The sequence below is a fragment of the Peromyscus californicus genome, unplaced genomic scaffold (genome assembly GCF_007827085.1).
Source record: "Peromyscus californicus insignis strain IS unplaced genomic scaffold, ASM782708v3 Scaffold_9__1_contigs__length_137607984, whole genome shotgun sequence".
Taxonomy (NCBI): domain Eukaryota; kingdom Metazoa; phylum Chordata; class Mammalia; order Rodentia; family Cricetidae; genus Peromyscus; species Peromyscus californicus.
The window spans coordinates 120,394,125-120,466,213 of record NW_026294617.1 but is presented as its reverse complement, the minus strand read 5'-3'; the positions used below and the strand labels follow the sequence as shown (position 1 = coordinate 120,466,213).

The 72,089-nt window shown below is 40.4% G+C and overlaps 1 protein-coding gene across 1 annotated transcript; it reads right to left on the bottom strand.

The window, feature by feature from the left end:
- Positions 1-40,093: 40,093 nt before the first annotated feature.
- On the bottom strand, positions 40,094-44,657 carry LOC128106309 (uncharacterized). The gene is made up of 2 exons (XM_052731721.1): positions 44,313-44,657; positions 40,094-43,927 (listed from the first exon to the last, which is right to left on the bottom strand). Exon 2 carries the CDS (start codon positions 43,098-43,100, stop codon positions 42,180-42,182), a length of 921 nt encoding a protein of 306 aa, XP_052587681.1. The 5' UTR covers positions 43,101-43,927; positions 44,313-44,657; the 3' UTR covers positions 40,094-42,179.
- Between the last annotated feature and the right edge of the window lie 27,432 nt (positions 44,658-72,089).

The window sequence follows — 72,089 nt, the reverse complement described above, 5'->3', positions numbered from 1 at the left end:
TATGGGTAAGATTCAAGATACTATCCATTTTCAGTCAAATTTCTCTCTAGCTAGGAAACCAATGGTATGCAATATCTTCCTAGATAGTTATATACTTTTCAGGATCTTGAAAAAGATTACTCTCGGAACACAGCCTTATTTATTAAAGACATAATACATCAGAACTACAAAATACTTTAGCCTTCATCTATTTGGTTGTCAAATAATGCAGTATTTCTCAAAGTCCCCATGAAGACAGAACTGTTTTCAAACACTTGATTCCCAATCAACATCATGTGAAATTTTAATAGCACATGTATGCTATATCTAATTTTGCCCCAAATATACACATGTATGCATTTAGACATTAAAAGTGTAAGACGCCTTTATCCTCTCACTCCAAGAATGAATCTTCAACACCGTGGAGACCATCTCACAATAATATAAGGAATCTGAGTCTAGAGAAGCTGTTACTTATCCAACATCGCAAGAGGAATGCACAACTACAGGTGATCAATACAATGTTACCCCACTGCACTGTGCACAGTAGCATCTCAGCTCTCACAAGTAGAAAGGAAGAAAAGGATGCTGTATTCTATAATGTTTAACACAGCTGTTGGTTGGTTAGATGTGTCCAGGTTCTCTTGCTTTGTGTGTTGTCATTGCTGGTTTGTTTACTTTTCTCTTAGGTTTCTTTAGTTCACGCAGCAAACAGACCAAGGTTTTCAAGATCATTTTTAAAAATGCTGAAAATGAGTAAATGAAAATCAAGTGCAAGTGAACCTCACACCCAAACTATCTATCTAATGACTTAACAGAGTGTTTGGGCCCAACATTGTCCTCTGCATATGGCTCTCAGTAAGAAAGAATGGTGTCTTCTCAAATACTAACCCAAGACATATTTTTATCATTGTGTGTGTGCCTGTGCACATGCATGCACTGTGTGCCAAGATGTACATGTGGAGGTCAGAGGACATCTTGTCCATTTGGTTTTGAGGCAGAGTCTCTTGTCCTTTAACATGGGTTCTGGGATAAAATTCAGGTTGGAGACCCTTTAACATACTGAGCCACCTTACTACCCACCTAAGACATAGTTTTTTAGAAGTCTCTCTGGAAAACTGGCATACTGTCACTCAGAGCAGAAAAGAACAATCATTTGACAGAATAGTGCTGATGTTCTTCAGGTCATCTCAAGTTGATAATTACAATGCTTACTGAATTCTATTATAAAAGATATTAGAACTGAAATAGACAAGTTAGAGAACTGTGTTGAAGTCTTTCAGACTTCCTTGAGAAGAAAGCATAGTCCAAGTGTTGTTGCTTGGCTCAGGATTGTCTGGCAAGGAAAACTATGTTCCCCCCTTTAGCAAGTCAGGTTGGATTGCCATATGAAATACCAAGCCATTAAGTTTATTTGTTAATGGAATCCTCTCTTCAACTCCATAATATTGACTCTAGAATATTTCTGACTACCTCTATAGTGAAAAAATATTGAATGAACATGCAGTATCTGACCTTCGCATTAATAGTCTTGCTCCTTGCCTGTCAAGCTAATAGAGTTTGGGGAACAGGAAGGACTCATCTGGAAGTGATAGAGTTTCTACATTTGTCTTTCTTCCCTGGACACTAATGGCTTTTTGTCAGTCCTCTTCCCTCAGTGTGACTCACATGAAGCCATTCCATTTGAGTTGTCCATTAACTCCAAGCATTATGTCAAGAACAAAGCAAACCCCCTCCAGGAACTGAACTCAAACACTCCTATTAAATTTCTCCAGTTCCTCAGCTTATAAGGTGCTGTTTTCAATTGTCAATAATGTTCATAAGAGTAAGTGATACCCATTACTAATTAAAACAGGCTGTTTAAACAAACACAAAAGGTCACCAAGCCTGTAGATCAACATATTCATGTTATTGTTTGGTTTCCTGGTGTATTTCCATCTGATGATTTATTTCTACCTGGTGCCTATTTTTTAAGTAACAAATCAAAAGAACAAACAGAAAATGCAACCTTCTACCACAGGTTCCTAGAGGCCCCAGGCCCTGACGTGGGGATGGGATACTGCCTCCCCACAGTACACAGTGTGTTGTATTGCTGCAAACGAGAGTAAAGACATTCTCATTTACATTCTGCAATTTGTAGAGATCAAGGGCATAAACTGTGGAGAAAATGCAGTTTTTATTAGGAAAAGGGACACCTGCAATTAGCTGCAAGAGTTTTAAACAAACTTTTATTTATATGGATTTGCTATTAAGGCAGAAATAAAATATAATACCTCGGCGCCATCATGAACAAGAGTTTACTCTGAAAGTTTCTTATTTTTACTCCACCATGTCTCTTATAGAATATTTTTAAGCTAGCTATTTGTTCAGTCTCCACTTGAGCTCTGACATTTGAAACTGACTTTTCTTTTTAAATTGTAATCCCTGACAGTACATTAATTACATAGAGGATATAATCTCTGAATTAATATCAAACCAATTGAGTAAGCCAGTCTAAAAGTCAGATAGACTTTTTAAGCAACTTAATATTAAGTTGTGTGATTCAGTTATTATAATCAATCACCAGAAGAATTGTCAACAGAAGTGGAAGGTAGGGATGATTTAAATTAACAAAAGCCCATCACAATTCCCAAACCTTACTCTAGTCAACACAATCAGCATTCTCCTCCAAAGCTTTGATCTGAAAAATGTTCGCGCACAGCAGATTTTTTAACTCACTTAATTTTTTTTCTGACCCAAACTCGAGCAATTACATGAATTTTGGAGAAAGAATAGAAAATCATCTGTAAAGCTCATCTGTCTGCCTCTCCAGATCATCATATACATCGTCTCATTTAATTCGCATGCCAGTTCTACAAGGCTGGCAATACGATCCACGATTTTCAAATACGGTTACTAAAGCTCCAAGAGTTTTCATAACTTCTCCAAAGTCATTCAAGAAGTGAGGGGTGGGATCCAGGCCAAGACTCCATTTATGTAATCAAGTCCAGCAGCCCTAGCAGTTGATTCTAAATTCAATGTGATGCTTTTATTTGAGACAAACATAAGGCATAGTGAGTTTGAAAGTTTTAGATGGTGTTTAGTTGCAGTACATAATGGAGTTGCCTTATTCCATTTTGACCCCATGATTATACACATTGTGACTTCTCCTCACTTGACAACACTGAAATCCACCAAGGCCTGGAAGCTCTTCATTAGTCCCCATACAGTAAACACAATACAACTGAATAATGATGTTGACTCTGCTGTCCAGTGCAATAATGTTTTTTTCCCTGATGTTCGTATCTCCAGAGCTGTAAAACTCAGATGTTGGAAATTTGTGATTCTGGGTCATAGTCTGACATCCTGCAAACTTGTCACCGTCCCTTAAATTCCATTCAGACGTAATTTTCATTTCCCTGTCTACAAAATTAAAAACAGGCTTCTGTTTCCTTTTTTCTGACTACACTGGGGAAAGAAGCAGCCTCAAAAGAAGAATTCACGGGCCAGGGTGCTGGAAGGTAACAGCAATATTTGTGCTCACCTAAGTAGTTTCTAGTTAAAAATCTACTGTGTTGAGTGGGCCAAGGTGAACATGTTTTGCCAACTTGCAAACCCACTCTTAAGTTGGCCTTTTATTTTGTCAGAGTAAATTTAAAACATCATGAGCCATGAATAGGACAATAGGGTAAGTGTTTCATTGCTTTTGAAAGTATTTTCCAGTTTCATATCAGAGCAATAAAAATAGAATGTGGGATTTAAATATGTGTAAAAAAATTATTGATGTAAATTCCTTCAAATATCTTATATTCTAAAGTGTGGTGACACAGGCATTTCAATCTCTTTTTAACTTTCTGAAAGAGAAAACACCATTCACAGTAACTTAGAATACTCTCAGTAATAACAAGAAAAACAGAAGTTACACATCTTGCTGCTATTGAAGTATTTGTCATCTCCATTTCTCTCCTCCCATCCCACCTAACCGTACATGAGCACCTTTACTGGGGGCAAAGTGAAAAGCAGTGAAACTCAGACCCACTGATTCCCGGTACAGCTCCAGTACCCTGGAAAAAAAGGCTGGTGAGGACAAGAAATTTTAACAGCAAAATAGAGTTCACCATCTGGTGATGTGTAAGACTGGGTGTCTTCAGGCCATTGAGAACTAGCTATAGACCGCTTTACTCAGACAGCTATTAGGAAGAAAGAACTCCATTGTGACATCGAATATGTTTTGTGAGTTGTATAGTCCTTCATTAAACTCTACAAAATGAAGGAACTTTATTTAAATAACCATCTCTGAGTGTCATTCTTTGAAAAAAGAATCATGTTGAAGGACATAGGGTTTAAAAGAAGGATTAGATTAAAATCCCAGCTCTACTACTTATTGTGTGACCTCCAACCTTAGAATAGTCATTTAACATTTCCAGAACTCAACTTCTCCAGACATAGAGTTGAGATAATAATACATGAATGTAGTATAAGAACGCAGTGAGATAACACTTAAAGCAGTTAGCACAGTATCTGGGGTCTGGGGGCGGGGGGAAGGTGTTCAATAAATGTCATGGAGAATTCCGATAAGATAATGCTTCTAATAAAGTGTGTAAGAGGGGGAACATGATCCAGAGCCTCCATTCTTACTCATTTTAACCTCCCAATGAAAATGACTAAAACCCAAATCCCATAGATGATCCAGCTCGGCAAGACAGACCAAGTGAGAGCAGGAATCCAGGGCTGAGGTGAGAGCTCAGTCAATAACGTGTTTACCTCACAAGCATGAGGCCCTGAGCCTGGGTGCCCGAACATACACACAGAAACCAGGTACGCGGTGGTGGTGAGTGCTTAAGAGAGCAGAGAAGGGAGGGTATTCGGAGACAACAGACTAAGCAACCTATCTCACTCAGTGAGTTCTGGGCCATTGGAGAAACCCTGACCCAAGTGGCCAGTGGACATTGTCCTTGGAGAATGATGACCAAGGTTGTCCTCTGGCCTCCACAAAAATGAACATACATGTGTACTCTCATCCACACACTCGAGCAAACAGGAAAGTGATACCCATATACATGTATACATAAATATGAACTAATGATTGAAATAAGAGGTATAGATTTCAGACAAGCTACGGTGAAACTTTCTCTACCACAAAGTCATGTACGTAACATACATAGATGAATGGACAAGGCAAGGCTGGACTAGAGGTAGGAGTATTTGATTGACACTGTGTTTCCTCTGTCTTTATGAAAAATTATACTTTGTCCTCTAGCCCTTTAGTGCAAGAATCACCAATGCTGATGGTCAGTTATTAATTTAATAGCACATAACAGGAACCAGTGTGGCCATGTGAGAGCCCCTCCCCCAGTCATAGCATTGCCACATGCTGCATATGTTATGAGAAAAGTGATAAAAGCAATAGATTATCATGATTTGGAGAATGAATGGGAAACATGGAGTTACTTACATACAGAATATAAGTAATTTTAATGGAGTTCAGGAGGGAAAAGTTCAAATATAACAATGGACATTTTATAGCAGAAAAGGGTGCAGTGAGAAAGGAAAAATAAAAGAACTTTATGAGTGGCAATTTCAGGATAGTAAAAAATTATAAGTGTGCTCTGCAATGCCATTTTATTTCCACAGCAATATCTAATATGGGGCTTTAATAAGACATTGCACTTGAGATCAACAAAAAGTGGAGCTAATTACTCTATACTAGACATTAGCTGGTGCAATGAATGTGGAATTTTACAGCATACAGTCTAGATAGTATATCACATATATTTATAAAGGGCCCTCCATTATCCTTGGGGTAATATTTTCTTGCCCTCCCTCTTTTCCATAATAGTCAAAGAGTCCAAAAATCTTGTTGTCATTTTGAGCTGTCCCTGTCCCTTCCCATTTGAGCTGGCAGTGGTCCCATCAACACAATACTCTTAAGAACTTTGGAGCTGTTCTGTAATTCTTATTATGGTTCACACTGTGAGATCAAAGCCGCATGCACAAGCCTTGTTGAGACAAGTCCTCCTCCTCTGCCTGCAGCTTCCTGTGATGCAGTGGAAGAAGGAAAAAAACAAAAACAAAACAAGCACTCTGCTGCTTAAGGATGGGTCAGCAAAGAATACCCTTAAAATCTTAAAAACATCCTTAAAAACAAGGATGTTTTCTGTTAAAGGCGATGCTCTAAATGTTCCTGAGGTTTTTAGAAAGAGTTTTAATCAAACACTCTTGACTTTATCAGTAGATGATCTTTGTCACTTTCCTTATGATGCCTAAATGTGACATTTTCCTAAATGTCTTCCTTATTCTGGACACTGTTACTTTGGGAGCACAGAGTGAGAAATTATTGGTCTGTTTGTCTGCATGTATGTGTGTGAATTGACCTATGTGCAAGTGTGCATGCTTGTGCTTATCTGAGTGTGGAGGCTGGAGGAAGATGTCAGGTGTCCTCTTCCAGTGCTCTCCACCTTAAGAGGCAATCTCTCCCTGAACCTTGAGCTTGCCATTTATTTTGGCTAATCTGGCTTGTCAGCAAACCCCAGCAACCTTCTATCTCCACCTAAACTAGAATTGCAGCTACTGTATGACCACCTGGAGTTTTCCTAGGTATCTGAACTCAGTCCCTTAATTTACCCAGCAAGCACACTCTGCAGCTGAGACGTCTCCATGCTCTGATCTTATTATTTTAACCCAGCTATTCACTTCTTAGCAGAACTTATTTGACCTTATTCTGACCGCTCTTGCATTTGACTAAGTGTAAGAAATAGTGAGGTAACATTAGTTACTCTCAGCCTGGAAATCTTCTAAGCTTGACACTCTGTCTGTTTGGTGTTATTTCTACATTCAGTGTTGCCCTTAAGGGACAGTGCTGCTGAACTTCCCACCACTGGGTAGTAACAAGCAACCCTCCTCCACTTCCTGTAAGCTTCTTAAACTGTGGGTCACCACCCTATGTGGGTGACATAACTGAATGTGGGGTAATGAAATATTTGGCAATAGTAAAAACATTTTTGAAGAGACAAAGGCTACAATTTAACTCAAAATCTAACGAGTAATGAATCTGAGGTGTTTCTGCAGTATTCAAAACTATTGCATCCTGTGACATCATTGCAGCCCCCATTCTGGACACACAGCATGCACACTTGTCCCTGGGTATGTTGTCAAAACACACAGTACTTCTCCATTATGTCTTACTCTGCATACAGAGTTTTCTGCTCTTAAAGATGCATAAAGATTTAAGTACTGGAAACGATGGCAATATCTTCCTACTGTTGGCAAATAAGTATCAAATCAATATACCTTTAGATTATATTATATGTCAGTGTTTGATTTTTAAAACTGTTATTTCAGTGGCTGACTTGAGTTTCACAAAATACTTGCTCAATGATGGCTGGTGAGATGGGGCCAAACTAATGCCCAGAGTTTGATCCCCAGGACACACACAGCGGAAGGAGAAATCAATTCCCCCAAGTTGTCTTCTAACCTCCACACACGTCACACCTACTTACCCACCTGACACAAAAGTGTGATCAAATAAAAATTGTTCCAAGAATTTTGTCTTGGGATTGGGACAGAATTTCCAACAATTTCTGAAACAGCCATAAACACGAGTCTACTGTTTTTATACTGCATATTTATGTACATCAGTCTTCTCAGCATTCATGATTATAAAATCAAAATGCCCATCAACTCTGAAGAACTCTGATGATGTTCTACATCCTGCATTATCAAATGTTCAGCCAAGATTTAATTACTTATTTATAAGCACATCTAGCTCATTAGTGTGCAAATTTTCTTTCCTCTTTAATAAATGATAAAATTATATGCATACCAGAAAATCTGTAAATATTAAATTTTATCATTTATCAGTAAGTGTTTGCTTTGTATACTTATATGTATATGTGTTTATACACATACAAGGATACATATATATATTATATATATATATATATAATATATATATATATAGGCTTGCATAACATTTTTCTTGGTGGAAAGGGTAAGAAAAAGTTTTGCTTTAGTTGTTAGATTAGAAAACATGATTCAGCTTGTATACTTATAAAAGATGTTAGCCTGTAAAATAACAATACAGAGAATTTAGAAGTCAACAGTAACAAAAACGAATCAAGAACTCAGAAATGGTAAAAACTTGGTAAAACAATAACATTAGACAAAGCAGCAGGAAAGTAAAATGACACTTTATTGTTTCACTAAAGTGTGGTTTGACTTGCAGTTCAGTTATAATGGTTGGTTTATTCTGGGAATTCCCAGGAAAAGTCTAGCCCTGCTTCAGCCTCACCAAGGACTTTTTAAGGAAAGTCACGAACAGTCTCGTCAAGGCCATTCCAACAACCCTCTCAGTCCCAAGCAACTGAGATATTTCATGCTTTTTGTTTTAGTAACATCTCACTGCTTACTAAAAGTCCTTACTAATTCCTGCAAGCACATACTTGGTGTCCTTAAAACCTTCTGACTTCCTACCATGCCATTTAGGATCTCATGATTTCTGAAGGTCATGAATTCAGTAAGGTTTCAGCTAGACAGTAGTTATTCACAGTCTCTCCTCTGAGCTCATTCTGATGTTCGCTAAAGATTCAGTCAGCTAGAGATCCTCCTCCCTCCTTTTTATTATTAAGAAGAAATGATTAAGTAAAAAAAAAGTGAAACCAAAAGCCTGGGGCTGAATTGAAATATACTCAACAGCACTGAGCCTCAATCAAGCCCAGTATTTGCCTGTCTGGGCTTCAGGACACTTTATATTAGCGGCTCTTGTGTGCCTTTCTTTTCCCTGGTCTGGAATAGCAGAGTCTACCATGGTTGATCTTGCTTAGGATGTTGTTGTAAGCTGACTAAGTGGCAAGTCAGATAAGATGTCACTTAACTTCATAGGTTTCTCAACAACAACAAAAGAAGGATTGTGATGCTTAGTTTGAATTATCAATGTGACACAATCTGTTATGACCTGAGAAGAGAATCTCAGTGAGGACTGGTATATATCAGGTTGGCCCATAGGCATATCTTTGGAAGACTGTCTTGATTGTCTTAATTGACATTGGCAGACCCAGCCTGAATAGAGGAAGTACTTACTGTCCATCAGTTGGCCAGAATAAAGCACATAGAAGTTTTAAGTTTTTACAGTTTTTGTTCAGTTGGCTTTCACTCTGACTGGCAAGTCTATTTACCCTGTTGCTGCTAGGTACTTATTCCTCACTGATGAGAGAGCTGCCTAGTCTGGCTTTCAATACGTCCTGAAGACCAGAAGCACTCCAGGAATTCTCCAGGTGCCAGATTGTCACTGCTGAGAGGCACCCATTCTTGTGCACTGATCAACTACAGGATGCTCTGTGAGGCAGACACTGTTGAATAACTCTGACCATACTGTGAAGCCAATGCTATATCAAACATTACTTTGCAAGACCCTGGGAGGTCATATGCATTGTTAGAGGAGAGAAAGAAGACCATGTATTACCCTTCTGGTAGGATTAGAGGTGGTCCAGATCCAACAGATTCTGACAGAATTGAGGGAGGGTATGTGTTTTCAAAAGCTAGGTCATAAAAGGGAATTCAGCTCCTTTCTTAGCCTCTTGATCTCTCACTCAGGAAAAAGCCAGTCACCTCTGCATAAGAGCATCCAAGAAGCCCTGAGGAAGGTCACCGGCAGAGAAACTGAGGTTTATAGACAACTGCCAGCCTAGGAAGCAAGCTACTCTGAAAGAGGGTCCCTGGCTCCAGTCAGGCCATCAGATGATGACAACATGACCAAACAAGTGAGAATTACCCATCTAAGTTATCCTCAGACTTCTAACACCCAGAAAACTTGTGCAACAATTAGTGATCATTATTACTATTAACAATTAAGTTATGAACCCATTTGTCACACAGTTCTACTAACTAATGCAGAAATAAATATAAACAAAATACTGAAAATACTCAAATATGAAAATGCAGTAAAAGGAAGTATCTGAGTTGGGTTTCTATTACTGTGAAGAGACACCATGACCACGGCAACTTTTTTTTTTTAATTTTACTTTGGTGTAGATTTAAGTTTATGGAAACAAATTTTTTTATTTTATTTTTTATTTTTTTATTTTTATTTTTCTTTATTAAGAAATTTTCTACTCAGTCCTCATGCTATCCACAGACCCCCTCCTCCTCACTCCTCCCACCCCCAGCCCTCTTTCCCAAGCCACCCTGCATCGCCACATCCCCCAAATCGAGGTCACCCACGGGGTGTCAGCAAAGCCCAGCTCACTAAGCCTAGGCAGGTCCAAGCCCCTTCCCACTGCACTAAAGCTGTGCAAGATGTCATATCACAGGCACCGGATTCCCAGAAGCCTGCACATGCACCAGGGACAGATCCTGATCCCCCTGCCTGGGTGCCCCCCAAACAGTTCGAGCCAAACAACCGTCTTCCGGACCACGGCAACTCTTATAAAGGAAAACATTTAATTGAGGTGGTGGCTTACAGTTCAGAGGTTCAGTACATTATCATGATGGGGAGTATGATGGCATGCAGGCAGACGTGGTGCTGGCTACATATTGATCAGAAGGCAACAAGAAGTAGAGTGTGACACTGAGAGTAACTTGAGCATAGGAGAAATCAAAGTCTACCCCCACAGTGACACACTTCTTCCAACAAGGCCATACCTACTCCAAAAGGCCCCACCTCCTAATAGTGCCACTCCCTTTGGGGGCTATTTTCTTTCAAACCACCACAGGAAGCACGTGTGTGTGTGTGTGTGTGTGTGTGTGTGTGTGTGTGTGTGTGTGTGTGTGTGTATGTGTATGTGTGTGTACAGAGCACAGAGGAAAAACTCATGGAGTCTGTTTTCTCCTTCATCTCTGTGACCCGTGGGGATATGGAGACTGAACTCAGATTGTCAGCCTTGGTGGCTGTGGCAGGGTCCTGTGCTGTTGTTCCCTTTGGGGGAAAAGGGCCAAGTAGTGCAGAGTCAACAGCACAGACTCTGGGAAAGTGTCAAAACAACAAGCTCAGTTTATCCAGGAAGAAGCAAGCCTTATATACCCTCCACCCCACCCCAGGGGAAGGTCTGATGAATATGCATCTGCTGGTGTCACATGGCTTCTTCTCATTGGTCCAGGTCATCTCCAGATCATGTCTCAACTGCTGTTGCCAAGGCCCTTAGGCAGACCCAGGTTGGCTCTCAGAAAGTATCTTTTTTACTGGTTGGGGCCAGCTGGCCCTCAAGCCTGTTAGGGATAAGTCATCCCATAGGGGGCAAGTTCTTTGACATGCTAAGCCATCTCACTGGCTCCAACATAGGTTATATTTTTGTACCAGAGAGAGTACACTGAGTAAACAAAATTTAAAAAGTCTTGAAATAAGATATTGTGACATGGGAGGAAAGTTTATGTTCACCTTGCAATGCATTTTATTTCAATAACAGGATATCAATGTAGTATTTATAAAGCTTGATTCATGAGCTCACTTATAAAGTGTATGATAATAGCTATATTAGACAATATCAGGTCCAGTTAATCTAGAATTTCATAGTATAAATATGTAAATATTTTAATGTCATACCAATCAACAAAATGAACTTTTCTAAAAAAAATCTATAGGATTAGAGAGGTGAGTCAGCAGTAAGAGCACTTGGTTTGCTTGTAGTGCAGTTCCCAGCACCTACACCCAGCAGTTCACAGCTGCCTGTCATTCCAGCTCCAGGAACCCTCTTCTGGCCACCACTGGTACCTGCATGTGAGTACACACACACACACACACACACACACACACACACTAAACCTTTAAAAAAAAACTATAAGTATCTTAAGATACATACTTTATAAATAGAGACTGCATAATTTAAGAATGTAAGCAAAGTTAATCTTATCATTGTAATGGGAGCTTAAGACACTGTCAGAGTTTCTTTTAAACCAACTGGTATTTGTTATAAAGCATGGCACTCCAAGTTTGTTTAGCCTTATTTTGCCTGAAACAGGCAATATATATTAACCTATCCAACTTTACATGTAAACTAATTGTAATTATTACAATCCATATAATTTAGGAGATTTTTTTATAAAAATTATACCCAAGCAACACCTTTCCATATGGCCAATTAGTAGAGTCGTAAAATGCAGCAAATATATGATGTTGTATTGAACATCTGTGTTGTTTATCCTATGGGAATTTTTAATAAAGGACCAAACAGCATATTGATGTTAATTCTACGTTACCAGGACTTTAAATAAAAAACTAAAATAAATAGCATCCATTAAACTGATCATACTGTTGTAACTCAAATTGTGTTTATTATGCTAATGGAACATGAAATTAAGAAAAAGACCTTTATGCCAGTGGAATTAATTAATGAGCTTTATGAAGGCATTGGGATGTAATTTATTTCTAGATAAGTAAGTCTAATTTGCAGTTCCATGGGTCTCGGCAATGCTGATTGTAATAGTTATTCCTGCAGATGTGCTGCTCACAGCATGTCTTTCCATTAGAACTGAACACCTCATTATATAAACTGTACCTAATTAAACATAATACAGTGGTGACTTGTTAAAGTGGCCTTTTTAAGTCAGCAGCTGCCTAAGCTAATAATGCCGTACACAAGATTTATACCATCTTCCCCAGAATACTGATATTAAAATATACTGCCCAAGGGATTGATAACTAATTCGCCACTATGTAACAGGTACATTTCTGATTCTGTGATAAGAGATTAAAGCCCAGCAGCCCATAAAAATAAAATGAATTCAGGACTATTGGGAAAGTACTTGGAAAACTTCATCGAAATGACTTACTTGTTTTAAAGAAAATCAGTAAAATAGTCATAAAAGGAGAACACTTAAAGTATTAAAAAAACTGTAAATAAATAAATATGGAAGATCTAGTGTTCCTTCAGGTATTTTCCCAAGTACAAACAGAAGTATTTCAGAGGTGACATACTTCAGTTAGATCGTACTCACTGTAACTTCCAGATATAATATGTGACATTTCCAACTACGGATAAGGAAAATATTTATACAGCCAGACCTTGTTCTGTTTAATCACAGTTCCAAACCAGCATCCTCAATAGGATTAACTCTAATACTCATTCCTTTCCTAACTGTTAGCTAGCAAGCTGGAAATGTAGTCATGAAGCTGGAGGTTAGCCATGTGAGTACAACTTACGAGGAAATGCCCATGCTAAGTTATGTTGCCCAGCACCAAGTTGTTCTGCTTATCTCCTTCCATTCTTCAACACTGAACTCAAGCCTCATAGACTTTGAAAAGCTGTCCTGGATTTAAGCAGCCGATCTTAGGTAACTCAACTCATGTCCTAAGCACCCAGAGTACCTCTCTTTGACTATTAAACATACAGTGTTTTTATATGGACACCAGACTGTCCCTATCTCAGCGTGTACACCCACCAATAGACTTTAAGACAAGGGCTATCTGTACTTTATCATTGCAACCCAATTTGCAAATAAAACATCATACTTAATGTTAGTTGATCCATGATTTGAAGAGTCTCTGGGCTATCACTTTACTGTCAGCTTTCTAGACCTATAATAGGTCATTTGGTAAATATTTGTCAGTTTGATCCACTGATGTGCATTTTATTTGTATTCATATAGCCAAAGTCTACTTAACTTGTGAACCAAATATTAATTTAACATCAAATACAGCTTTCTGCTTTTCACACAACTTGATGATTCTGGGTTCTCTTTCTGGTCCACAAAAAAAGTTCTCCACTTAAAATGCAAATAATTTGAGTCTCAAGAGGCTCTTATTTTCATAGTCTAAAATATACATAATTTAAATTTGACAAAGGCCATTTTGAAACATTTAAAACACAGGAATAGTAGTTCACAGTTATCAATCAAAACTAGTTGTAGTACATAGGAGAACCACCATAATCATACTGTTAGTTCCTCCTACAAAATTTGTATGTCCTGATGTACACTTTTTAGGTTACCAAAGGGTATCAGATGAACACACATACACATATACATATGCATACATGCTAGCTGTGGCCCTGTGGACCATTTTAACTGGGAAAATACAATCTAGATAAAACAAAATATATTTACCTAATATTGGGCTAGTAAAAACATGACTAGTTGATTTAAAATATAACTAAAATGCATAAAAATGACAGAGACTACCAGGTAAGGAAACTTTCATTTAATTAACAGGAAGTCTAGATGCTACAAGGGTGCTGGAGAATTTTCCTACTAGGATTTCAATCCACACAAGAGTCGTTTTCACCCCCTTAAGTCAACATAAATAGACACCATTTTATAGCAAGAGAACTGGATCCCTGTGTATTATTAAGGGGGAGGTCATAACCTACCTGCTATGAAACAATCCAAGGCCAAAATTTCTATAGCTATTACAATAAAAGCTAGCCTCATAGTCAGTGAAGTGTTGCTGCACCGGCATGAGGACATGAGTTTGAGCCCCTAAACCCATGTAAAAGAAATGAGCGCAGTGGCATGAATTTGTAGTTCCAGCACTGGGAAGTAAAAGCCAGGAGCATCTTAGGGTTTTGGCCAGCTAGTTCAGCCAAACCGTTAAGCCTCTGGGACAATGAGAAACCCTGTCTCAAGAGACAAGATCCATTGATCCTGAAGACTGACACTCGAAGTTCATAGCTATCCTCCATAACTGCCTTCATGTGCACTTGAATGGAAACCATTGCTCCCAAGTCATCTGCAATGATCAGAATAGATGTGTTTGTTTCAACAGGAAATGAAGACACTATTGGTATCAAGGAAAAAACATGAGAGGGTGAGGAAAGGAAGGAGGGAGGGAGGGAGAAAGGGATTGAGGGATTTAAATTCTAGTATTTTAAAAATAGAGCTTTTATAATGAATGAAGTAGACACAGCCTAGGAGATCAGGCTGTGAATTTGATGGAGGTGAAAATCTAGTTGAACAAACTGACAGAAAGAGAAAGTGAGGATTTATTTTAGATGCTATTTGTGGTGGTTTTAAATAAGAATGGACCAGGGAGTAGAACCATTTGAAAGGATTAGAAAGATTAGGAGGTATGGTCTTGTTGGAGGAAGTGTGTACCTGTGGGTGGGCTTTGAGTTTTCAAAAGCCCAAGCCAGAACCAATCTCTCTCTCTCTCTCTCTCTCTCTCTCTCTCTCTCTCTCTCTCTCTCTCTCTCTCTCTCTCTCTCTCTGTCTCTCTCTCTGGATCAGGATCAAGATGTAGCTCTCAGCTGCTTCTCCAGCACCATGCTCCCTGCCATGATGATAGTGGATTAAGCATCTAAAACTTTAAGCAAGCCCCCAATGAAATGCTTAAAATACTTTCTTTTATAAGAGGGTTATGGGTCTCTTCACAGCAATAGAACAGTGACAAAGACACTATTCTTGGAAAGAAGCAAAAACAGAAAAGTGAATTCAAAACCCAGTTCACTTTCTTTTGTCACTATTGATCTCCTTAAGAAAAAACATAAAAAGAATAAAAGGATTTAGAGATCTGGTTGCAACCTATCTTAATAATTATATAACTTTTAGCACGCTTTTCCCCCCAGTATTTCTGAGCCTCTATTTTCACACCTAAAAATGAAATGGCATCTACTTTTCAACTGTCATGCAAATTAAGAGGAAATGTGTTCCAGTCTGTATTCGGCTCTGTCATCTGGTAGACCACGCATTTTAAAGGATAAAATTCTCTAAGTAGGTATTACCAGTGGCAGCCCCAAGCCACTTTCAGCCCTGTGATAAGATGTAGCTGAAGAGCTTCTCTCCAGGTCCCACCAAGCCCCGCAGTCCCACAACCCATGCATAAAATAATCACTCAGATGCTTATATTACTTATAAACTGTATGGCCGTGGCAGGCTTCTTGTTATCTACTTTTTCTATCTTGAATTAACCCATTTCTATTAATCTATAAGTTGCCATGTGGCTCGTGACTGACTGGTACCTTACATCTTGCTTGTCATGGTGGTGGCTGGCAGGTCTCTCCCACTCAGCCTTCCACTTCCCAGAATTCTCCTGTCTCCTTGTCCCGCTTATACTTCCTGCCTGGTCACTTGCCAATCAGTGTTTTATTTATATAGAGCAATATCCATAGCAGTAAGAAGTCATGTATGTGTTCCAGGAGCCATGTGAATGAAGCTTATGGGAGCCAGAAAAGACATCAGAAGTTAATCCTTCAAATAATAGCGATTTATGATCTCACTGCTGATTAATATATTATTATAGATATATAAATGCAAAAGCAGTTGCCTCTTGCATGATACTGTTGAAATTTTTGTTCTTAGAAAAGAAGCAGAAGAATAAAGACTCAGTTTACTAAAACTGAAATAAAAGTAGAGACATAAATGATTCTAAAGAACTTCATAAAAGTTTATAAGACTGCTATGAAAAAATTATAAACCAGCAAGCTGATTAATATATATTAAAAAGAAAAATTCCTAAAAATACAAAAATTACCAATACTAAATCATGATAAAATATAAAATATGAATAGATCCATAAGTAAAAAGTATAAAGTCAATAACTTAAACTCTACAACCTTCTTAATTTAAAAAAAATAGATAAGCCCTGGATATAGTGGCTTCACTGGAGAATTCTACAAAATGTTTAAAGAGGAATTGACACCCCATTCAAACCTTTCCAATAAATTGAAGACCAGAATTAACTAACACCAAAGTCAGACAGAAGCTATATCCCACCATCTCTTGAGAACATTGATACAAATACTCTCAACAAAATCCTAGCAAACTAAATTCAAAAATATATTAAAGGGATTATGCACAATGAATAAGCGGGATTTGTTCCCAGAATGTAAAGAGATATATATATATATATATATATATATATATATATATATATATATATATATATATATAAACTTGAGCAGCATAATATGTCATATAAGCAGGAAGAAGAAAAACCTATGTGATCATCTCAATTGATGAAGAAAAATCATTTGACTAAGTTCGGCAACTTTCATTATTAAAAAAGCACAATAAGCTACAAATTCTATCAACATAATAAAAATTATATATAAAAACTCCACTCTGGAGCTACTCTAGCCGGGTGGTACATGCCTTTAATCCTAGCACTCAGGAAGTAGAGCCAGGTAGATCTCTGTGAGTTTGAGCCTAGCCTGGTCTACAGAGCAAGATCCAGGAAAGGTACCAAAACTACATGGAGAAACCCTGTCTTAAAAAAAGAAAGAAAGAAAAAAAACCACTCTGAACATCATACTCAATAGAAAATAACTAAAACTTTCTGTCTCACATCAGAAACAATGGGTGGATACCTACTCTTACCACTTCTACTCAACACAGTACTGAAGGTTCAAGCCAGAGGAAGTAGGCAATCGGAAGTATAAAGGCCATGATTATGCTAATCTTCAAAGTAGAAAATCCTAAGTATTATACAGTGGAGCCATCCAAAATGGGAAATGAACCAAGAAAAGTGGTGGGATGGGGCTGGAGAGACGGTTCAGCAGTGAGAAGTATGTTTTACTCTTGCAGAGGAACAGAGTTCTATTGGATGCACTCTGTCAGGCTGCTCAGAACAATCTGTAGCTTCCACACACCCACACACAGACACATATGTATACACATAATTAAAAATAATAAAAGTACATCTTGAAAAAGTAGCAGGATGCAAAAACAACACCCAACAATCAGGAGGTCCCTGTCCCTTAACAGTGAGCAGTTGAAAAGGAAATTAAAACAATTATTCCATTTGTATTAGCATCAAGGAAAATAAAAGACTCAAAGGAAGTAGCATACTCACACAATAAAGGTGACAAAACATGGCTGAAGTAACTAAAGACACAGGTGCACGGAAACATTCATGTTAATGAATTAGAAAACAATATTATTAAGACATCAAAACCACCTAAGGTGATCTACAGATTCCTATGTCAGTCCTCTCAAAATACCAAAGTGTTCTTTGCAGAAATACAATTGCTGTTCTAAAATTCATTTGTTATCTCAAAGGATCCTGTAGCTAGAGTTTTCCTGTCACGGCAAATCTCTCTCACCTGCCCGTCGCACAGCCGCTCAGACCCGACCAAGTAAACACAGAGACTTATATTGCTTACAAACTGTATGGCCATGGCAGGCTTCTTGCTAACTGTTCTTACAGCTTAAATTAATCCATTTCTATAAATCTATACCTTGCCACATGGCTCATGGCTTACCGGCATCTTCACATGCTGTTTGTCATCGTGGCGACTGGCAGTGTCTCTCTGACTCAGCCTTCCACTTCCCAGCTTTATTCTCCTCCTTGTCCCGCCTATACTTCCTGCCTGGCCACTGGCCAATCAGTGATTTATTTATTGACCAATCAGCAACACACTTGACATACAGACCATTCCACAGCATTTCCCCTTTTCTTTTGCAGAAATACAATTGCTGTTCTAAAATTCATTTGTTATCTCAAAGGATCCTGTTGTCAACAAATACTGGGAAAGAAGAACAAAGTTGGAAGATTCCTATTTCCTGATATTGAAACTTGGGAAACTATAGTAAGCTAATGCAATACCCTCCCCCCAGAAAACTATGTGATACCTCAAAAAATTTGGTAACTCAAAAACAACCATGTGATACTTCAATAATAATCATGTGATACCTCATAAAAGAAATAATCATAGATCAGTACAGCAGGACAGAAGCCAGAAACAACCCCTTTTAAATGTTGGCCATTATTTTTTCTTTGACATGCCAGGATAACTTGAGAAAGAAGTGATAGTCATTTTAATAAACAATGCCAGAAAAATTTAATATCCATATTCAAAACAATGAAATTGTACTCTTATCCAATATCAGAAATAATTCAAAATGTATCCAACCTAAAACTGTAAAACTTTTAGGTGAAACTATAAGGCAAAAGCTTCATGGCCATAGGCTCAGCAATGATCTCTTGGATACAACGGGAAGGGCCTGAGCAACAATAACAAGATAAAACAAAAATTTGGGCTTCATGAAAATCAAATGGTTTTGTATTCTCAAAGATATGGTTGATAGTATAGAGAAGCAACCCACAAAATAAGAGAATATATGTAAGACGAATTGCTAAATGGTCTTATTAATAAAAAACCCAGAGCCAGATATTGGGGTTAAAACCAAGAGACCAGAGGAATAGGACAAACCACAGCCAACCTCACCTGACCAGCCCTCATCCTCTAAAGAGACCTACTTCCTGTATACCCATGCCTATATGCCTTTCTGTTCTGCCATCTCATTTCCTCTCTCCATCCAGCTACATCACTTCCTCTTTCTGCCCAGCTCTGTCACTTCCTGTCTATCTGTACAGACCTCCAGACCTTTATGGTTAACTAGTGTTGGAATTCAAGGTATGTGCCACTATGTATGGCCTTGAACTCACAGAGATGCTAGGATTAAAGGTGTGTGCTACCATTGCCAGACTTCTATGTTTAATATAGTGGCTGGCTTTTTCCTCTGATTCTCAGATAAGCTTTATTATGGTGCACAATATATTGACGGACACAATATATCACCACAAATATATTTGCAAATTATATATTTGTATAAGAGAATAATATCCAGAGTAGAAAGAGAATTCCTAAAACTCTACAAAAAAAAACTGATTCCAAATTAGACTTAAGAACCTGAAGAGGCAATTTGTGCAGAAAAAACACCTAAATGGCCTCAAATCACATGAAAACATGTTTAGCATCACTAACCATTTGGGAGATGGAAATCACAGCTATGATGAAACAATAGCTCATGTCCCTTAAGACATCACTATAAAAGTTATAAAATAACAGATGTTGGCAGAATGGGAACTAGTGAGATGGTTGTCCATTGTTATAAGAGTGTACAATTGTAGAAAAACTGTGGGGAAAAGTATGACAATTACCAAAAGAACTTTTAGAAATAAAATCACCATATGATACTGCATACCATTTCTGAGAATATATACCAAATAATGAAAGGGTCTTGAAGAGATATTTATATATGCATCCACATTCACAACAGCATGATTCACAAAACCTAAAAACGTGAAAATTACACAAATCCCATAAATGGCTGAGAATAAATAAAATGTGATATCTGCATTGTTCTAGGTCCTTCTGTTGTAACAAGCAACTTAAGAAGAGAGAGGAATTATTTGGCTTAAACTTTCAGGCCATAATCTATCACTGAGAGAAGTCTGGCCAGGACCTTAAGCAGGAACTCAAAGGAGAAACTGTGGAGGAATTCTGCTTGCTGGCTCACTCTCTGACTTGCTCACAGGCTCATAACTAGCTTTCTCATACAACCAATGGCCACCTGCCTAGGGATGGTACCACCCACAGTGGGCTGGGCTCTCCCAAGGCAATTGATAATGACAGTCCTCAAGCTGTGCAGTGGTGGCGCACACCTTTAATCCCAGCACTCGGGAAGCAGAAGCAGGCAGATCTCTATGAGTTCGATGCCAGCCTGGGCTACAGAGTGAGTTCCAGGAAAGGCTCCAAAGCAGCTACACAGAGAAACCCTGTCTCAAAAAAAAAAAAGGAAAGAAAGAAAGAAAGAAAAAGAAAACAAACAAAACAAAACAAAACAAAATAATAGTCCTCCCCAGGCTTGCTCATGGGCAAATCTGATCTAAACAATATCTCAAGTGAGGCATCTCCTCTCAGATGACTGTAGGCATATGTACAGGGTTATAATACTCAGTATTAAAGAGGAAAGATTTTTTTAACATATTTCTGCAAGAACGAATGTGAGGCGGCCAAGTGAAATAAACCAGTCACAGAACAGACAAGTATTGTTTGACTCCATTGCATTGGGTGGCTGGAGTATTCAAGTGCATAAAAACGGATCCTGAATGGTGATTTCTGGGGAACTGGTTCAAAGAGAGAACGAGAAGTTGTTTAACGAATACAGTACTTCATTTTGAAAAGGTGATAACTCCAATGATGGAAGATGATGATGTCACTACAGCATTAGGAATGTATTGAAACTAGTGAACTATACACTGAAAATGTCTATGATGGAATCTTTGTTGTATATACGTGTGTGTCTGTGTCTGTGTCTGTGTGTATGTGTGTGTGTTATTCACTTAATAAAATGGAAAATTAACAACACAACTAATGGATGGTAATGATTCTCATTTCCGTCTTTGAAAGTGAATGAGGTCTGCCCTGTGTCCTCCATTTCTTTCAGATTCCAGGTCTGTCTCAGACAGACTCACGTCCCTCTGAACTATTATAACAACTGCAGCGCCCTGGCCCCTCCTCTGTGTTTCTGTTTGCCCTCCACCTAGGTAACTGCCATGTGGTTTTTCATGCTTCAGTGAAAATATCAGTCCCCAAAATATAAAAACCCAAACCTTCCCTGACCACTCAAGTCCCAGAAAATGTATGACGCATATGGTAAATAAAATTATGATCCCCACTCCAAGATGTCCCAGTTACTAGAAATGGCACTATATCACATGGTAAAGGAAGAAAGATTCTGGTGCAAATCTCAGTATTATCCATGCAGGTTGAATCAGAAGTTTCTTTAACTGTGAAATAGAGGAAAAGATCAGCGTAAAGGAAGAGAGGACTCAACCCAGTGTTGCTAATTTTTAAGATGAGAAGAGGGAGCCAGGAGTCAAGGAATGTAAGTGGCCTCTAGAAGCTAGACAAGCAAAGAAGTAATCCTCAGAGAATCCTGGTAGTCTGATTTTACTTACTAAGACCCACTTTGTATTTCTGACATTCAGGACATTGAGATAATGAAGATATGTTCAACTAAACCTTGAAGTTTGTGGCAATTTGTTCTAGCTGTAATTGAAAATTCATATATCCACTTAGTATAAATCCTCATGGGATGTTTGGGTAAAATTGTCAAAATGTAATTATATTAACAATTTGGTTAACACCTGTCTCCTTCCATATCTGTCATGCTCATATCTGGCTTAACATCTTGCCTGGCATACAGTAGACTTTTTATAAATAGTTGATTGATGAATTGTTTTGTGGTGAAATATTCTGATTTCTTATGACAAAAAAGTGGTCGCCTAACACAACCTCATTGCTGACATTTCTAATGCATGCGAGGCTTTGTGAATGTTTTGTTATTAACCACTTTAGAAGGAGAAACACTTTGCTGCCAAAAAAGATACAAGAAACATTTAGGATGGGCAACAAAGATTTAATATAAGTGTGATGAAAGCCTCTGAAGAGAAAAATTAAAACAATGGAGAAAACCAAACACTAATAACTGTAATAAAAAATATGAGATAAAATGGGTACTAGATATGGAAAGAGTATACTGTGAATATTTTGATATAGACAATATGGAATAGATATATAGATATGGACATAGACATTGAAATAGATATAGATAATATAGGTATATCAACTTTAAACAAACCAACTGTGGTATATTTTTAGTAATTACATATTTCTAATTCTGTGTGCTTCATAACCAGGATTTTTGGTGGAAAAGAAAAAACATTTTCATTGAGAATTTGAACCGGGAATATGAATACAAACTTAGGAGGTGTCTAAGCCTTAAAGGAGCACACACATTTCTTACTCTGACCACTAACCAGGTCTCAAAACTGTGATCTCTTCAGAATCTGTGAGCAACACCTGAGCATAGACTATAATCTCAGTGTAGCATGTTCCTATCAAATCAACCATGACTGTGTACAGAAAATGGCTAACTCCAGATCATAACAACAAACATACAACATTGTCCTTGAATGCCTTCACATATTAGGAGTATCAATTTATTAACAATTCTATTTAATTTTTAGAAAATGTGTTCTAAAGGTCAATTTTACCTTGTTTGTAAGATCTTTGAGAGATAGGTCATCTCCCCCCACCCATAACTCTCGGCATAATTATGGGATAGGCAATAATACTCAGATATTGATTGACAGAGTCACAAACAGCCACAAATTTCCATTGATATTTGAAAGTACACCACAGGACATACGCGAACTGCAAGCAGTTTTTTTTTCCCCCACCTCAACTTTCTCATGTTCTAGGTTCAGGTGAAACTAGGGAAAGCAATAAGCCTGATGCTTGAAATGACCATCTGTTAATAAAATAAAGCAAGGTTCACTCTTTTCAGTGCACCTATTAACAGTTTTATAAGCCATCAGAAGGTTGGGTTTCTACTCAAAACTAAATTGCCAAGACACATACGTTACTAATATAATCAATCACTGAGCACAGCATAAACAATTTAGATTCAAGGGTTATGGAGTGAACTAAAATTAAATATTGCCCTGAAATGACATTAGAATTAATAAAGACAGAAAATAAATTAGTTGTTGCCAGGATCTGGAAAACCAACAGAGGGAGGGTGGCAGCTACTCAGTGTGTGATGAAAACGCTCTAAAATGTGATGGTGGTGATGGAGGCACAACTCAGTGGCTGTACTCAAAGCCATGGGTGCTTAGAAGGGGCCATTTTATACCACATGAACTGTGTTTCAATGAGGCTTTTGCACATACACACAAGAACTGGGGTGAGGATCCCTGTTGTCCTTCTTTCCTCCGTGCCTCACACTCTCTCTGCTCTTGCTCTTAACTTTTCCTGGTTTCACTCCCTTGCCTTTTGGCCTACACGGTAGTCAAATTAATTCTTTAAAAAGTCTGATGTGTGTGCTCTCTCTAACTATCAGAGCGTTCATAAAGCTAAAGGAAATTGCATCCTTTTATTTTACTAACTTCAAATTAGAGCTTTGGGAATTTGTCATGCAAATTTATGCAAAATAAGAACATGGATATGTTACTATTTCGATTCAGAGGGAGGAAAGCAGTCAGTTTTAAAAAATTTAACAAATCTACCTCACTGTTACTCTGAATTTTCTGATCTCAAAAAAATAGCAATTACTTCTGATTAAAGTACATTTTCACTATTATATGCATTTCTAATAGACATTAATAGCACATTACATATATTAGCTCCATTAAGGAAACACACATCAGCAAATTTTGTGTGCTGCGTGCATCTGCTGGAGCAAACATGATAGCATACTTGATTAAAATACTAGGAAAAAGCACTTCTATCCAAAAAGTCTCTAACACAGCTACCATTTAGTTTATGTATATATAAATTATATTAACTACCTTGTTTCCTAAGTGTTTAAATGTAACACTGCACTGATTTTCAACTTCATGTACCTCTGAATCATACCTCATGTCACCACAGATTAGATAAGTCTTCAATGCATCAATGTAGCACCAATTCTCTTTTCATTTTTCATGGCTGATATCTATAATCTAAACACTTCAATAGTATATGCTAGGTCCAAGGAAAATTACCACAGGCTTTATTTTCTTGTATTGGGAATTTGTTTGTTTCTTTTCAGTTCTTTTGGTTCTTTGAATTCTGTACACTGTATTTTAACCATATTCACCCTCCCAGTTCCTTGAAGATCCCCTCCCCTTTCCCTAACACTCAACTTTTGTCCTTTCTTTTCTTTAAACCCATCAAGTCTATGGGTTTGCTGCCCATTTATTTCTGGGTACATGGCCCTCCGCTGGAGCACAGTGAACCAACCAGGGACTACATTCTTAAAGAAACTGACTTTCCCTCTCCTGCAGCTATCCTTTGGGAGAGGGGGTTGGTTGCCAAGAGCTCCTCAGGTAGGGGTGGGACTATGTGCCCACCTCCTATCTTCATGCTGGGATTTTGTCTATCTAGGGCCTGCACAGATCTTCTATTCTGTCACAAGTTTGTATGTGTGCAACTGCCCTGCTGTGACTGAACAGCACTGTTTCCTTGGAGTCATCCACTGCCTCTGGCTCTTACTATCCTCCTGCCCCATCTTCTGCAATGATTCCTGAGCCTGGGGAGGAGGGGCTGTGATACAGATGTCCACGTAGGGCTGAGCATCCAGCAGTCTCTCCTCTGCCTCTTGACCAGTTGTGGGGCTCTATGTTATTTGACACCCACTGCGAATAGAAGCTTCTCTAATAAAAGTTGAGGGGTGCATTCATCTGGGTCCTTGGGCCACATGTCCCCTGGTCTTGCACTGGAAATTTTAAAGACAAAACCCAACTTTAATTGAATTCTATCTCTACATTTGCCCAAATTATTTGAAAAACACACCAAATTTTACTTATAGTCAGTGCCTAAAGCTTAAACATTTTATTTGCGTTTGTTTCAAGGCCAGAGATTTATTGAAACAATATCAAAAAAAACATTTTTTTAAACGTTAGTAAATACTGTGTTTCATTTTACAAAGCAAAATACTCAAAATTTGTGCCAGTTTTCCTGTGGTTTGTAAAATCTGGTGTACAGTATGTTTGGTGACTGAAGCCAAATTGCTGGGATGGAAAACACAGTCCCAAGCTAATACGTAGTTTATCGTCTTGCATGCTCATATTTATCAAGTGGAGGGACATATAATTCAGGGCAAGCATGGTTTAGCATTGAAGGGAGCAAATACATGACAAAATTTTCTTAAAGTTTCTGTTTTCTTCTCTCAAATAAAGGAATCCTCATTCTAAAACCCCTGAGAGGGAAACGCCTTGAATCACAGAGAGAGAAAATTTTAGGAGAAGTCCTTCTGTCTGTGATGATTTCTGTTCCACCCAATGAAGAAACCTTCATCCATTCACACTGTCTCCATCCCTTGTAATGATGTGACTTCAGTATCGTAAACATTTTAAAAAGCAACATTTGAAACATGTAGTTAAGCTTTTCAATATAAACCTAAACCCATACTTAGGCTGGGCACTGTTTGTAACAAATGCCTTAAGGGCTTCTGGATGGGCAGCATTTAATGCTCCTTAATCCTTTCTTTCGTCTTTCCTAAGTCACATAGTATTTAATTTCCATTCTGGTTCCCAACAGCCACCTTCCCCCACCCCATGAGCCTACCATATCTACTGTTAATTCTGTGAATGTTGAAGTAAACTCTTGGGAAACTTCCTTCCTTCCTTCCTTCCTTCCTTCCTTCCTTCCTTCCTTCCTTCCTTCCTTCCTTCCTTCCTTCTGTATCCCAGCTGGTATCAAATTCTATATGCAGCCAATGCTGCCCTTGAACTTCTGATTTTCCTGCTCTTGCCTCTTGAGTACTAGGTTACAGGCAAGTGCCACCACATCAAGTTTTATGTGGACCGGATCTAGCGCTTCCTGCATGTTAAGTAAGTACTCTATCACCTGAGCCACATCCCCAGCTCCCCATGAAGTCTATTTCTAAATTGTCACTCTTTAATAGGCTAACAATTAAACCCAAAACACAACCTAATTATCACACTGGTCTGATAAATTTGTATAGCCTAAATTTTGGCCCTTAATTCCTCCTGTTAACAAAATACTGATTTCGAAAAACAACAATAAAAGAAAAAGAAGACATGATTTCAAGAGGAAGGGGAAGGAACATAAAAGAGACTGGAATGGGGAAGGGAAAGGAGGAAAATGATGTAATTATACTTTAATTTAAAAAATTAAAAGATAGCGCAGGTGGCAAAGGGGATTCTAAAATATCAAATACTCACTTTTGTATTATCAGAAATGGCTGGTCTGGTTATTATATCAGAAAAGCTTGATGGAATGCACTGGCCTCAACTTCCCTGGGAACTCCACCCTAAACCCCAGTACTGCAACAACCTGTGCATGGCTTCCTCATATATGCAGTAAATAAGGAACCTGACAATGATTAATAGGAATTCATGACTGATAACTGCAACAATAACTCCTCGTGTAGATAAATAAAATTTTAATGCATACAGAAACATGGAATGGCTATGATAAGGGCTTTTAAACAGTTTATCCAGTTGTGCTGGCTAGTTTTATGTGAACTTGACACAAGCTAGGGTCATTTGGAAAGAGAGAACCTCAACTGAGAAAATATTCACCAACCAAATTTGACCTGTGGATAGATAGGCCTGTGGGGCATTTTCTTATTGATGTTTGATGTGAGAGGGCCCAGTTCACTATGGGCAGTGCCACCTTTAGACTGGTGGTCCTGGGTGCTACAGGAAAGCAGGGTGAGCAGGCCATGAGGAACAAGACAGTAACCACACTCCTCGATGGCCTCTGCTTCTGTTCCTGCCTCCAGGTTCCTGCCCTGTTTGAGTTCCTGTCTTGGCTTCACTCAGGGGATTGTAACTCAAGCTAAATAAGTGTTCTCCTACCCAAGCTGCTTCTGGTCATGATGTTTCATCACAATAGAAATAATCTACTTCTAGAAATTGTTCAAAAACAAACTATGAAAAACAGAGCGCAAGTTTTGAAAGCTGTTTGAAATAAGGTTCAGATGGACCTCAGTAACCTCGTTCTCTTTCTTCGTGCACACCAGGTCACCTACACTGCAGGGCTAGCAGTGCCTTACATGCAGCAAATGATCAATAACTGATACTGAGTAGTAACTACACCCATTTTACTACACAAGGTTACTGAATTATAAAAAATCAAAAGTGAACTTTCAGTGTTCCAGGCATAGTTCGGTGGCACAAGGTCCTGGGTCCAATTTACAGCATCTGAAAAGTTTTGTTTGTAATTTTTCATTTTTAACATCTTTATCTATCCCCTACCAAAATCATATACATCACCACCTATATCACGGGTCAGCTAAAAAAAATTAATTAGATATGGAAAGATAATATAAAGTTATAGTGAAAGGAATAACTAATGCAGCTCTACGATATATTTTTGAGCATGTTGCTCAAATGCTTAAAATGTAATTAAAAAAAGCTATCTGAAACATTTTATAACTGGCCAGCTTTATGACAATTTAAATTTTTCCATATGGCCAACAGCTGACAGTATTATGCCAGCTTTAATGTTCCTCTCCTTTTTTATACATAAATATGCATTTTTCAAAACCAGATTTAAATTATTGAAAAAGGAACCGTGAATTTTTATAGAGTTCGTGTTGACACAGGGCTTTGTAGTTTTTAAAGTAGACCTTTGCAGTGTATCTTCTGTCATTTTTCTCCATAGCACACACAATGTTTTAACTCTGTGAGACGTTTAAAGGGGTGTGTGTAAAGTCTCGGACACTATTGCACTATTGGTTGTTCTATAATGAATGAATGCAGTTATTGCCTAATCCTACCTGGGCTGTGGCCATTTGGTGGGATCCTTGACCACACATGAAGGTTTCCACTTGAATCCTAACCCTACCACTTCTTAGTTTCTTTTTACAAAATATGAGGACTACAATTGTATCATAGGGATAGTAAGAGGATAAGATCATCCCAGATATACATATGTATTTGTCTGATGGTAAAAGAAGCTGCAGTCTCCTGACTGTAGCATTGTGTGGAACCAGGGCTCTGCACTCTCACACATTTGGGAAAGTTATCCCACAGTGGAGAGAGAATCACATGCATGGGAGCACATTATCCTTCACTTTTAAACACTGGGGAGGGTCAAAAGACCTCATAACTACCTGGAGAACATTATCAGACTATCTCACTCTCCCTTCGCCCAGATCTGAACTTGCCTGCAAGTTGAGGATGTACTGTTGAAATAAAAAATAATAACAAATCTATATTCTCAAAGTATTTGAAGGCATCTGACCTCCAGCTATGCTACAAGAACTAAAAACTGGTAATTTCTACATGCCTATGTAAGTATAATTTCTTTTAGTTTTTTTATTTGCATGATGTTTTGAATAATATCTAGTAACATAGCACAAAACTAGCACTTTTCAAAATGGACCTTAAAAACCACTTTATGGGGTTTAGTGAGATGGTTCATTAAGTAAAAGCACTTGCTGTCAAACCCAACATCTGGAATTCAATCCCCAGGACTCATGCTAGAAGGAGAATACTGACTCCAACAGGTTGTGCTCTAGCATCAACACATGTACCATGACAGACACACACATACATGTGTGAGTGCACACACACATACAAACACACCTTATTTTGTAATGTAATTTAAAAGAAGGAAGCGATGCACTCTGCAATATAAGTAAGCATCCTGGCAGTTTCTACGTGTCACACTTGCTTGAGTCAGCAACACTGGTAGTGAGGGTGTGACCATGCAAATAGACATCTCCACGGAACTCCAGAAAGGATAGGTAGAGCTATGAAAACTGAAAGCTAACATTTATTATGGAACTTGATAACAGAAAATAACAAAAATCTGTACGTGATTAGATTAGGAATAACTTTCTTAAAGAAGACAGACACATTTTAAACAAAAATCACAAAATTAAAGTCATCTTATCCAGGCAGGATGTCTCTTCCTCACAACTGTATCACCAAAATAATTAAACCCTTGTGTCTGTTATTCACTTCCCTTTGCTTATTGTGTGTATATCTAAATTTGAAATGTCATTAAATACATTGCTGCATAGATATGTGCCCAGCGATGGTTGTGTGCCTGTGATGGTTGGTGTTATTCAACTTGATAGAATCTAGAATCCTTTGGGAGCTAGGTATCCAAGCATACCCATGGGAATTATCTTGATTGCATTACTTGATTTGGGAAGAGCCGTCTTAGTTGTGGGCAGGACATATTACATTGCTCTCCTCACTACAGACGAAACACGATCAGCCACTTCAAATTCCTGTTGCCTTGACTTCCCTGCCATAATGGAACATCCACTCAAACTGTTAGTTGAAATAAAAAGAAACTAAGACAATCCTCTTTCACAGGACTCAGTGAGATGGAGAATGCAATAACAATAAAACAATTCAGAAAGCTGCCAGAATATGAAGTCCCCAAGGATTCCCTGCATGTGTTCCTGAACTCCCATGAGCCTTGAAGCCATCTGCTGACTGAGGCTGTCTCTCACATGTGGGTGGTTGGATTTCATCGAGTCCCTCCTGGTTGGGGTTATCTCTTTCACAGGTCTTATTCATTTGTGACTTTTGCCAAACTTGAGAGGAGTTCACCCACATTTATGTTAAGACCTTTCTGTCCTTTATTTTTCTTCTTCTCTTTCCAGGGCCTGGTGTGTTAGAATTCCATGGTCCCCATGGCTCTATACATTCTTTTCAATCTCCAATGGCTAGATGAGTAATTCCTGTTCTTCTACTTTCAAGTTCACTAAATCATTGGTTTCTACATTTCACCAGTGACTCTACCAAGGAAATTTCTTCTTGGCGGCTGCAGTTTTCAGTTCCAGCGTTGGCATTTGGTTCTTTGTTGGCTCTCTCTCTCCCCTGTCCCCCTTAAGTGTGTTTGTAATTGCTCACTGGGATGATCATGATTGATCCTTTAATACCCTTGTCAGATGATTCCCATCTCTATGTCACGCTGCTGCTGTTGTCTGTTCATCACCTTTTAATATTCAAGTGAGTTCTTCCTGGTTCTTCATAGACAAGCGATTTTTCTTATTACATTCTGAGTATGGGAGATAACTGTCTTATTTGACTGTGTGACTTATCTGAATCTCCAGCCTCAGCAAGTCTGCCAGACCTCGCCTCCTGGGGAAGAGACTTCTGCATTACTTCTACTGTATCTCAACAAGTCCCAGCTCACACCACAGGGAGGAGACAGTGACTTCTGACCTCTACAAAGCCCTGGACTCCACTTGGTATCTGCAACACAGCCCAGCAAGGAACAGAAGGGGCTTCTTGTTCCCTCCAGGTAAGAGTGGGTCTCAGGCTTCCCATCAGCCTGTGCTGACATAGATGGACATAAGACCACCATCTTTTCTGTGATGCTTGAACATGATGAGAGGACCTTATTCAACACTTTCTCTTTTTCTAGAAGGACTTTTATCTGGTACTTCAGCCAAAGACACGAGCCTTTTCTTGGGGTTTTCTATTTGTATGTCGGCTTCATCACTTCCAAGTGGAGCTCTGTGTTCACTATGTGTTACTTATGACCGAGGCTGCTAACTCACTGACTTCCTTGCCATTATGTATGTGCTTGTTTGTTTCTTTTACATGTAATATGGAGAACAGCAGAGAGTTTGGGAGGGCTGTGGTTTCTGTGTTTGTTAATTTGTTTAACGATTTGAGTCTCCCTATGTAACCCTAGCTGGCTTAGAACTACTGTGTAGACCAGGCTGAGCTTGAATGTTGTTTCACTTTTTAACTGCATCTAGCAAGAAGAATGAGGAGATAAGTGTGTAGTCTATCTTTCTAGAACTAGAAGCCAACGTATTTCATTTACATCTGTGCATGTGGCATGTATATTATTTCTCTAAAGATTTTCACATCCTCATATTATTGTGAGTCAATTCACCTGGAGGCTAACTTAGAATGGGTTTTTACATGTCTGTTCTACCCCTGAATGTTTCTCTGGCAATGTTTATTTTACCATTAAAAATTTCTCAATCTTTCCTGCACATTTGATGGCATTTTTTGCTATAAGCCTCTGTTTCTTGGAAAGTATAACAGCCACTACCACGCAACCCAGTTTTAATGAATGGAAATACAAAGGTGGTATGTGATTATTCCACTTGGGCAAACATGAGCTGCTACCCATCGGATCTTCCCAGACATCTTTCCAAATGCACACGAGAAGAGCCTGATTATTCTGTTAATTTCAGCCTCACCTGAACAGATGTTCCTAGCTGATTTTCTCCTCCTTGTGCACTGATAGTCTCATTTATTCTGATTATCATTTTGTGTTTTTATTGAGCATGAGCTTCTATTTGCTCATTTTCATTCGCCATTCCTGTGTGAGCACCTCCGTCATCTTTTACACGGTTTGCTTTTGATGTCTGAAAAAGCCAATAACACCCACAAATCTGCGGGGGCTCAGATGCTCACTACAAAAGTCTTTTCCTTTTCAGTCCATCTCCTGGATATATTTGCCTGACAGGCAATAAAACAAGTTTAGAGAAATAATATCTCATTTTCTCCTTTCTTCTTTATTTGTTTTTTTACTTTCTTAGGACTTTAAGAGAAAAACGTCATTGTTTAGAGACTATTTCATGAACTAAATATAACCTGTAACAACATTTCAGTGATACCATGTTCATTTGGAAAACTCACTAAAAGTAGAAAACCACAGGGCTAAGAGGTGGCTTCGTGGGTAAACATGCTTATTGCACAAGTCTGATGACCTGAGTTCAGATCCCCAGAACCCACTTAAAAGCTGGGCGCAATCATATACAAGCACCTGTAATACCAGCAGACTTGTGGGAAATGGGAAGTGGAGACAAGACCCTTCAGAGGCTCACAGGCCAGCCAGCCTGGCTTCCACGGCAGTGAAGACACCTTGCTTCAAACAGGGTAGGAAAGATGAGGACTGACATGTGAAGGCTGACTACTGGCCCTCACATGTGTAGTCACATACACACATACACGTCACATACACATAACACATACCCCCACAAGTATCACGTACAAACAATGGATACAGTGTGATTGTTGTAATACTTGAGCTGTGAGGCAGACAGAAGTGGATTTCTGGGACTCCCTGACTAGCCAGCCTATTTTATCTTATGAGAGGCAAAATGAGAGATCCAGTCTCAAAAACAACAGGTATGGGAGAAATGAGACCTAAGGTTCTCATCTAGCCCTTCATTTACATGAATACACATGCACATGTACCCCATACACACAGACACAGATACACATACGCACACACACCAAAAACCTGTTTGGTACAACACACTAAGCTGACCGTTGTTACATCTGCATGCACATGTTACATTTCAAAGGCTTCTAAAACCCGCGTGTGTGGTGATATTGTGTCTCCCAATATATTGTGCAGCCTAATAAACTTATCTGGGGTCCAAGAACAGAACAACCACTAGATATAGAGGCCAGAGAATGGTGGCACACACACCTTTAATCCTAGAATTCTGGAGGCAGAGATCCATCTGGATCTCTGTGAGTTCAAAGCCACACTGGAAACAGCCAGGCATGGTGACTCATGCCTTTAATCCCAGAAAGTGATGGCAGGAAGCAGAAAGGTATATACGGCGTGAGGACCAGGAACTAGAGCCTTTTTAAGCTTTTAGCTTTTAGCAGCAGTTCAGCTGAGATCCATTCGGATGACGACTAGGAGGCTTCCAGTCTGAGGAAACAGGATCAGCTGAGAAGTTGGCTAGGTGAGGTTGGCTGTGGCTTATTCTGTTTCTCTGATCTTTCAGCGTTCACCCCAATACCTGGCTCCGGGTTTGTTTTTAGTAATAAGACCTTTTAAGATTCGCATTACACACATGGTCCTGTCCCTTACTATTTTTTTGATTGGCAAAGATGCTTCTGGAAACTCGGACAACAGATAACACTGATTCACACAAGTCAACCGGCGGGGAACTGGGTCTGGTCCCCTGAACCAGCACTCTCATTTCCGAATCCTGTAGAGAAGATGGAGTCACAGACACACAGGAAAGCGTCTGGTCCACTGCACTGCTTCTTCCCGACCTCAGCGTGGGAGAGTGGCTACTGAAATCCCCAGCCCTCAGCTCTTACGATGCCATTAGAAAAACGACTCCCCCCAAATCCTTCCCATTTTCTCTTTTATTGCCTGCTCTGTAGTGGAAGCAATTCTTTTCAAAGTAATTTATAAATTGTTTTGTATGACACCCACGGCATTTATTACAAGCTTCAAGTTCAGCAAAAGATACCCAATTATTTCTATTTAATTCATTTACTGAATGCTAAGGGCTACGGCTAGAGTTTAGAGGTCTTGTCACTTTGTATCTCACAGGGAAGAGAATGATTCTGGTCCCAGTCTGGTGAGTGGAGGAGGAAAGCATCAGTTAAGAAGAAATCCGTCAGAGAAGGAAGAATGGCGTCATTGAACAGAGGTTGCGAACTGAGGCCAAAGAGTAACCACAGGACAGAGAGCTGATTCTCTTTGCTATCATGCTTTCTTCTGACTCCTAGAATGGGCTTTTCTTACTATTCCCTTAAAACTACTTTACTTAGTTTTGTTTTGAATTATTTTATTATATGAGTAACGTTGACTCGCCCAGTTAAATCTGACTCTTCAACATTAATTATCATCTAATGGGTAAGTCATGATATACATAACGTTTAAAGTGTATGTAGAAACCACATCCAGTTTTCTTCCCTGGATAGCACAACGCATGGTTCTCATGTGAAGTAAGTACAGCACCAAATCATTTTTGTCCAGTGAAATGGTATTTGAAGGATTCGTCATGACAGGATGGAGATCAAAGAGGGATGCATTTGTCAGTCAATGGGACTCTTTGTCTCTACTAGCTTGGTAATGTATTTAAAACCAGAGCAGTTAATCTCTAGTTTCTTTGACTCTACCCAATGTAATACAACCACACTTCTTGATTAAATTTGAAGCATTTCTCTCTAAATAACTTCCATTCTTACTTCACTGGAGTTTGAATACAGACAGGGTATGCATTCCTGAGGCAACACAGCCCAAGATTTCAACTGAGTGACATCTTTGATTGAATGATCTTTTTCACTGAAAGGTGTTTACATGTGTTTCAGCCCTGATGGCCATGGAGGAGCTCTCTACGCCTAATGGAAGCATTCCCTCCTGGCAGGAAAATGAAGGCTTCTGAGCTTCAGGAAGCTGACAATTCACAAGGCTCTGGAGATTCCCAAAACTTACAAGACCCACAAGCCCCCTCACAAAGATTTTAAAGCAGCAAATGATTGGTGAGAGTTGGGCAGGGAGCTCCAGGGATACAGGTTCAGTGAGCTCACCATCCCGCTATACTGGACTTTCCCATGATGCAGCTGCTTTTGAGTCACCCATCTTACTGCAAGCAACCCCTCACCTGTAACCTGTAAGTAACCTGAGAAACTAATTTTCTCACTGAGCTAGACTTCAATGGAATCATTTTCTTATACTGTCATCTCCCTGGGAAAAACCATAATTTGCTAATATACTATGAGCATCGTGAACTTACTAAGAACAATGTTTGGATAGAAACGAATACCTTCACTAGTCCTCAACAATAAGAAAAGAGTCTTGTCAAGGAATGTGTGAAATGCATGCCACTTTGCATTGTAGCAAAGATGGCTAATGATCAAAGACTCCTCCCAGAGTCAGGGGAAGCCCTCTACTCAAATGGAAGCCTTTCCAGCTACAGACACCATTACGTCATCTCTGAAACTGGCCTCTGACCATCCTAAGAATTGTTTCCTGCACCAGTCTCCCACTGGAACCTACTCTCCAGGGCCCTCTCTTCCTGCAGGATGGGAAAGTAGGCATTGCTCATGTGGGGATGCTTGATACATTTATGTTTAATTCTTCATATACTTTTCAAGCACTTTCATGTTGATGGTACCTTGAGGTCTTTGAAGTTTATTTCTGTACATTTTCCTGTCTCCTGGAACACATATTCCCTTTTCCTCATTTATCTGCCTTTATTTCTCCCACCATATCTATCCACAGCTTGCAAAGAACTGGGACTTTAATGTTTTCCCTTGCAGTATTCCTTCCCCAGAGTCAGTGCCAACAAATTGCAACCACTGACGAGCCCTGGTGTGCTTGTGCGTTTCTGTACATCAACAGTAGAACAGTAAGGGACGACAGGCAACCGCAGACTGAGCATCCAGCATGGATATATAGTACTAACATTCACCACTTGGCAAGCTGCGTTCGGGGAGGCTTACTTAGCTCTCGTTCCAGGATTATTATAAAAATAAATCTTTTAACATTTGTTTGGGATTAAAAGTGAGGGAATCTAGACTCACATTTTAAAATGCACATCCTGATGAATAATAAATACACTTAGTAAATATACATTAAGGGAGAATTATATTCTGCAGCTTGTTGTGTTTCACTGAAGGCGCTCTCCACATAACAATGAATTACAGAACCCCAAATCAGACTGAACTGGGAGCAGTAGGAGTATAACATGTACCGTTCCCTAGAAACGGAAGAGGCTACAGTGAGGCAAAAGAGGAGACACGAACGGGGATCCCTATGAGGAGGAAAGTGTGGCCTGGAAGGCATTCTGAGGCAATGCGCAGGAAGCTGCTTGGAGCGGGCTGGAAAGATCACTGTACTCGGAGCAAACAGAGGAGCTGGTGTCCACTTAGCCATCAGCCTGTGCTCCTCAGTTTCTTCTGCTACCAAAGGCAGTTAAAAGGTCCGTGCCTAGCACAAGGCCCCATGGACACAGAATGACACACAAGCCGTGCAGTTGACAGCACAGAGGGCAGAGGCACCGCAATTTCAGGATAAAGGTGACATCTAATGATCCTAGGAGATTAGCCCTACACGCATCTGTGAAATTATCTCGACTTCCTTGGCTCTGCCTTTTGCGAATTAATTTGCATTAGCCCTCCCAGAATAACTCCTAGCAGTTGATAGGAGCTTATTATATCCATCTTCCCTCTATTGAGCCTGCCCCTGTGCACACTGCTGTATCCAGACTCCTTTGTTGGACAGCACCCCTCCAGCCCCACAGCCAGGTTGAGGGTCCTGCACTCATTTTTCTGTAGATCCAAATCCCCATAGAAACAATTCTGATGAACACATGAACTGGATGGCTGGAGAATCTAGATTCAAATGACACTTTCCCTTCTTACCGAGTGTATGAGTTAGTACACAGCTGAAATTCACATGTCTTTCTCTGCCGCTTGTAACCTGATGATAATAGCACTATCCCCTGCCACTTCTACAAGATAAGAAGGCTCAGGCCTCATGTTCAGTGCCTGGTATATAACTAAGTACTCAGGACGTGCTCAGTATTATTTAACAAGCCGTTGATAGATGTCAGTCCCATGTCACCCCTTCTAAGCAACCCCTGAGTTTATCAGCAGCTGTAGCATAAACTGGAATACAATCATTGTGTGATTTCTAAATCCCATAGCAAGAGGCTGTGGGCGATACCTTGGAACACAGCAGTGTACCTTGGCTATGCCAATCATTATTGCACCATATCCATCCACTCTTGCCCGCCCCCACCCCCTCTGTCTCATTCCATAACAGCAGAAGAGGCAGAGACCTGGACCAGACACAGAAGGGGAATATTGGGAGAGATGCTATTTACTCTGGGGCCTTGTCAAACGATCTGCTCTTTATCCAGAACTGGGTAAACAGCAATACTTCTGCAGAGACAAGTAAACATGGTCGTGTGCAATGATTTCACAAACAACTATTTAATAGTCCATTACCAGCTTTTCCAGACAAATGATCACCAAGCCTCCTTTTCTGTGGAGAGGGCAGCCATTGCTTGTTTATAGCTTGGGACAGTCAGGGGTGGGAGTGGGGGTAGGTGACACTAAAATTCCTTGTCCCCCTTTGAAGCTTTCCAGGTAAGCTGCGCAGGCCCAAGGACAACGTGTTGAGGCTGCCTCCTCTGTCGCCCCTGAAAAGCCCGGGGAATTTTTAATTGAAATTACTTTCAGCGCTGGCTCTCTGCCTTGTTTACAGTTTGTATTATGAAGGACAGTGCTAAATAAGACCGACGACTTTTAAAAAATAAAGGTATTGACAAACCCCACCACCACCACCTAAAAAATAAACACAAGAATTCCTTCTTCTGTCCCTTTCTTTTCTTCTCGTTCCACAGAAGGACAGTAAACATCTTCGGTTATGGACATTCAAAAGCCGACTGAAACAGGACGGCAGCCTGTGGTGGGAAAAGGTCCCCCATGCAGAAAGCCGTTCTTGGAACTGAAAAGGAGCAGAGCAAACGGGAAACTCCCCACGTTTTCATTCTCCATTTCAAAGCCGCACTGAAGCCTCCACGGCTCCTGAAATTTCATAAACTCTAACAAAACGCTTAGACATTGCATTTCCACCCCTGGCTCCTACTTTAGCTTGCTTTCTCTGGGTGTGTTGGGGTGGAGGTGGGTGCTCACATGCAAGCATGGTCATGTGGAGGCCGGAGGTCAACTCTGGGTGTCATTCCTCAAGCTGTGCCCCTTGATTCTTGACTTCATCAGTCACAAGCTCACCAATTAAGCTAGACCAGCTGGCCAGCAAGCCTCCGGAATCTCTCTGGGTCTGCCCCCCAACACTGAGATTATAAGCACCTGCCACCATGTCCGGCTTCCCCGTGGGTGCTAGAGACTGAGCTTTGGTCCTCAGGCCTGCACGGCAAGTGGAACATACTGAGCTATCCTCCGAGCCCCCACGATAACAATATTAAAAACTAAAATCTGATAACCTGCCCTAGGTACCTCTTCTGCAGGGCACCCACCCCCACCTCTCTTCCTGTGGGTGTTCTATGCTGGAATCCGGGAAAGCTTGCCCTTGTGACTTGGGAGCAGTTTCCCCTGGGTTAGTCCTCACTGAGCAACATGGATGATGTCTAAAGAGCAACCTTGTGGAGGAAAGGGGCTTGTTTAGCTACTCAGAGGCACCGCGAGATGTGAGAGAGAAAAAATCAAATCACCCTACTGAATGGGGCAATTTCTATAAACCTCTTAGTTCTTAAAGCCAGATCCACGTTGGAGATAACGTTCCCTGTGAATAATTATTTCCTGTGATGGGCTACTATGATTATCTATCTATTAGGAACCAAGGCCTTGGAAGTCCAAAGCAGTGTTTAGACAGCTATAAACAGTAGTTAATGAGGAACTAGGATGTGGTATCAGCACTGTGAGACCTGCTGCAGAAGTGATCCCTGAGGATGGATGGGCCTTGGACCCTGAGCTGGCCTTTCCTTGTGGTCCCTTGAGCTGGGCCCTCTCTCCCCTGCTTCTCTCTCTCTCCTCTTCTTCCTCCTGCTTTTGGATCCCATTCTCAAGCTCATTCTATTTCCTTTCTTCTCTCTGCCCTTATTGTTGTTGTTTTGACATGGGGTCTCACTGTGTAGCTCAGGCTGGCCTAGGACTCACTATACAGTCAAGGCTGGCCTCAGACTTTTAACGATCCACCTACCTCAACCCCATGAGTGCTGGGATCAGAGGTACGCACTTCCACACATAGCTCACCTTCTCTTCTTTACAAGTCTGTCTTGGTTTTGTGTGGGAGTCTACTGTAAGTACATTCGGGTTCCCTGGTGTTATTTACTTAATCAGAATTAGCTTTTGTACAACACTCTTTCCATGGCCAAAAGGAAATGAAGTTAGGGTAATTTTTATTTTCTTATGTATGATATCCCTGCTTATTTGAACACCATTAGCCACTGATAGGAGAGAGCAGAATTAAATTCATGCTCCAATCAAAATCAACAAAAATGCCGAAGTTTTAAGAACCTCTACAAATCAGGTCTTTCTTTCACTTTCCTTTTGCTTGATTTGTCTTTTAAACATGTGTTCATCATAAATGTATTGTGTTCTTAATAATTGCCAGAATCTTTAAATATGTAAACAATAGGTTGGTGGAAAGGTTACAGAGAGAAGAGAAAGTCTTCCTTTCCTCTCTCAAATTTTTTCCTTATGGTTGTTTTGTAGGAAAATCAGGACAGAGCAAACCTAAAGGCATGTGCACACATAGATACGCACACTCACACACACAGGGGTGGGGAGGGGCAAGCTCCATCCCGAGCTTTCATCCTGACGTCTGCCTCTGTGTTGATTTCACGGGAGACTCGGGCTCCTTCTGGGCCCACTGGGAGGAGAAATTATAGAAGGCAGACAGCACTTAGAGGTCAAATTCTTTCCTTCTTATATCTGAGCACACTGGGTAAAAAGTGCAATGATGCTACACTGACAGACACACACACACACACACACACACACACACACACACACACACACACACACCTCCCTGGCCCGGCCCTGGCTATGTGCAGTAGATACCATATAGCTCATAGACCGAGCTTCATGAAGGCAGCCCCCCACACACACACACACCCAGCTGCCCCCTTCCCTGGCCCAGCCCTGGCTGTGTGCAGTAGATACCATATATCTCATAGACCGAGCTTCATGAAGGCAGCCCACTTGGCTCAGCAAGGCCAGGGCAGAATCTCACCCATGAGGTCACACAGAAGCAGGTGGCTCCCACTCTGAAGAAGAGGTTCCTGTGTTCCCCTACCCTAACCCCATCACTTCATTCTGGGCCTTGAAAATTCCAACTGATTTTGTAACGTCCACATTGCCTCCCACCTGCTTAAGTAGAGCTTTAGGCCTCTTTGCTTAGGGCCCTGTTTCTTCCTCTATCATAATACTTACTCCAGTGATTAGCCTTACTTCTCTGTCACCTTGATAACTTCATCTGTGAACTACCTTAGGGTAGAACAAGCACCCTGATCACCTCCATAGCCCCCAAGACCCCTTGTACAGTGCTCTACATAGAAAGAATTAGTGTCTGTGGCCTACACATCTGCCAACAGAGTTTGGAACGCTGGGTTTATGAAAGTAATCTTACTCCAAATGTCGAAGCAGCAACATCATCACATGCAGAGAGAGATGAACTGGATTGACAAGGCAGAGGAGGAGGAACAGTTGATCCAAAATGAACTTCCAAGGGATACAAACACAAGGGCAAGCAGACCCAGTAGGCTGGTTTGGGTTTATTAAGTTGCTAAATGAAGCAGAAAATGTATACTGGTCAAGCCTGGTAAGACAATGGTTGAATTTCTGAAGAGAGAGACAGTGAGGGAATGTGTCTTCTGTGTCCTCGAACATCCATCTGCTGAGCCCCTGACACTGCACCTGATTGACGGACCATCTCAAAGGTGAATAACCTCAGCAGCAGACACTCTTCACGCAGACGTCGAAACCTTCTGAACTCATGTTTTCACTCAGCTTAAGGTGACAGGTGTGGAAGGGAAGATCCAGCTTTCACCTGCAGCTTAAGTTTGAGCCATCCTTAACTCAGTGTCTCTCTGAACTGTGGGCTGTGAGCAGTAAACAGAATGTTCTGTCTACAGCATCATCATTTATATTGCAATGCTTGTTTGGATCCCTTGGACTTTCTCCATTTTCATCATTGGAGTTATGTAATTTGGCCTGAATTTTAAATCCTAAATTTAAAAGAAACTATTATTGGTTTTTATCTGAAATGCTTTTTCATGCTATTTTTATATTCATGTTACTTTTATGGCACAGAAAATCAAAAGCAGTTTTATAAGTCATCAAATAAGGGGTTGGACTCGGCAGCTGATTGGTTTGAAATCAAGAGGAAATTCAGTCCACTGTGATGCTGTGGTATATATAGTTAACTGAGTTATTCTGTTTCCCAGAAATCCAAAACAGACTCACCTAAGTTTGGTACAATCCTCTAACACAATGTAACCTGAGATTTTTATCTGCCTTGACTTAGTGAGGTTCTGAATTCTCTGAACCACCCTTACAAACATCCATAGCACTAATGCTCACTCTACAGTATTGCCATGGCAGAAGTTGTGAGATTCTAGCCATTCTGTGAGAACAGAAGACACAGAGGTGATTTCCAACAGCCCAGGGTGTGGAGTTGACGGAAGAGAACAACCTTGGACCATAGGCAAGCGTAAATGAGACATACATCACATGTACCTGCCTCCTACCCTCACCAGTGCCTGGTGTTTCCTCTTTCCTCTTCTCACTTCCTATTCTATTCCTATTTCCTATTCCTATAGCTGTTCCCTGGCTATCTTCCAAGTCCCTCTAGCTTGATTTACACTGTAACTATACACCGTTGATACACTGTAACTATACACCTTTGAAGTTCTAAGATACTAGTTAACAAGAAATGAAGATGAGCAAACCATCCCAGGAATATCTGCATGATTGTTAGAGTTGCTTAAACATCTGCCCCAACCCTAGATAACAAAGGTAAATGCCACCCTTAACCTTGTACAAAAATGGTCCCAAGCCTGGTTTTGCAGTTCAGCTCCCTAGAACTCCTCCTCAAATCATCAGCCAAGCTCATTCTACCTTGCAGTGCCTTACCATGCTCCTGCTTTCTCTCCACCTTGTAAAACCTCCCTGTGTCTGCCCATCAAACAGCACATCAGCAGGAGAGCTTGTCCACAGGCACAGCTCTCTACCATAGCAGCCTGGTCTCTGCCCCGCACTCACACTAATAATTATTCACTCCTTTCTCGTCTCACAACTCGTTTGATTGTGACCCCCTTCCTAGACTTATCATTCTCCCATTTTCTAAATCTGGCGAACTGCCCAGTAGTCAGGCTGAACAAAATAAATGATTGCAACCCAATGAGGGATGGCTGGGGTACCACCATTTCATAAGAGATGGAATTAAAATTTTTGGGTAGACTATACCTAAAATGTTGCCAAACCCTACTCTAAAACACAGGACTCAGTACATATAGAGCCTACAGTGCCACATTTTTTCCCTTTGCTTAAAAAACAAAAACAAAAACCTCATACTAGCCTATTAACTTTTCATTTGTTTCTCTCTCACTAAAGCACAGCACAAAACAACCCCATTATTTAGGCTCCCCAACTGTCTAAGTCCCAGATAAATAAGCTTACTGCATTTGTGTGTGCTTTTATGCACTTTAATCAATATATTTCCCAGTTTGAACAAGACAATAAATTAATTCCTGTCCTTTTAAAGCTAGTTTCCATTTACTCAAAGCTGTCACTATACAACTTATAAGCAGCGTTGAAAAGTGTATGTGGAGTCTTTGGTCTAGAAGTTAACCTTTCTGCAAATTTTTGTTCTGACCCTGCCTCTAGCTGAATCTGTGGCCTTGGGAAAAATTGTATAACATTTATGGGACTCAGTTTCCTCATCTATAAAACATAGGCGATGGGCTAGGTGATTTTTTAAGAGGCCTCTCCGTTTTAAAATTCTATTATTATATAAATCTTTAATTCTTACATAGGGCAGGTAGAGTCTGGACAGCATTGGAAGTAACAGCATGGTACTGTCACACAACGCAGAGAACCCTGTCACATGCCATTTAAAATTCACACCCAAGTCGAATTTGCACGCACTGTATCTGAGTGCCTGAGAGTAATAAAATGAATGTTTGGAAGGAGCAGGAGGCAGGGAGAGGGAACCTGTGGGCTCTGTGACACAGTACACAGCCTGAATGTATTTCCCATCGCTGGTGTATTTTAAATGTGTGAACATGAATAGACCACAGTGAACAGCTTGAAGTTCTTTGGAACCAACAACCCCTCTCTTAAGGTCACTCCTGAAGGAGCTGCAATAATAGCATTTGGCATATGTAGATAGAGCACTTTGCGGGCTGGAGCATGGAGAATTATTCTCCACATGTTCAAAAAAAAAAAAAAAAGATGATCCATGATTCAGGTTGGAAAAAAAAAGAGTCAGGTACATTTTTGACAGTGGCAGTGAACCCAAACAAGTGTAAAAAAAAACAATCAATATGGATGTCCTCATTAAAATCCCCAAGCCTGTGAGTTTGATGTTCAGGGGGTACTGCACAGGGATAATGGATTTGGTGGCCTGAAGGAACATTAGAGATTTTAATAAAAGGAACTTGAAATTGCCAGCATTGGCTCTGGTTCCAAGGAAGCCCTGGCGGCCTGTCCCTAACAACACAGGATGAACCTCTCTCCTTGCCCCTCCACTTCTTGCCATTCAGTTTTAAAATGCCGTTTTAAATATGGCCTGATCATTTCTCTTCAAAAAAAAATTCACTCGAAAGAATTGCCTTAAAATTCCTGATCAATGCTTTCAGTTCACCCAGATATTAAACCAAATTTCCCAATGCCTGAAAAGCTAATTATGCATTCAATTAGAGTTTCTTAATAAAGATTAAAACTCTGAAGTCTATTACAAGCCTATATTTAATTCAACTGCCATTTTATCCATGCCACGGATGTGTAAGTGGTAACAATGAATATAAATTATAATACACGCCACAGAAAGAATGCTATTTGTCCAAGCACCTTACTATAAAGAATTAAATTTTGCTATCAGCTCCGTGATCTAGTTAAAATTGGTATTCTTTATTTGGTCTTTCAATGTAGTCCAATTTCCTACTTTGAAAAACAAATTCTAGGGAATAAAGAAAAGAGATTAATTTATCATTAAGACTCTGCTTAATTGAAGTCAATTCCGAACAAACTTGAATTCAATTTCTGCTCATTAAACTGAATGTGCTCTGCGTTCCTCTCTGCATCGCTTTGAGCAAGCAGCTGAGAACAAGGGACTAACATCAAAATTATTAAATTGAGGAGATTTTATTTGGTCTTCACATGCCAGAGCCGCTTTGATGAGGAACTGTTTTGGCACCGAAAGGAGCGACGAGCAGCTGGAGGAAAAATCAAATGAAACTAAGCCTTGGAAAATTGAAGAAAACGCAAGCTTAATAATATTTAATAATTAAATTTCCACAAACAATAGCGGCAAATGAAGTAATCGGCAAAGTCTGTGAACTCATTTGCATAATTGATGCCGGTCCCCTGTAAATGAATAATGAAGATAATAAAAGATGTTGCTAAAAATGGGCACAATAACAGCAAATTTCATCAAGCCGCGCTCTCTGATTAATCTGCTCTCGCAAATCAGCAGCGAGAGGGGAGCGCGTGATTAACCGCGCCGAGGCCGGCAGCCGGCGGCGGCGCTGCCCTTTCTCTGCGGGTCTCTGGGCGCGGCCGCCAGCTCCCCGCTCCTCTCGCCGCAGCTGCCGCTGGGGCTGCCGCGGGCGCAGCTCCTCCGCGCCTCCGCCCTGCCCGCTCGCCCGCCCGCCCGCCCGCCCGCGCCCGCCGGCTGCCGCTTAACCACTTCGCTGCTGCCCCAATGAAGCCCCCGGCGCCCCTCCGAGCTCCTCCAAACCCCATCCCACACCTTCAGGGCGGCTACACAGGGTGGTGGGTGATCCAAAGGTCCCTGCAGGGCCGGGCCTTCCGTGTCCGCTTGGGGTCCAGATTCTGGATAAATTGGGCATTTGTTTTCAGGACAGAAGAGGGAGAGGTCGCTAAGAGGCCCAAGAGGCAAACGTCTCTGGGAGGTGGGGAATGGCCCTTCAGAAGCCCTCCTTTCTCTACATCACTGCAAAAACAATGGGCCTTGAAAAGATGAGGTTATTAAACACTTTTAATAGCCCGTTTAGGAAAGACTAGGAGGCAAAATTAGCTTCCCACCCCACAAATCCCCTTCTCCAGTAAAGCCACCCACCAAGGTAAGCTAGACAGTCCAGAATTTTTGTGGGCTCTTTTTCCCCCTTTAATCAAAATAACATTTTGCAGGTTGGGATGAGCATATGTTTCTGCCAGGCCCAAATACATTTTGTGTAGGAGTCTATGAAAGTAACTTTTGTGAGAGCCAATGCTTTGAAAGAAATCATGCCGTCCTCCTCCAGTTGAGCGTTGCACTTTCCCAGCTTGCTAGGAGAAAGTTGTCTTGGGAAAATAAAACTGTTGATAAACCATGGTTCCGGAATGGTACTTGCTTTACAACCCCTAGCTTGCAATCGATCATAGCCGCGGCCCAACAGAACTGACTCGGCTTTCGTATGTTTATAGTGGGCAGTGTTTTATGCCTCAAATGCAACACATCAGCCATGCAAAACAGTGTGTTATTTTTGTTCGCTTCCTGTATCTGCACCGCAGTGATTTTTTGTTTAAAAGAAAGGTCACGATTATTTTCCATTATGATGGAATGGAAACATTCTAGACATCTGAGAAACAGATCTTTAAAACCCAGTACTGCGCTGAGAAAGCAATGAAGAGTTCCTGTCAAAGTGCAATTGAATCTATTTAACCAGACGGACCAGCTTTAACCAATCCAATAAACCACTGGCTTGCTCCTGGGTCAGAAGGGCCACTGTGCCTCTCTGAGCCCAAATCCTGTATTTTTTGTTGCCTGCCATCAAATAAACCTGTTTCTTCTTGTTGTTAATTGACTGGCTCATTTGTTAGGGTTGGCTTTTTCCTGGTGCAATAATCACACTGTAAATTTTCCTAATCCCTCTCTATAAGTACAGAGAAACTCTAGAATCCTGAAATTCTGAGCCAGGAGGAACCTCAGAGTAAACAGAGAATTAGCAAAGTTAAGTGACGCCCTGTCTGGCTCGGAGGCTAACACCACCCTCCAGATCTCCCTGCTTGTGGACGAGTGATCTCTCTCCACCTCCAACCTCTTGGGAGGCACTGAAAAGGGAGTCAGCAACAGCATTTCGAGAAAATTAGTGTGATATGAGAAGGATGATGAATGCAGGTACTAAAACCAGTTTAGAGATTCAGGAGCCCAAGGATCATAGGCAAGCCAAGAAGAGCAGAAACTCTGTAGAAAAATCATGAGGTAAAATGAAGATGGTGGAGAGAAAGTTAAGACATCTCAGACAGGATCCAAAATCACATCAAGGAAGCGACCATGGGAAAAGGCCATGTCCACATGTTGATGAGGTGATGAACAGAAGTGTACAGATGGCCTACGAGAGAGCCTTTGTGCTCTGTCAGAGGAAGAAAATCTAATATGCATCCTCCAGGGGGTGAACTAGTGGAGGGCATGGCCATGTACAGGTAGAATCTAAGCTGCCCTAAGAGCAGGCCAGGGTCTGGCCACACCAAGGCTGCTTCACCTACTATGGGATGCAGCATCCCGTGTCCAGTCAGATCTTGGGCAGGCAGAATCCCAGCAGCACAGACACAGGTAGAGACAATTGAAGCTTTCTGATTCTCAGGCTGGGGCACACCCATGATGCATGCCACCTTCCTGGCAAGGATTTGTTGTTCAGGTAGGTGGGGTTGGGACCTCCAGCGTGGTTTGATGACTGCCTCCTATCTTAAGTCCCTCTGAAGTATAAGGCAAGAATGTGTTCTCCAGTGTTCCAGTTTATTAATTTTCATGTAAGAAATGAATCTTGCTCATTGTTTCTTAGAAATACCCATGTTGTAGAAATGCCCAGGCACTCCAATGCAAGGAAAATAAATTCTCAATTGGTCAAGTCTTCAAAGTCAGTTGAAACTCATATGTTATTGTTATTTTTCCTGATCACCATTGAAATGATGGAATACTAGGTGGGGTTTTATTACCAACCCTTTGGGGATTTCCCCCTCTCTGTCTTGTTTTGCTTTTTTTTTTAATGAAACTGGACAGCTCAGACAAAGGCCTAATCTTTTTTGAGTGGGTGAATTTTGTTCCAGTGTTTCCAAAAGACCATGTTCTGAGTCACTGTGTCCTTCACCTTGCAAAGCCTGGACTCTAAGTTGGTTGTGCCTACACACGTGTGTCTACTCCTTACTAACTTCAAAGTCTGATAAAGGATCCAGTTCCATGCTGACCTCCTTTCACAGAGCAGTAAGCACACATCATTGGTAACCTGGCCAAGAGAGACACACTCTCTCATGCTTACTATCTGCTCATAAATGGAATCTTCACACAGTGGAGAGTTACTTCCTAGAAAATAATTCATCTCGGATGAATAATGACACTGCATTGTGGGCCATGGCCCAGATAGTGAGTTTCCTTTGGTAATAATTACCTATAACCGTCATATGTTTTCCCATTCAATTAAACATTTCTTACAGAGATGGAAATTTTTACTAAAATGTTCAAGAAATGATTAAGAAATTAGCATATAAACTAAAAGGGGGCAACATTTAAGTAGGGTACCCATAAGCCATTTTAAGCATAATTTATGGATACATAAACATTTTTAACAATTAGTGACTATCTCCCACTGGTTGCTAATTCATTCTTGTGATAATTTCACTGTCTCAATGCTCCTCAAGCTGATGCATGAATTACTTCTCATTCTTGGTTTGTTTAGAGTTTTCCAGGATTTTGCACACACCTCTGAAAACAGAACCCCGGTATCTGCCCTATTCTACTTACTGTGGCTGCACTTCTCTCTCCTGGAAAGGCCGAGGGGAGCAGAATGAAAGGCCTGAAGCCTGAATTCCTTGTCCCAACTTTTTCTCTTCTCCCCACATTCAATTCAGTCCCTGTGGATTGAGCATCCGCAATGTGACAGACACTGGGGAATCGGGTGAATGGCCCTTGCCTTGCTAGGGCTCTCAGCCCCCTGAGTCTCCCACCTGACCATTCTACGTAGCACATTCAGTGCTGTTAGTGCTTAGCCTCAAAAGTCTAGATGTTTTCATAAGAAGAAAAAAATGGTGAAAATTTTATGGTAGCTTAATTCATGACCTCCCTTTTTATGATGTGTTATCCAACCCCGTGGGCCTGCATGGTAATTCCCCATGTCCAGATATCAGAAGACTGACTCATTTATGACACCAGCCAGCTAATGGCAACTGCAGGTTTAAATCTAGATTGTGCCAGACAAGGCCCTCTTGCAGATCTTGTCTTACAAGCATCCTTGGCACACCTTGATTGGTTCTATTGCCATCTATATCAGTGACTATCTGTTGATAAACCACCAAGACCAAAGCGACTTCAGGAAGTTTAGCTTGGTTTCCAGTTCCAGCGGGGCAGTCCACAATGGCAAGGGAGTCTTAGAAGCAGGCAGTGAAAGGAGGCGGCGGAGAGATCGCATCTTCAACCACAAGCATGAAGCAGACAGAGAGAGTGGACTGGAAGTGGGATGAGGCTATGAACTCCACCTCCTAAAGGCTCCATGACACCCCTAACAGTACCACTAACGGAGGACCAAGGGTTCAAATGCATGAGCCTATGGGGCATGTTTCTCATTTAAACCACCAGTCTACACTGATAATTTGTTTTCATATGTATACATGTATACTGAACATGTACATTTTTCATACTGGATGTCAAATAAGTTTTATGGTGGCTTCTGGAATCATCAAGTAAATGGTGACATATTTATGTATGGCTATAAATTGTCTGGAAATTAGGAACCGATAGATGCTCTGGAAATCCCTGTATAGCTCTGAAGACATCACTGTGGCCCAAAGGGATTGACAAACAAACACAAGACGAGTAGGTGCAAGGAATTATGGCAAAAGTGTATCACAGCTTCAAAGGAAGCAAAAAGGAATGGAAGAATGACTGCCAGAGAAGAATTCCAGGTAACCGTATTTTCAAGACAATGCTCTCAAAACCTTGTGTGTCGGGTCCTATTACTTGCACTTATGTCAAGAAACCTCACTGAAACTGTCTATCTCTTGGAGACAGAAATGACACAACAAATGTCAGAGACCCCACAATTCCCTCAGTGATTCATGTTCCTCTTCCATCCCCGTCTGTCATCCTTAATGTGGGGATTTTTACCCTGTGGTCATAAGATGGCTGCTTTACCTACATGTGTTTTATTTCTGTATCCTTAGCAGAAGGCATGAGTGTGTGTGTGTGTGTGTGTGTGTGTGTGTGTGTGTGTGTGTGTGTGTTATCAGTTTGTCTCTGTTGATAGGAACATGTTGCTTTGTGCAGGGCTTTGATCAACAGATTTGCATACAAATCATGGGCAAAATTGTATCATATGACCTTAGCCAGTAAAGACCCTGAGAGCTGAGGATCTTGAACTGGGTGCTTATCTGTCCTACATAAATCCATGTTTTCCTCATGAGGAAATGAGAGCCAATAAAGAACCAGTGATGACTGGTTCCAACTCGCTCAAGTGTTTCTGTCACACAAACCAAGAAGGGCAATGGCCTCACCTTGAATCCAGTTTAGCACTGTCGCAAAACGAAAATGCCAAACGATTTTCCCTTCTCCATGTCTCGACATCTTTTCCTTGGGTAAAGGGGTAATATCAAGTGGCCTGTACATGTCCAACAGCTTGTCAAGAGATCAATAGTACAGTAACTAAATGCACACCTATGTTTTATATGAAACATTGATGAGTATTTTTTGTTTGCAAGATTATCAGCAATTTCTCCTTGTTTCTCTAGATGAAGAAACTGTTCTGGTACTCCCTTAGTAATCTGAGATTATTGTTTTAAGAATCAGAATCATGTGTTGTTTTGTGGTGTGATCAGAGCACCCAAGCACACCCAATCCTCCTTTCGGATCTTACTCTCATATGACAATGTTACTTGTGTAAAGAAGTTTGTGTCTATCCTTGATGTGGGACTTGATGGGTTGGCTTATATGAATGAGCAGAGCTAACGTCATGGTCTGTGTTAATTGCCCACTTGCCAGGGTCTAGAATCAACTGGAAGATAGACTTCTGGGCATACCTATGAGGGAATGTCTGGGTTGGGAAAGTCTCTGGACAAGTCTGTGGTAGATTATCTTGATTAGTTAATTGACCTGAAAGGACCCACCTTAAGTATGCACACTGGAAAGGGGATCCTAGACCACCTAAAATAGAGAGGGTACACTGAGAACCACCATGCATGCTCTCTACTCCTCAATGTAGATTGAGATGTGACCAGCTCCTTCAAGCTCCTGCTGCCTTGATATCTTGATCTGTGAGCTAAAATAAACCCTTTCTCTATTAAGCTATTTTTGTTGGAGTATTTTTATCACAGCAACAGAGAAAGAAACCAAGACAAGTAGACAGCACTTTAAAATATGAGGTATGCATGAAACTGGCTAATCCCAGGATGCTGCTATACCCAACAAGAGAAGATCGAGGTAAAAAAAATATTTTTACTGCCATATATTTGTCTCATTAAAAATCACTTACTGTGAGGCCAGAGAAATAGCTCAGAGGTTAAAGGCATTGAGTTCAGAGGACCTAGGTTCAGTTCCCAGCACTGATATGGCCTATAGCTTGTAACTTCAGAACCAAGGGATCAGATGCCCTCTGCTGGCCCTCATGGGCACTGCACAATATGGTAAACACTTTGAAACACATACACACATAAATAAAATTCTTTTTAAAACATTCTACTTAAAAGAAAACTATTTATCAAGTTCCACACATCTATAAATTTTCAAAAGAAGACAGGTTTTACTCCAGTTGTCTCTTGGTTTTATTCATTCTTTACTTATTTTAAAGCCACTTTTCCATCCAGCAATATCTCAACCAGAGCCGGAGAGAGAGATCAAACCTCAAACTAGGCACCTTAATTATGTCATTAGCTACAGTTAAGGGTTTGCTGAGGGAAGAAACTGGAGCTATTTGTAAAATGAGGTATGTACTTGTCTCTCGGTTTCAATTATCCATGCTATTTCTAGTCCCTATTGCCATGGATTATCGAGACTTGGATGATCTCAAACTATCATTTTTGAGCACAATTTGGTTACTATCTGTCAGAAATCATAATTAGCGTCAAAAAACATTCAGCTCCACTTTTGTACAAGGCATTGAACTAGCTGTAGCAGTGGGGGCATTTGGGAACAGCAATATTACAGCAGCCTCCTACCAGATGCACATTTTCTTAGAAAATTCAAGTAATGAGTACATAAGTGTACAACCTTCAACATGATGGGAGGGAAGACTACAAGTATTTTTTTCCTCAATAATTAGATTCAGATTCTTAGGAGTCTGGCTGAAGGCATCAGCAGACGTGTATCATCTCATCCAGTTATCCCAAAAGGGAAGTTTGAATGTTCAATTTACACAAATGTGTTGACTTAGGCTTTGCAAATGAAGGACTTTTTTTAAACATCTCACACTATGCTCCACATTAGGCCCAGCTCTCAGACTCTCTTTGATTGTAGTGCAAAGACTCTCAGCTCTGCCAATTACTATGTGACCTTAGGCAAGTCACTCACTTAACCTTTCTGAGCATCTCTTCCTTCATCTTTAAAGTGGGGACAAAAATCTACTCCACAAAGCTGTTATGGGGAAGGAAAAAAGGATCATGGGGAAGGGAAAAATCATTTTATAAAATGCAATGTGTTACATTTTAAAAGGTATTTATTAATTCATTCAAAGGAAATATTAAAGAATCTCTATCCAATGTTGACAAGCATTGAGCATCTAAGCAGCCTTGAACACTGAATAGTTTTGTTGAAGTACCACATAGTCTCAAAGACCAATCAACACTGCCAGGTAATTGGAAAACTCTCTAGTTTTGAAATGAAAGCTGAGGTCATCAAAAACACTTGTCTGCTTCAGAAATCTTGCTCAGGGTAGTGCTGCTGTAGAAGTAGTCACAAGCCATTTTCCAGGATTGCTAAATTAACCAATCCTCAGTCTTTGGAGAGAGTGCACAGTCAAACAGACATAGCCACCACCCCTTTAGTGAATGTGAGGTCTTATCAATGTGTGCACTTTCCCTTATAAAAGGTGGTACATTGAAATTAAAAAGACCTAACAATGGAAATCTCGTGTAATTCTCGCCTAATAAATAGCTATGTTAAACCATCTTTTTTCCCCACGATCTCCAGTTGCTGATTGTTACCAGACAGCATCTCTCCAGTATCCAGTTTTTGTATCAAATGTATACAACTTTCACATAACTTGATAGAAGGTTTTGGTTCAATTCTGGTAATCTGGGATGGTTGGCTCAGACTAAATAAAATCAGTGTTGTAGTACTGGGCAGCAATTTTTTTTAATGCATGCTTCCAAATACTTGTGGGAAATTTCCAAAATGGGTTCTGAGCAGAGGGTCTTCGAGGGAAAAAAGTATCATTAGTGTCTCTCCTGGGCTAATTCAGCCAAGTACATTCCACAACTCTCCCAATCAGTATATTAAGCAGATGTGGTCTTTGTCCACCTAGGAAGTTGTGTTAGACCTTTCAACACTTGCAGTCTTTTTATCACTCAGCTGCCAAGTTCCCTAGGGTAATCACAGACAGCTTGTCAATTTAATTGCAAAGAAGCAGGCTTCCTTGTGACCATTCCAATTTTAGCTGCTACTTTAAATTGTACATGAGCGTTCTTCCGTGCTGTCTGCCCTTTAAAGGCGTGGACCTCTGCAGCCCTCTTCCTGGTGATGGGGGAAGCCAGGCTGAAGCCAGCTTTGCTGAGGGAGCCGCCCAAGCGGCTTTCAGTTGCTGCTTCAGCACAGGAAGCTCTTCCGTGAGTCCTGTACGCTGCCATTCCATGCCGGTGCTAAATGGTGTTGTTCCTTTTCGACGTTCCACTTTGTGCACATCTCCCTCCTTTCTGGGTAATAGAGGATTCATGGGCCATCTGGATTCTGAAACATCTGGACACCGAGTTTCTGTGGAGGAGAGTCGAAGGGAAGAGACAATCAATGTCCGGGTGTCTCCAGAGAGGCTTAAATCAGTGATGGTGTTCTGGTTGTATTGCTTTGGGGAAGTTGACACAGAAAGTAAAAGAAAAATAAGACCACACAGACCCAGAGTTCCAGAGATACAGAGAGTACATGAAAGAAAATAGAATTTCTAGATGTTAATGGAGGCCAGTCTGCTGCGTACCAATCCTAGGCCCTTTGTTTTCTTCACTGCTGTGAATTTGGGGTTTACGGAATTTAGGTGCACTCTTAGATTTAATTGCTAGGCCTAAATGACTTGAATGCAATACATTTCACCTTAACTCTGTCAGTCAATTGAACACTTTTATTTTCAAACACGGGCTTGGTGGCACAGACCTGTCATTCCAGCTCCTTGGAGAGCTGAGGCAAGAAGATCACACGTTCAAGGCCAGCCTGGGCTTATAAAATGACTTCAAGGCAACTTAGGAAGATACTGACTTAAAATAAAAAGTGGGGAAAAGGTAAATTTAAAAAAAAGAGTTGAAGATGTAGTGCAATGTCTAGCTGGTGATGCAGCCCCTGATTGCAGTCCCCAGAGCCGAAAAAAACACTTCCATTAAGTACCAGTGACATGTCGTCCATAACACTATCACACTGAGAAAGTCCATAATTTCACCTTGTTAGAAATTGTAGATGTGATGTTACTGAAGTCAACCATGATTTGTTTTCCGGTTACAGAGAAGGAAATTACTATAAATACATAAGCAGTGCTTCCCCGGCCAGTTAAAGGTAGTAACTACGAACCAGAAAAGGTCTCATTAGGCTTAGACAAGGTTCTCATGCCCAATCCCCAAAAAGCTTGGCTTTTAAGTGTCTGTATGTACGCTCATGTGCTTGCACGTGTATGCATGTATTGGGGGGGGGGGTGCTGGCAGCATGTATACATGCTTGCATAAAGATCTGCCTGCCTGGAGGCTGCTCTGAGGACTACTCCTTCCAGGCCATCCATCTCGCTGTCGGGCCGTATGCATAGGACTACACAGTTCAGTACAGTCCACTCAGGCGTGGGCCTAGGCCTTATTTACCACCCTCAGCTGGTCCTTGCTGATCCACCATTTTCCTTGACCTCAGAACTGCAGAACCAGAACAAAGGTCAATTGCCTAGCCTGCTCGTGAGCTCTCCCACAGTCTCCAGGCTCCTCAAGTCTGCAAAGTCCCTGGAACAGGACCTGCTCGGAAGCTCCGACTTGTCTGTATCTTATACTAGTTCAAAATTTTATTTCCTATCATGGTATTTTCTTGGGTAAAGTGATTTTAATTAGTATTCTCCCCCTGCCCCTGAAAAAAAATTGAAGTTGTTGGAGAATGCTTTTAAGAGATATGTTTGAAGCCACAGAGCTGTACAGTTTCCCTCAAGTCTGTGTACATGGGGGCTCTCCCATATACTTTCTTTCTAAGTAACCTGACTTCTTCAGAACCAGAATAGTTAAAGACTCCAATAAAATTTGATATAGCAACTACTTTTAATTAGACATACCTACATTTAAATGTAATGACTGTCTGAAATAAGGAAGTATATGACAGTCTCTGGTTCCTGCCCATTCTTGGTGCCCTTAATTTCCTCTAACTGTATCTTCAGTGAGCCCCACAATGAAGCCCATTATTAGTGTTCACTTGCATGATATCAACCTTGTATGAAGAGAATGAATAAGAAATGAAGTTCTTAGCTATGATCAATTCCAGATTAGCCATTTTCATTTATAAAACTGTTTATTTTACCGTGTCAGCTTGAAGGTCAATCTAACTTTAAATTGCATATTGCAGAATTTCAACAAAGATCTGAGACCTATCTCTGCTTCCTGTAAGACTAAGGTGAAAAACTCATTCTTGACTGAAATATTAGGCCAGGTTTAAGAAATGGACCAGATCATAGTGATAGAAAACACTTCACTCTGAAGTTGAAACACTGGGGCCTGGGCAGGGACATGATGACATCTGGACGGTTATGCATTAATTGAGGACATTAATCCAAGACAAAGAGTAAGTTCTAGGGGACGTGTCTCATCCACTAAGAAATGACTAGCAATTGTAATAGCTTCCATGTATAAAGTGCTCCCTATAGGTGCTTGTCTAAGCATTTTAGGTAGACAGTCTCACTATGTCTCCAGCACAGCTTTTGAGGTAGCTCTGTTGTTACTATAGTTTACAGAGAAAGAGACTGAAGGCCAGAGAGGTCTAGCTCAAATAGAATAAAGGACTCAAACCAAAACAGAAAGACCCCGAAGTCTCCCTTCTACATGACAAAGCTCTGCACATAAGCAATGTAAAGGTCCCTGTCAGTATGCAAAGGTATTAAACAAACAGTAGAAGAAGAAATAGGCCCTCCTACCTGGCACCTCGACATCATCACCCCCACCTGTAATTACATCGATTTACATCTGCACCACTGGACTTTCAGCTTCTCATAGGCAGAAACCATGACATAATACAGATGCATAGGATATTACTAGTCATGCTAGAGATCTTTGAGGAACACATACTGATTAAACAATTAGTGTATTCACTGACTGTTTCTTGAAATGTGGGTTCTTGAGAGGTATTGTCTTCTTTTCAAAAGCTAGAGACTTAGCTGGAAAGCTGGCTCAGAAGCTAAGAGGCCTGGAGTTCATTTCTAGCACCCATATCTGATGGTTGACCACCATCTGTTCTAGGGCTCCTAACGACCTCTTCCTGCTGTTACAGGTACCCATACATGCATGCATGGTATACACTCATACAGACCCATACACACAAATAGAAATAAAATTCACTTTCTAAACCACAGATTCCAGTAAAAAGAACACCAGATTTGGAGAGAGATGAATCATATTCTAGCCCTAATGTTACAACATCTGACTTCTGTGGCCTTGGTAAAACCACTAAAACTATGAAGCTGTTTTATCACCTAATCAGTGTACATCAGTAAGATACATCCTTTAAAGCAGTTTTGAGTGCCATAAAAATGTTGTGTTTATTTGTATTGTGATTATAGGTTCTTCTACTTGGTGATGGAATACCTAAACATGATAAACACAAATGGTTTGGAAATCAACTATTTCGTAGATACCAGGACCAGGAACACCATACAAGAAGCAACACATGCCAAGTGTCCATTTTACTTGAAAAGGCCTTGTCCTCAGATTCAGGCTGAATGGGCCTGGTGGTACTTCCTGAAACTTCCTGGAGATGTATCTCATCATCGCCACACTTTACTAAATATGCCTCTAGGGTTACGGTACCTCTTGACAGATTTAGCCAACAATCACATGCCCTGCAGAAGTGGTTGGGTTTTCTTGTAGCCAAAGGCAGTTGCCGCTTTACTGAAGTAGTAGTCCTCCTCAGCGTTCCGACCATGATGCCCAAAGAGCTGTCTCCATTTCAGGGTGGCCTATTTGAGAAGGAGCATTTTATCTCCAGTACAGAAAACAGTTTTGCATTTTGGTTATATGTCTTCCTTACTTGAAAGGACCAAACTCAGGAATTACAGAGAGAAAAATCATACACACACTATTTCACATGGAGTGAACCCAGATTTATTTTTTCTTGATGGGAATTTTAGTAAAGCTCACAAAATATATAGTTTTCCTAAATCAGTCAGTTGCAAAAAGGAAGTATGTCTGAATTTAGTGAGTGGTTTAAAGATGGGCTGTCTTGTAATAATGCCTTCCTAAGTAGGAGTACTTGTTAAAATAATTCTCCCACTTTAAATCTCTCTAACACTAATTAGTAGTCCATTCATCCTCAGCCGAAACCCACAATTTTTAAAATATTATTTGAAACTAAATTCTTCTATAATAAAAATAGTGAAAAGTTCTCTATTATTAAGTTTAATAATAGCTGACATAGTTTTAGGATCATAGGCATTCTGTATACTTAAACCAGACTTTAAGATGTGGATAAAATAAAAATACACTGTGTATGTATATGAAATTCTCAAAGAATAAATAAAAAGAATATTAAAAGTGACCTTCTTAACATGCATAGAATTAAAAAAAGTCTTTAAATGTATTTTGCATTTATTTCCACTATAAATGCTAGAACTTAATCATAATAACATCAGTTTTAGCTATGACCTTGTCAGCAATAGAAATCACTGGAATTTTTAAACTATATTAGTAACCATATCTATTTTAATATCATTTTTTTCATCACTGCCCCAAACTGATCGTTATTAGACTCACTGCTAGGAGATTTTATTCAGTGTATTCATAATGGACTCCTATCTCTATATCACAACATTTAAATACTTTTACTAATTGTTTTCCATATAATTGGTTTCCTTTATAATCTTATGTAATACTTTACGCACTTAAAACTTAATTGTGGGAGAGTCCACAGATTCTCCCAAACTGCCAGAAGGGTCTTTGGCTACAAAAATCATTATGGTCCTTTGTTTTTTAATTATCTTAAGCACTCACCAGTTAAGAGCATTTGCTGCTCTTGCAGAAGACTCAAGTTTAGTTGGAAGCACCCACACTGGCCGGCTCAAAAGTTCATACATACAACTTCAGCTACAGAGGATCCATGGGAACCCTCACGCACATACACAGACCTCCACACCGACACGCACGTACACTTGGTGGATACATGTACTAAAATAAATCTTCTAGAAACAAAATCAAGTCACGTTAAATAACTTAGTAAACACTACAAAGTGAATGACCCCCTCCCTTGCAAATATCTATACTGACTCTAACACTCAGGGTGACTCTGCTTCCAGATTGGGCCTTTACAGAAGTACTTGAGTTAGATGAAGGCAGAGGACGGAATTCTGAGTCAACCAGAGCTGTGTTCTTATCAGAAAGGAGAGGGAGGACTTTCTCTCTCTCTCTCTCTCTCTCTCTCTGCCCTGTGAGGACAAAGGAAAGAAGCAGCCACCAGGAAACAGGGGGTCCTCACCAGAGCCCAATCATGCTAGCACCCTGACGTCAGCCCTTTAGTCCCCCAAACTGTGAGAAGTTCCTCTCATTAAGACTGCCAGTCTCCACCACTTGGTTATTGCAGCACAGACTAACGGATACAGATCAGTCTTACACTTTGCCACGCTGGACTCCTCTTCTCTTTAGCTGCAAGCCTGGGTACTCTGCAGAGTTGAGCATATTCTTTCTGCTTTTGGGTCCAAAATTCTAAAGGTTTTAATTTTAATAGATACAAAAAGAAACTAACCAATTAGGCAACAATAAGAAACATTTTAAACATATTTGTCATTTGTCTCAGACATGGGTGGCAACTGCTGTTGCTGAGGTGAGATTCTGTTTCCAACAGCAACACTGCTTTCTTTGGCAATTCCTTTGTGTTCTACTTCCTTCTGAGGCTCTGAGCAGCTCTTGGACCACACCAATGGCTTGGCAGGCCCCTGACCCACAGTGTGCCCAAGTAGGCAGCTGAGTGTCCTGACTTTAGGTGGCTAACGGTGGAAAGGGTCCTATATTCTTACATCAGCACTATAACCTACTTCAAATACTATGTCGTACCATTTATGGTTAACCTTAAAACTATCACATTAAAATAAAGAGGACTGTCAGTAGAGCAATTCTGTAAATAGCTAAAATTAAACAGAGCAAGAGTGCTGGTGCTAATGCATAAGCAAAGAACCCACTTCCTGCATTTCCTCGAGAATTCCTGATAGCAAACTGTAGCATGTTTATTGTACATTAATTCAACACAGCATTCAAAATGAATTTACGCCCTGACCGAGGGTGCAATATTGAAACTAAATATTATTTATTATCTTAATATTAGTAACCATAGTTAAAAAAAATCATGTTAACAATTCAGAGTGTTTAAGAAAGCTGAGATGCTGTGGTTCGACTTCCCAAGCAAGTGCTCATGCCTTAATTTATGCAAGTGTAGCCTATAGCTAAAGGCTTTGTATATTTGTTTCCCACATGATATTAGTACTCAAAAATAGGACACTCTTCCAAGGGCACCTTATAAGCATAGAACTATAATTTATTTGGCAAATTAAAGCTCATATAAAACGTGCACACTGAGGTACAGATTAACATATTTAATTTCAATATTACCTGCAAACCTATTTTTTCCCATACACTATTCTAATTAGTCATATAAAATAGACTCTATGTATCACAGACCATTACTTTAGTGGAAATAGAAACTGGATCTGAACTAAATATACTGTAAAAAGATAACAGTTTTATGGAAATTAATACATCCATTTGTATCTAGGAAAAATTGTGTTCTAGTTAAATGGCAGGAGAATATTGAGCATTCAGAACCTTATTGTGGTAAAAGTTGAGACTTTTATGATTTAATAACAGAGTAATTTGCAATCTTGGTAATATACTGATATTTATAAGCTCTTTCTAAGTTTTCAAATCCCTAGTAACCATTAGATTCACTTTATTCAGTGGAATTTTCCTACTATGAATATTCACTCCCCCTACAGTTGAACATGCAAATCGTTTATGAGCACTTTATTTAGGAAATGATTCTTTTCCTATTAAGTCTGCACTAGGAATTGCCATGGCCTTAGTGCTAAGCTTATTATGCATTAAAAACAGCAGCAAATCAGTGTTGATAAAAGGTGGTGACTGTAAGTAAATCAGAGCTGTGTCTGTGGTGGCACAATTACTAGGCTCTGTGTAAGTTGTCATTAGCTGGCATAAAGCTTTCACCACTTACAATTTCCAGAAGGTCAGAACAAAAGTGAGGTCACTTGACCTAGCCCGGGACATGTAACTAGGGATTTCTAAGAGCCTTTGAACTACAAGGTTCTCCTTAGATATCAGCCCAAAGATGTCTTCCTCAGAGGAACACTCCAGATCTTAATTATGTCTCCACCCTCATCTCAGACTGCTACCTCCCTACCTGTGTGCTGAGAAATAGGACAAGTTAGATGTCCTAATATGAAATATGTCCTCTGACCTCCATATGTGCGCTGCTCTCATGACCTATTGGATTCCCCAAAGGCTCCCTGCCTAATGCCCACCATTTTTAGGGGAAGGATTTCAGCAGGAGAATTTGAGGAATATACAAATATCAAAACCACAACAGTGAGATCTTGAATTTTTTTTTCTTCAAGACGTTTCTCTAAGACTATTTAGTGCTTGTTGTCAAGAAATCCCACATTTCTCAAAAGGATTTTGAAAATATTCTTCAATTCAGAATTTGCTGCGCTTTGTGTTCATGAAGAATGTCTTCTCCCTTCCGGGTACCTTCCCAAGAAAATGAGAAATTGCGTTGCAAACTTAAAGTGTTAGGAAGTGTGCAGAATTCCCTGAGCATGTGCTGCTGCTCTCCTGGCTACTCCTGATAGTCTCGAGTCACCCCTGAGAAACCCTACCAGTCTTGCAATGGCAGTCCCTCGATGCTACTCTCCTGGCCTTGGCGTGAGTTCCTAGCTGGGGCCTATTATGGGCTGAATTGTGTTCCCATAAAGTTCATTGATAGAAACCAGCCCCTGGTATCCTGAGATGTGCCTGTATTCAGAGATAGAGACTTTAAAAGGTAATTCTTTAAAATGGGACCATTTGGACAGTCACTAAGTCAGTCTGACTGATATTTTTATAAGAACAAGAGGTAAGGACACAGACACCTTGGAAAGACATGGGGACAGGAGAAAACCCCTGCTGGTCCCTTGATCTTAGACTTCTAGCCTTCCTGGCTGTGAGCAAGTACATTCCTGTAATTTAAGTTTCCCATTTATGCTACTTTATTACAACCTTGCTACAAGACTAATAAAGGGGCAATTATAGCACATAAGTCCAACAAGAAAACGCCAAGACTGCCCGTGGTTTCCTGTTTTAGACTTTGTCAACCTTTGCTCTATCTAGCTGCTAAAATCTTTCAGAAAAGGCAAACACAAAATTCACCACAGCACATTTGAACATTAAAAAAAAAAATCCTTCCCCTATCACTTCAAAATCCTTTACAGCAGCCTCTTCCTCTTTTGGACTCACAGTACATAGAAAACAGCTTGTCATCACTCATTAGCTGCGACCTATTCTAGCATCGAAAGGCAGGACAGCCACAGCCAGCCACCTGCTCTTTAGCAATTTCCTCGTTACTTTATGTGCCTGGTTATCCTCTTTTTCTCAATTTAAAAAAGGCTTTCACAGCTTTCAGTATGAGGGTTGCACCACCAGGCACACCATATTTGGTTCCTATTGTTCCTCACTAATCTCTTACGATTTAATTTTTAGTAAATGACTGTAATATTGAATAGTAGTAGTGTTTCTATCTTGTTTTGATCTAAAGCATCATACCCCTGCGAGCCTATTTTCAATTGCATCACTGCCCTACTTTATTTCCCTGTTCCTGTGACAAGATGATCTAAACAAGAGCAATGTAAGGGTAAGGAAGGGTGGGCTGATTTTGACTTGCAGTTCCAGGTTATACTTCTTCACAGCCGGAGGCCATAGCACAGGAGCTTAAAGGAGCTCTTCCTATTGCATCAACACTCAGGGATGAAGAGCAATGAATGCACGCCAGTGCTCAGCTCACTTTCTTCACTAGTGCCTAGGGAACAGTCCCATTCACAGTTAAGATGGGTCTTCCTATATCAGTTAATGTAACCAAGACAACCCCCACTCCCTGTGCGCGCGCGCACGCACGCACACACACACACACACACACACACACACACACACACACACACACACACACACACACACACAGGCATGCTCAGAGGCTCATGGGTGAGTCTAGATTTTGTCCCATTAATAATTAACACTAACCAGCCGGGCGGTGGTGGCGCACGCCTTTAATCCCAGCACTCGGGAGGCAGAGCCAGGCGGATCTCTGTGAGTTCGAGGCCAGCCTGGTCTCCAAAGCGAGTTCCAGGAAAGGCGCAAAGCTACACAGAGAAACCCTGTCTCGAAAAACCCCAAAAAAAAAAAAAAACAAAAAAAAAAATAATTAACACTAACCACCACCAACCATCCACCCACTTCCATGTCTGTGATAAATATGTGCTACATGTTTTAAGCAGAAGCTTTCATTGCACTATTCTTGAAAGGCTTACTAAAGTTATTTCCAATGAAGGGGTTTTAATTCCTTGTTTTATAGTCTTTCTTCCTAGCCTTCTGAAAGGCTCCTGGCTCTTCCCAAGTTCATAATCTTTATGTGAATGTTTTTAATGCAGTCCCTGACTTCCTCTCCTACCTCATTTCAGATCATCTTCCATGTGCACACCATATTCTTCTTTCACCTACACTCTGCTCATCAAACACCCAGGTCCCCACCCTGACTCCTATAACCTGCTGAGACCACTTTCTTCTTGGGTCTCTTCTCTCAGCTTCTCCCTTTTAAATGCTAACCTTCCTGCCCTTCCTTCAAGTCTCTTTGGAGGGATTACCTCTGGAAAAGGTCATCCCTGGCTTCTTGTACCACAGAGCTATGGAATACTGTTATTCATTGAATGTTATTGCGATAGCTGCAAATACACATTTGTTTCTCTAAGTCTGCCTTTAGGCTACGGCATAAAGGCACTTGGGGGGCCGCAGATCTACCATTTTATGTCTTTGGTAGTCTAGTTCATCTCACGGCATCAACATAGTGGTCCAGATCTACTGTAGTTTTCTCTCCCAAACTCCAGATTCAAATGTCTGCCTACCTGTTCAACAGTTGCCACAGATAAGGCCACAGACACAGAAAACAGCATTCCTCTACCTCAGAAAGCTCTTCCGCACCCCAAACCTGTTCCCTGCCCTTCCCCTCAGTGAAGCTTATGGCAGTGGAGCAACATCTTTCAAATGTTCCATATGTACAAAACAGCAAAACAAACCAAACAAAGCCCCTCAGAGTCCCCTTTCACATGTCTCCCTTTCCTGACTCAACTCTCTTGGTTCTGCGTTCAAAATATGCTCAAATTATTTTTATTTCTTATCTTGTTTTACTGCCTTTTCCTTGGTCTGAACCACCATCGCCCACTCCTCTTCTGGATTAATGCCTTGGCCTTCTGACTGGGCTCCCAGCTAACGTGGCCCCTTCATATTCCTTCTCAAAACAAGTGTTGGGTGATGCTTTTCAAACCCAGGTAAGATTGTGGCACGTCTTTGCTCAAAGCCCTGCACTGTCTCCCCACTTTCCTTCCAGGGGGAACCAAATGCCCTACACTACCTGGCTTTCTATCTTCACTCTGCTCCAGCTCCACCAGCTACTTTGTATTTCCTGGGGGCCATGTTTCTGCCCTGTGATCTCTCTGTGCACTGGCAATTCCCTGTCCGAATGCTCTCCACCCAGATACCCTCTTTCAAAGCCTTGCTCCAGTATCACCTTCCCATCTCACCCAGCAACACCCTCCATCCTCTATCCGCCTCACTCAAATCTGCATATCTTTCTAACGAACAATCAAACATTCTAAGCCCTGATATCATCTACTAATTTCACTTTTTTATTCCCACACTGGCCAACATTCGAAGTCTTTCATATATTTGAAGTAGCTAAAATACAGAGGATGCCCCGCTGTGTGGGGGATGAACATGGAGAAGCTTTGTCTGTAAACTGCAGTTTGTATGTGTTTCCAAGGTTGTTTTAAGGATAACTAAAACAGTGAGCATGAAAGAAGAGGGTCCCTAGTGACAGATACCCAAGTCTTTCTTCTTCCCCAAAAAGTCACCACTGACATCAATGGTATGTTTTTTATGTAAATATACTCATAAAATACAGTCATGTTTTAAATGAGCTTTTAAAAAATAATGAATCACATTGTAATACTAAAAACAAAAACCCTTTGTGGCAGGTAAACCATGATATAAGTGTTAGATGATTATAACCCAATGGGAATTAAAGGACTCTGAAAACAAATGCAAAATGACATGTTGCACAGTGACCACATACCTTAACTCCAGAATGACCCTCTTCTGCAAAAGGAATACTCTACTCAAATATAAACTAATGCAATTTCCAAAAGGTTGAGGCAAAGATTGGGAAAAACAAACTCGCTTTGCTAAGACATAGTCTATTTGATCTGCCATTCTCCATGTGTTCCGAGGGATTCTCACAGGATTTATATTCAATTTCTGAAAAAAAGGCCAAACGTGCTAGACTGGGAAACATCACAAATGGGATGTTTTCCCCTGTTTACATCTCATGTCTACTTCTAATTTCAGAATTGATGCAAATCATAATTTTTGCTGCTTATTTCTAAAACATTGGTGTGGCTATTTTTAGACTCGTTCACTGGGTATCTCATCTGTGTTGTCTATATATGATAAACATTCAACAATGTCTTCATGAAAAGTGTTAGTTGAATTTTGAGCTGTTTTTACCTAGTAAAAGTTGCTTGCTTACCACCAAAGTAGATTATGCCACTTTCCCCTTAAGACCTCACTTTATAATTCCTTTTTGTATCATTGTCAATTTCTGCATAATTTTTATAGTCTCTATCAATATTTTTAATTAATTATGCTTTCTAAATGAATTAAAATAGTTCTGTAATAACAGGCATGATGTAGTTTAACCCAATAAATCTAGCAAGGAATGTTGAAGAATTGAGTCAATGAAGCCATGCGAGGTACCACTGCCAATTCAGCTATCAAAAGAAATCCATTAGGATGGGGTTTATTATAAAGTACATTCAGCACATTCATTATTAATCCACACTGCAATGCTTTTACCAAAAGCTTGTCCTTAAGTTGCTTTGTTTCCCTGTGTTTAAACAGTTAGATTCCATGGTTTTGTAATCTAAGATTAGTATTCGGCGCCTTGATCAAATTCCCAAAGTTCTGTAATGTCTCTGTTTAGTGCCAGTAAACCCAGATGGAGGTGGCTTTTAGTGCAGTTATTAAGTGTGAGTTTATTAATGTTATCTATTAAGCCCACACTACACATTGCTCATATAAGAACTTTCATAATTGTGCTTGACAAACACACCATGCGAGTCTAAAAGGTTGCAGGATAAAATGAAGACTTTAGTATATAAACTAAAACACGTTGTTGGCGCTTGGAAAGCACCCTGGACACAGAGTTCTGAATCATGAAGTGTATATTAAAGCAGAACCTCTCTTCAATAAGGATTTTTAAAGGATAGGCACAGTTTCCTAAGATGAACCTTAACTAAAACTCACAAAAGAAGAAAGAAAGAAAGCCAGGAAATATAAGTGTTCCCCAGTTGGGCTTGGAAGAAAGAAGTAGGTGGAGCTCCTGTATCCCCGGGCACATCTGAGTCAAGCTACACAGAGATCACCCGTGTTTAGATAAGTCTCTACGTGGAAAGCAGCTCTGTTTGCTTCCAATGCTCATAACAAAATATCTGAGATTCTGACTCACAGATTAGGAGTTTGAAAAACGAGAATGGACAAACCACATTCAGTGAGAGCCCTGGGCAGCCCCTTAGCATCGAAGAAACCAGAAAAGGAGAGGGAGAGTGTTCTAGAGAGTAAACAGGAGCCAGTTCATTAAATAACTAAACTATTTCTGAGAGAAAGGCATGAATCCAGTCATGAGGGCATCTGATGCCATAACCCAAACCCGTCCTGCCAACAGAATCACACTTAGGAATTAAAGCTCTACACATAAAACTTTTGTGGGGGCACACTCAACCCACAGCAAGACAATCAAAATCCATGTTCCTACTTTCTACACGGTGGTCCAGAAAATAGGTCTGCCTGGTATGTCCTCCCCAGATGCTGATGTCTATAGTAAAAACCTGAGAAGTTGCCTTGTTCACATTTCTAAAACTTAACCTGTATCCTAAGGGGGGAAAATAACCTATAGATGGAGTGTCAAAAATATTTCACAGACCTCAAATTTCTAATATTATTTCATTGGATGGTTTTATTTCAAAAGTCACATTTATTTGAAAAGCTAAAAAGATAGCGGCCTTCATAATGTACTGCAGAGGTTCTGCATTCAAGGCCTGAGATGGGCACTGTATTTGTTACTTTTGTTGCTGCTGTAGCTGAAATACCCTTAAAGGAGGAAGGGTCTACTTTGGCCCGTAGTTTGAAAGGGTTCTGATGGTGCAGGGGAGAAGGCACAACTCAGTCTGCTTCACGGCAGGAGGTCTGCGCAGCAGAGCAGTGTTCACCTCTTGGTCAACCTGGAAACACAGAGAGAACGCCAATACTCGCTGACTTTCCTCGTTTTCCCCCTTTCATTCTGTCTGGTCCCCCAAACCACAAGATGGTGCTCCTTACATTCATTGTGGATTTCCCCCTTCATTCAGGGTGAGACTTCCTCTTGGAAACCCAGAAGTGAGCCTCGGCCTCTGAGATCGTTATAAATCTAGTCAAGTTGACAGTGAAAAATCACTGCTAGCACTCACTGTGAAATCATCCCTGAGGTCTTTACACAGACAATGGACTGGAGACAAGCCTTAGCCTCCTCCCCTTCCATCACAAAGACTACACGTTTGGTGGAAAATAAGGGTCCTAGCCTCCCAGACAATGTGGAAAATGGTCAAGACGACCCAGGGGTCAAGCTAAGTTGTACACTTAGAGACATGGTAGAAAGAAGCTTTTGTGACAAAATCATCTAGAATGTCAACATGGTCCTTTCCCTGAACCCTAATTCTTCACAAGAGTTCAGAGACAAAACCATGGAAATAAGAAATCTGCAATCAGGAAATGAAAAAAAAAAAAAAAAAAAAAACCTGTGATATTATTAAGGGCTCTGTGTGAAACGGCAAAAGCCAAATATGCTCTGTGGGCTCATTTCAGGAACCGATAAAAGCAAAGTGAAAGCGAGCATCTCTTTAATGAGCCGGAGAGGTGTACACTGCATGGACTGGCAACTATGGAAACATCTAAAATGATGGTGGTGTCACCTCCTGTGGTGGTTAATACTCATCGTCAACTTGACAGCATCTAGAATTGCCTAGGATTTGGGGGCATGTCTTTGAGGGATAGACTAGGCCAATGGAAGGTGGGAAGAGTCCCTCTAACAATAGGAGGCACCATTCTATGGGCTGAGGTTCTAGACTGAATAAAAAACGAGAAAGGTAAATGAGCAGCATCTCTTTCTCTCTCTGTCTCTGTCTCTGTCTCTGTCTCTCTCTCTCTCTCTCTCTCTCTTTCCAGTTGCTTCACATTCTTGACTCAAAATAAATTCTTCTCTCTTTAAGCTGTTTAAATGGAGCATTTGATCCTAACAATGAAAACATTAGCTAACACATTACCCTATCCACAAATCCTGGAGCCTGTTAAGGAGCACAAAGAGATAATGACATGTCACTACATTATGGGAGAGTCCTTCACATTCCCTCTACTTCTATCTACCCAAGGACTTTTTGCAATAATTGAATGGGACTTGTGGCAGAGGTGGAAGAATTCAACTGAAATTTACTCTTTGTCTCTTCCTGGGGCCTTATTTTAATCTCTTGACAGGTTAGAGGATATTTCTACTGCATCATTTCTTCCCTGATGTGGAACCTCAAGCATCCTTTAGCAGACCCTAAAGTAACAGAGAATTCAGCCTAACTTTGGAATCCAAACAAAATCTTCATGCCTAAATCAATAGGCATCCCCCAGAAATCACATATACAGAGACACAAAAAAAGCTGATGGTGAAAGTAAATTATTTCTTCCTTGAATGTTTTTCCCCTACTTGGATATACCTAACAGGTAAAACTAGGTCAAATAGACTGAACTTTTTGATGCATTTTACCCATTAGTTTATGTGTGTTCTTTACATCCTTTTTTTTTTATATGTATGAATGTTTTGCTTGCATGTATGTATGTGCATCATTTATGTGCCTGGTATCCATGAAGGCTAGCAGAGATCATCAGATCCCCTGGAACTAACATTAAAGATGGTGTAAGCTACCATGTGAGGAAGTAATCAAACTGTGGTCCTCTCCAAGAACAACTGCTCTTTAACCACTGAGCCATCTCTCCAGCCTCATTCTGTGTATCTTAACTCAAATCACCTTTCTGGGTGTTGTACTACAGTAAGCCATTTGCTAAGCAGAGTCTTAACAAAGCTTAAACACATGCAGCTTAAACCTATCTCCATCTCTTTATTCTCAGTTTTCCAGATTTTGCCACTTATTGAGAGACCTTAGAATCATCCATCTAGATCATCCATCTAGAAAGGTCATCCATTTAGAAAGAGGAAGGGTTTACTACTCATCATGATTTGAATCCATGTGTTGATCTCCAGGGTGGTGATATTGGAAGGTAATAGAACCTGTGGAAGGTAGGGTCTTGTGGGAGGCCCTTAGTTCACTGGAACATGCCCTTGGAGAACAGTAACATGCCCTTAGAGGACAGTATAATGCTCCTAGCAACGTGTTATGTCTGTCTTTCCTCTCTGGTCACGAAGCGTGAGGCTTTGCCCCACCATGTGATCCTGCCAGGAGGTGTCACCTTGCCACAGGCCCAAGTGATCTTCAGACCAGAACCTCCAAAACCATACCTAAAAAATACTTCTACGTTTCATAAGTTAACTGTCCAATGAACAAAAGCTGACTGAAACGTTATCTCCTCACACTTTGTCAGCACAGTTTACCCTGAAGTTTTAGGTCAAAGAGCCCTCGGCAACTGTAGGTGCCCTCTCTGGCCATCGTGAGAGTGGATTGGAGCTTTCTCTTTATATTTTAAAGGACTTAAGATATGACAGTTGAACCAATGCCTCACCATAAAGTGCAAGGAAAATGACAGAAAGAGTGACAGACAAATTAAAGAGTAAGTTCTGTTTAGCAATTTTGGGTGACAGCACTTAAAATTTTTAGCTCTAGGGTTGTTTAGGAATGACAGTACGCCGCTGAGAAAGGCAGCTTACCCATTATAAAAAAGGAATTTATGTGCGAACTTAGAAAAATCAGACCTTAAAAGTAGAAAAAAATAATCTTTACATGTTATTTAAATAGTAACCCATTAACCTTTTATAAAGTCTTTCAAGTTGTCTGTTGCTACTTTTCATCATGTTTGAATCGAGTCACTCAGATTTTGTCTCACAGTTCCTATAAGAATGTCACTAGAAATTGAATCTCACATCCGTTAAGGTCATTTCCCCAATCTCTAATCTCTGACCACAAGAAGGCATCAAGATGGAGGTCCCCTTTATAATGCTCTCTGCCTTGTGATAACAAATGACATCAAAACTTGTGTATCTCTCATAAAAAAAAAAAACTGATGACTTACTGGACCAGAAAGACGACTCAGTAGGTAAGATCATTTGCTATGCAAGCGTGAATTACAATATTCCTAGCACCACCTAAAAATCTAGTAGTGGCCCCAAGCTCCTCTAACTGCAGCATTAAGAGAACAGTAGGGACATGAGGATCACTGGGGTTTTCTAGGCACCAGCTTAGCTCAGGTTCAATAAGAGACCCTACATCAAAGAGTGAGAACAACAATGGTGGCACAGGACATCCTCCTGTGGTCTCTATGCCTGAGCACACACGCACACACACCATACACATACTACATGCACATACTCATATCAAAAATTAATAATCATTTACCAAGAAGTCAAGAAGTACTGGAACTATGCACTTTTGACCCATCCTTCTCCCACATACACTGAACACTAAAAGAAGTGTTGTGCGAAAAAGGAAAGAAGGGGGGAGTTACAGGGGGAGGGAAAGACTAACAGCAGTTTCTGAACACTGACTCTATAGTCATTTTAAGAACTTGAAACACAAGGAGGTAAGCAGTAGAAATATTCCTTTTTCATTGGGATTTACTGAAGTATGTATCAAGCCAGGCTATATTTGTGCCCATTACCTTCTGGTTTTTGCACTTTGAGCCTTCAATCACAAATAATCCTGCTGCCAGCAACTGAGACCAATGGCTCATAAGCAAAGACATTTTTTAAACTGAGATTTCCTCACTGCAGAGAAATTCTGGAATAAAGCCATAACCTTCTTGTTCCTCTGCGTTTTTCACTCAGAAGGTTTGAAGTCAGAGTAGCTCCTAAAATGTAAACAACAAGATGTTACTCATAATCAAAAGATGAGTGCAGAGGTCCACGCCAGGACCTACTTGTCATCTAAAGAGATAGATCAGTCCCCAAGTCTGTCCAAGTACAAACAAGTTTTAGGAAGTTTTGTGTGAATTTGAGCCAAGTTTTTATCTAGTCCATATCTCAAAGACTTTATCCATCTCTGTGCTATAAACTTTCAAATAACAATGGAAACTTTGGTTATAAGAAAAAAGGGAAAGAGAAAGGACTCATGCAGCTGAAGACTAGATGGCCAGAGAGTCTATATACGCTATAGATTGAATTCCAACCTCCATATCAGACAACCTCATAGTGAAGGTGAAATCAGACCATACTCTTCATGCCCAAACTACAGGCTCATTTATCCTCATTGTCAACTTTACTGGATTTTAGAATGATCTGGAAGACACACCTCTGGGCATGTCTATGAGGGAGTTCTCTTCCACTGAGATGGATCTGAGGAAGGAAGACCTGCCTAAATGTGGGACAGATACTCAGACTCAATAAAAGGGGTGTGGGAGCAGCAAGATGAAGGTACTTGCCACCAAGCCTGAATTTGATCCCCCAAACCCACCCGGTAGAAAGACAGAATGGGCTCTTGCAAGTTGTCCTCTGGACTCCATTGTGGTGGTATTTTACTTGTACTGAAATGTGATTTTAATTGTATGTTAATAAATAAAGTTGTCTGGGGGACAGAGCTATTAGAGCCATAGCAAGTGCATGGCGGTGGTGGCGCACGCCTTTAAGGACCTGGAGGGCGGTACATTCAGGCAGTGACGAGGCAGTCACATGTTTGGGTTTACAACCAATGAGAAGGCAGAACAGCTAGACTATATAAAGACACACACAGGAAGTAGGTCCCCTTTTTCGGAGAGCTCTCTTGGCTGAAGAGGATCGCTGAATCAGGAAGGGTGAGGCTCTTAGCTCTGACCTCTTGGCTTTCTTCTCTGAATCGGCTCTGTGTTTCTTATTTAATAAGACCGTTGGTTACATCTACACTCCATGCACATACCATAGCATGTGCATGTTCGTACAATAAGTATAAACATTATCAAAAGAGGGGGAAGGGAGCAGAATGCTCCCTGAGCAGCAGCACTCATCTCTCTGCACTTCCTGATTGTGGGTGTGATGTGACCAGCTGCCCCTGCTCCTGCTGCTTGCCCCCCCCCACACACACACACACAGTGGGCTGTACTGTCAAACTGGGAGTTGAGTCAGAAGAAAACTTTACCTCTTAGGTTGCTGCAGCCAAGCATTTTCCTCCCGTGATGAAAAAAGTAACTAAGAGCATCTTACAGGCATCTCCCCTTCATTTTTTTAGGGCTTTGCTATTGGTTCCAGTGTTTCATTTGAAATCAGAAAAGAATTATACTTTATAAACCACAGGATGAAATATATGCCCTTTATTTCTACTGTTTGGGAGGGATTTGTAGACCAGTGCTAACTATTATTGATCATATTGTATCATTACCAACTCTAAGGTGGTTCTCCACACACTCACTATTTTATACTTTCAAAGCAATAAAAGCAAACAGCCATCCCCAGGACTTTTTTGTGTTTCTTTCCCTATTCCCACAGCCTGAATTTTATTTACTGCTCCGTTTCTATCTTTTCGAGTTGGTATGAGGGGGGAAATAAAACCATATAACATTTTTAACAGTTGCAGCAAAAGTAATGATCCCTCAAAATTTAATTTAAAAGATCTCTAAAATCATGACTAGAAATAGATTTTCTTAACCTGAGAAATATTGTAAGCCTGTAGCAATCGTCATATTTAATGATTAAAAATTACAGACTAATTCCCAGCTAAAGCACAAACAAAACAATACTTACTAGCTTAGCATCCTCGTGTCACAAAATCTGTTCAAAAAGTCTTATAATAATGTGATAATAATAAATGAACTATAATATATAAAAATTAGGAAACTCAAAATTGTGTCACTATTTGGTATGATTATCTATTTAGTATATCTTAAAGAACATGCAGAAAAACTTGCAGAAATGAATGAGATTTGAGAAAGGGTGTTAAAATAAGAGTAATTTGACCAGATAACATATAAAGTTGTCATTAGGTTTATGCACAGTTCCAATTGTTTTTCATATATTATAAAGGGGTAATATTGGCAAATTTAATACAATGGTCCTTAGTAACGATACATATTTTTGCAGAGGAAAATTTCTGTACTAACATACAGAAAATTTAAGTAGCCTGCTATTTATGGGTTGAATTTTACTTTCCAAAAAGGATGTTAAAGCTCTAATCCCTGCCCCCCCCCCCCAGTACCTGTGAATATGACCTTATTAAAAAGTGGATCTTTGCAGAGATGATTAAATAAAAATGAAGACTTCAGTCAAGGTTCCCTAGACAGCATGAAACAATAAGGTGGATAGACACAGACAGATATAAAGCTGTAGAGGGGATTAGGGGAATAGGCTAATGCCATCAAGGAGGCTGAGAAGTACCACGATAGGCCCATCTGTAAGCTGGAGACCCTGAGATGTCAGCTGCATGGCTCAATCCCATCCCCAAAGGCCCAAAAGCATGGAAGCCTGCAATGTAACTCAGCCAAAGATGGAAGGCTTGAGAACCTGTGCAGGTGGCAGTGGGGGTTGGGGGGGGGCTGGCACAAATTTCAGAAGCTAAAGGCAAGAAATTTTGGCATTTTTTGACTTGTAGATTAGGAAAAGATGGGTGTTTCAGCTGTAGTGGGAGTAGAAAATAATTTACCTTTTCTTGCCATTGTGTTCCAT

Bases quoted from the DNA above. Each gene is read 5' to 3' on its own strand.
- LOC128106309 (XM_052731721.1), bottom strand. From the start codon at position 43,100: ATGGCAAGAAGTGGAGGGGCAAGGAGAGAGGTTCATCCTGTGTTGTTA.